This window comes from Talpa occidentalis, unplaced genomic scaffold, assembly GCF_014898055.3.
Source record: "Talpa occidentalis isolate TD23 unplaced genomic scaffold, MPIMG_talOcc4v2.1 talOcc4.4, whole genome shotgun sequence".
Classification (NCBI taxonomy): Eukaryota; Metazoa; Chordata; class Mammalia; order Eulipotyphla; family Talpidae; genus Talpa; species Talpa occidentalis.
The window spans coordinates 2,833,148-2,888,497 of NW_023604295.1; the positions used below are offsets into that span (position 1 = coordinate 2,833,148).

The 55,350-nt window shown below is 49.1% G+C and overlaps 2 protein-coding genes and 1 pseudogene across 2 annotated transcripts; all 3 read right to left on the reverse strand.

Moving 5' to 3' along the window:
* Window positions 1–8,801: 8,801 nt before the first annotated feature.
* Window positions 8,802–9,680, reverse strand: LOC119257076 (beta-1,3-galactosyltransferase 5-like). Its single transcript, XM_037524778.1, has one exon. The coding sequence runs from the start codon at window positions 9,678–9,680 to the stop codon at window positions 8,802–8,804; it is 879 nt and encodes a 292-aa protein (XP_037380675.1).
* Window positions 9,681–18,906: 9,226 nt separating this feature from the next.
* On the reverse strand, window positions 18,907–19,842 carry LOC119257077 (beta-1,3-galactosyltransferase 5-like). Its single transcript, XM_037524780.1, has one exon. It carries the CDS (start codon window positions 19,840–19,842, stop codon window positions 18,907–18,909), a length of 936 nt encoding a protein of 311 aa, XP_037380677.1.
* A 7,551-nt stretch (window positions 19,843–27,393) lies between these two features.
* Window positions 27,394–28,365, reverse strand: LOC119257078 (beta-1,3-galactosyltransferase 5-like; annotated as a pseudogene).
* Between the last annotated feature and the right edge of the window lie 26,985 nt (window positions 28,366–55,350).

Consider the following 55,350-nt stretch of genomic DNA (forward strand, 5'->3'; position numbering starts at 1 on the left):
TCGGATACAAAACTGGAGCTGCTGGGGCTTGGACCCCTGGGTGGAGGAATTTTGAAGAACTTGGGGGTCATGTCATAAAACCACTTTAACTCCCAATCGTGTTGGCTGTGAGGGGGACAGAGGCAGGGGTGCAGAGGGCCCCTCAGTCCCACCCCCGGGACTCAGGTGTCCACTGTCCTCCAGGTGACACGAGACCTTGGGGGACAACACGGTTCTGCCAGGGGACAAGGAAAGCTGATGGCTGAGGGGGTTTCAAAAATGGTCATTAACTTTGGGGACCTTCTGCTGGTACCTTGACCCTAAGCCAAAAGCCCCCCACTAAGTGTCTGTCCTGTGAACCACAGCTCACACAGAGAGCTTGAATAAAGGGCTTTAATAAAAAATTAAAAAGTGGGCCTTGAAAGTGAACTTAGATTTTCAAAGACAAAATATTTTTTAAATGAATTCCAAAGCCTAGAAAAGTATAAATTGCCCCAGAACATCCTCGTCTAATTGATTCTATTCTATTTTTACAGAGGAGCCTCATTTTCCACATGTCAAGCGGCTGACACAGCGCAGGTGGGGCCGGGAGAGGGGGAGCCTTTTTTGGTGATTGGCGCCGCGCGGCTCCAGGCCGCCTGGGACTCGCTGGGTGTCAGTGTTGGCTCGAGCGTGGCCCCTTCTTGCTTCGGAGGATGAGTTAGATTTCCCTTGACCCGAGATACAAACATCCACCGGGCCGGCGTCACCGGCTGAGCTGACTCCCTAAATGGCCGGTGGAGCCCACACCTGCGGGACTTCGGGGCGCAGCCTTATGTGGGGATGGTCCTGGGAGCCGCCAAGCAGGGCCTTTGGGAGGGGCCCTGGCCCAGTGTGACTGGTGTGCTTGTGAGGAGAAACCGGGACGCAGCCACAGACAGGTGTGGAGGACAAGGCGGAGGGGCGGGACGGAGGTGCGGGAGGGCAGGCGCAGAGGTCGCCATGGCTGCGCCATGAGCCCAGGGGCCGCTGCCTGCCTGGAGTTGAGAGAAGACAGAGGGGTCCCCCCTTGCAGGCTAACGGACGATGACCCTGAGGATGCCTACTCCTGGCCCCCAGGCCTGCCAGCCGACCAGCTGCTGTTCTCCTGAGCCAACCGGCTGTGCTCTGTAACCTGGAAACTCTGAGGCCCCCGCGCGGGCCCTGCTGCTGGGCCCCGCGCCTGCGGTTCTGCTTGCCTGCAGGCCTCGCTCTCTGCTTCACTTCCTCCTGTGTTTCCTGTGCAGTCCAAGCCGGGGGCGGTGGCTTGAGCTTCTCTATAACACCCCGAGGCCCCAAAGGAGAGCTCTACCTCGCGCCGTAAATGGGCTCAACACTCCTCCGTGCGCCCCTCCTCCGTCTGCCCATTTTGTGAGGTCTCCCGTACCCAGGAGGGGCCCCCTGCCTCGCCGGGATTGGGTGTCCTGGCTATTCCACACGAGCTAGTTCCACCTGCTGCTGAGTGTCCTCTGCGCTTCTGTCTTCCGAGGCTACAGCGCGCTCATCTCTCTGTGCCCAGCCAGACTGGAGACAGTGCCCGGCACCAAGGGCGCCCGCAGGGGACGGCGGCCGTGCCCGGCACCTATCGCCCTAGTGCCACCGGGGGCCACGTCCCCCTGGCCGCGGCACCTTCTCCTTCCTCTTCCTGGCCGCAGAGCAGAGGGGTGATGCGCCCCACAAGCAGCACTCACGGGTGGCAGAGTGAGTGGGTAGAAGGACTCTGACCCCCCAGGGCTCTGAAGGAAAGGGCTGCCCTTCGTGTTGTCTTTTGTGGAGAAAAATAATCTGCTTCAGTTAAGCTGCTGTTGCTTTCATCTCCAAAGCAGCCAAACATACAGCCGGCTAACACACAGGGTACGGGGGGTGGGGGAAACGGGGTGCTCTTAGGGAAATTCACGGTGTATTGGGCGACGTTTTGGTCCTTGGTAGTTAGAAAGAACACAGGCCTGGAGTCACAAACAGTGCATCTCCCCTCCCAGACTCGATTTCTCTTCTGCCAAACCCCCTCTCCGTGGGGCTGAGCTGGTGAAAGCTGATGTGTTTGTAAAGGGCCAGCCGCGCCCGGGGCAGCAGAGGGGCGTGTAACCCCCAACGTTCCACACGGAGAGAGTCCCCCGAACCTCAGGCAAGTCTTCACTCTACCTGGGCTTTCCGGCGCTCCCTGGTGGCCTTGTTCTCTGCTGCTCTCGTGGTTCTGCTGGCGTCGCCATGACGCCGCTTTTATAAGGCCAATCTCTCAGCCCATGTGTGCCCACTTACACAGGCCCACAGCCCACTCCAGGTGCCCGCCCTCAGGCATGCGTTCAGGACCGCGGGGTTCCATCATCCATCCTAATGGCGGGAGGGCAGAAAAGCCTGATACTTTTTTACCTTACCCTACGCATGGGGTCAGCAGTGGGACTCTGGGCACCTTCAGTGAGAACAAATAAACACAAAAGTAGCAAAGAAGTGCATTTCTGGTGGGTAAAATGAGAGTAATTCACCTACCATTGAAAGGAAGTGTAACAGTCTTACTAGCCTTGGTGAGGACTAAAGAACACCCCTGCTTAATAAATGCTCACTTACATGGGGTGTCTTCAGTGACGTGGACGAGAAACCACGCTGCACTGTGATGGTGACAGGCGCAGTGCAAGGCTTTATCCCAGAACAGGACAATGTATGCTGGGTGGCTGTGAAGACAGGTAAGGCAGAGCACAAAAGACAGGCGGTAACACAGGTGCTATTTTACATAAGAGATATGGCTGGGTGTACCAGTCAGGACAGGAAGGCCCTCTCGTGTAACGGAGAGCCTTGTGGCTCAGCACAAGCCCAAGCGCACGCGTCATTCACACTACCTGGGCTGCAGGTGCTGCTCATCTTGCTTCCTCAAGGTGATGGAGCTGCATTGTGTTAGCCAGAGCTGATAATGAAGAGCCCCCCAACTCTGTGTAGCCCCGATGAAGGGGTGTGAGTTAAGAGTCAGGATGAGCTGCCCTGGTCCCTGAAGAGGCCGTGTGTGCACAAGCAGCATCTGGAAACCGCTGCATCTGAGTCAGGAACTCCAGAGAGCCTCCCCTTGCCACTTCTGATGCTGATCAGAGGCCATCTCCAGAAGACAGGGCTCTGGGTTGAGGTTCACCACCTTCTGCTTTCCTTGAGGCGTGGACAACAGCAGACAGGCACCGCAACAGGACCCCTGCACGGGTTTTCCTTGTCTCTGCAGAAAATTCTCAAAATGAGGTCCAGAAGCTCACCAACTGCCTAGAAATTCTCCCTGAGAAGCTCAGAACTGGGGTGGCTTCCCCAGAGCGATCTGGGGGGGCATTCTGGGGCCCCAGCCCTCACTCTGATTCTTTGTTAATGAACTCACTTACTTTTGCTTGCCTCGGTTTATCCCAGATGACAATTGTAACAGGAAGGGGACAGATCATGTGGCTCTTACAGATCCCCTGAAGTAGCAGGTCATTTCTGTTGTATTCCGGGGTCCAGACCAAACCACATGGCACCTCCACGAGCGGGCAGGGAGGCTCGTTGTAGGGTAAGGAAAAAAAAATGTCAGGCTTTTTCTGCCCTCCCTCCATCAGGATAGATGACGGATCCTTGTGGTCCTGAATGCATGCCTGATGGCGGCACCTGGAGCAGGGTGTGGGCATATGTAAGTGGGTACACCTGGGCTGAGACCGGGCTTTTAAGGGCGGCGTCACGGGGACACCAGCAGAAGCCGAAAGAGAAGCTGAGAGAAGCAGAAGCAGAGAAGCAGAACTACCAGAGAACACCGGAGAGCCCAGACAGAGTGAAGGCTTGCTGGGGGCTGGGAGGCCTGCCAGCCTCCCGGCCTCCCAGCACCCCTGCCTGCCGTGTACCTGGTCAATCCCAATAAAAGCCTGCAAAAGCCACTGAGGGCTCCAGGACTCCTCCTTTACCTGGTCTGCATGGGATCATAGAAAACCTGCCCTGTGGTCTTCCTGACCTTACACTCGTGCGCCCACATGAGGAGGCCACACGCTTGGTAAACAGCACGCTCACATCCTGCGCAGCTCTGCATGTCGGTGGTTGTCACACTGTCACCACCGCGCTCCTGCCCTCTCTCTGAGCCGTAATGAGGTGTCCTTCCTGCCCCTTCCCTCAAGCGCCACCCTGAGTGTCTCTGGTGAGTTTCCTGTTCCCTGACATGTTTTCTAAAAGCATGCCTTCACAATCAGCCTCATCAGGGCAAAGTCCAACCTGTCATCTGTTCTCGTGATAAAGTCTTGCTGGAACACAGCCAGGTTCACTTATTGACATGGTTCCATGGCTGCTTTCTCTCTGCTACCACGTAGCTGAGCAGCTGTGACAGAGATTCATGAGCCTCCGGGCCGAGAGTGCTCGCCATCTGGCCCTCTACGGAGTCTGCTGGCCCTTCATCTGTAGCATTCAGAAAATGTAAAATGAGAGCGTCCTTTCGTTTAATAATTCCCCTCTATAAGAAAATGACCAGGAGTGTGCACATAACTAATATAAAAGAACATACAGCAGAAAAATGTTTGTGACAGGGGGATGGATGGGTGGGTAGGAGGATGGGTAGATGGATTGGTAGATGGACAGGTCAGTGGATGGATTGGTGGATGGGTAGGTAGATGGGTAGGTGGGTGGGTTGGTGGATGGATGGGTGGATGGGTGGGTGTGGGTAGGTAGATGGGTGGCTGGGTGGGAGGGTGGTAGGTGGACAGAGATGGATACATGACATTGTGATGTATAGTAAGAAATATACATATTTGATCCTCATGCTCATTATTTGCATGGAGCTTCTAAAACTCATAGAATTTCCTGATAAGAGAGACAAGGGTGTCTTTTGTTTTTCATGAAATGCCTATTTCAAACACACCTGACTCTATGTTAATGAGGTAACTTTCAGAAAGCCCCTGAGGATGGTAGCCAGTTGCCAAGGAAACCACCCTATGATTACAAAGCTAGAATTTTCAGCAGCCCCACACCCTGTGGCCAGACCCAGAGAGTCCAGAGGGCCAATGGCTCAGCCCACCAGGCCACTCAATGAAGGAAGCACCAGGAGATCCCACAGGACGGGGAGCAGGGCGGCCAGGCGGCGAGCCAGACGGTGTCCCTGTCCTAGGGCAACAGGTGGTCCCCAGAGGGAGGGAGGTTCCGGTTCCCTGCCCCACCCAGAGAAAAGGGGCAGAAAGATCCAGACAAGTCTGGAAGGAAAAGAGCAAAATCAAGATCAAGATAAACACTGCTGTTGTTAACCTCCTGCGGGTCTCTCACCCACGTCTCAACCAGCCCGAGGTGGAGAAGCAAACGCTGTCGCCCTGACGAGGCCTCACCCTCCTCCCAGCAGCCTCCTTCAACGCCCTCCCTTGTGCTACCCAGGCAGCCCCGGCCACCGCCTGGCCCTGCAACCTCCCCTGGCCTCTCCTCCTCACCCCTTCAAGCCCTCCCTGTACCCCACAGCCCCTCCTGCTCTCTCCTCCCCCATCCTCTCCCCATCCCTCCTCTTTGCCCCCCTCACCCTTCCTCCCCATTCCCCCCTCTCTCCTGCACCCCATCCCACCCTCCCCCGCCCAGGGCCCGCCTCCTCTCACTGGGTCTAGGCTTATCACTTCCCAGGTTTCCATGGGCCCTTCAGGTGGCCCCAGGTGTTACCCAGGAGATGGGCGAGGAGCCACCACCACCTGCTGCTGGGGGCAGAGGGAGGATCCCCAAGGGCATAAATGGCCGCCAGCCCCCACCCCGTCCGCGGCCAGGGGGTAAGTCTCATCAGGAGGGTGTGAGAACCTGGAAGCTGGGCTCGGACCAGCCCGAGCTCACGGCCGCAGACCCGCCTCCGCCTCAGCCGACCGCCACGGACAGTGTCAGAGCTTTTTAGTACAAAAGTGTCTCCAATGATGCGTGAGACAACTTCTCCTGACCATTATCCACGGCTTATCTGAGTAGTCGGGAATTAGACTAAGAAATTATTTGTTAGTTGTGTGAAATTAACTGGATAGCCTACATTTTCCCTGGAAATCTTGCAAGATCTATGTCTTCATCAGTACAGCGAGGTAGAGAGAGCCTTCATGGGGCTCTCTGCCACGTGGACAGACATATTTTAGGAAATAACGAGCGTAAAGACTGGAACGCCATAAACTCAATAAATTGTCATCACCTCTTGCTTCCTATGTTTTTGCTTTTGGCCATCTTACTGTACGCCTGCTGCACTTGGGAAATTATTAATAGTTTCCCATTTTACATTCCAAACCATCCCAGGCTGGGTGATAAATTGTATGTTCATCGCTGGTGCAGAGACCAAAGGCCCACGACACAATTTTCCTTGCAGCTTGAGCTGATGTCCTGATCTCAGCCACCACGGGGGCCGCCCCGCTGAGCCAGGAAGAGACACATAAGACCTGAAGAGCATCCTCAGCCCTGACCCATGCTCAGGTGCACACACACACGCACACACACATAGACACACACACTTTATATTTTTCGGAGAGACTGGGTGACTCAGTAATTCTATGGATGCTCACCCTAAAGTTGAAACACACAAAAAAGACTCAAATCACACTGATTATAAAACCCACAAACGATTATCTTCTAGTCCTGTTTTCTTCTGGAATAAGATGAAATTGTATTTCCACTTTCATAATTCAGGCTCAACTTAGCCAGAACAATCATTATATTCTACAAAAGCAGGAGCTATTTGCTTACAATGTATCTTATGGGACCTAAAACAACACCTGCATCAACAGGTACCCCTTGATAGAAGGCGCAAGGACAGGAGTCTGTGAGTGATGGATGGATGCACCCGGGACTGAAAAAATAGAAAAAAATAGAAACATAGCTGAATGAAATTTTCCTGACACTTTTGGAAGTTGCAATGATACAGTGCAGTTGAAAGCAAAAGCCATCTCCTGGTGGTGCAGGTGATTGAGTGCGGCGCTATGAAGCTGTCTGCAGCCTCTGCAGCGCCGGTTCGATTCCGGCCGGCCGGCGAGGGTCCCACATGGCGCGGCAGACCTCTCCTGTCTCGCCCGCTGCTCCCCTCAGCAGTGTATTTCTTCAGTCTGCCTGTTCTGCTCCTGCTCTGTCTCTGGTGAATCCTCTCACCCTCCTGCGCTTCTGGCCGGTACCCTGGTTCTTGTATAAATAAGTAAATAAATAAATCTTTTAAAAAAATGCCTTTAAGGCAGGAAGGGTTAGCAACCGAGTCATGAAAGAGAAAACCAATAGCTTCATTTTTACTTATCCTACCTTCAATATGAAGATAAAGGGTTTTACTTTCCATCCTCATGGAAGGAAAAGCACACTGAAGAGAGGTTTTTTTGTGTGTTTACAGTTAACATTGGCTTGCGTTATTGTTGGTATTTTCAAAGTATAGGTGGTGACCCCCACCCCAGGGATCACCACCAGAGAGCACCCATCACTAAATCACCTGGTCCACCACCACGGTCCATTGTGCTTCCTTCTCTCTTTGTTCTCAGAGCTCCCCCCAGGCCTTCCAGATGTGTCAGGTGTGTAGTCAGTGCTCAAGTGTTGTTTGTCTTTATCTGACCCTTAGTTTGGTTTCTCTATATTCCACATAGAAGCGACGTCTGGTATCTGTCTGCTATCTGACTGACTTCACTGAGCATTATCACGTCCAGCTCCATCCATGTGGCCGCAAATGCCGGGAGTTTCTCCCTTTTGGTTTCTGAGTGGTATTCTATGGTGTGTATCACCCACATCTTGATCAACTCGTTTGTTTGGAGGCACTTCGGTTGTTTCCATAGCTTGGCTGCTGTAAACAGGGCTACAATGAACATGGGAATGCGAGTTTCCTTACGAACTAGTACTTTTTTAAAGTTTTCAGGTGGTTTACTAGCGGTGAAAATTACAAGTCACGTGGCAGACCATTCCAATCTTTTGAGACACCCCACACCGCTTTCCATAGGGGCTGGGTCAGCCCACATTCTGACCAGCAGAGAAAGAGGCTTCCCTTTCCTCGCATCCTCGCAGCACTTGCTGTTTCTGGTCCTTCGGTGCAGGCCATTCTCATGGGGTGACGTGGTATCTTATTGTGGCCCTCACTGGAATGTCCCTGATAATAATTTCCCTGATAATAATTTCCCTGATAAAAAAATGAACATTTTTTCGTGTGTCTTTTTGTCGTATACATGTTTCTTTGAAGAAGTGCCTGTTTAGCTCTTCTGCTCATTTTTTGATTGCGTTCTTTGTTTTCTTTTTTGATGAGTTTATGAGCACTTTGTAGAGCTTCGATATCTGTCCCTTGTCAGATGTATGGTGTGCGAATGTATTCTCCCACTTGGTAGTTAGGGTTTCTTTTGGTGCATGAGAACTTTTTAGCTTGATGTAGTCCCAGGTGTTCATATTGTCTTGTTCTCCTTGCTGTTGCAGACTAATCCCTAAAGACATCGCTGAAGCTTACATCATGAAGCATTTGCCTATGTTTTCTTCTATGTATTTTATGGTTTTAGGTCTTACATGGAAGTCTTTTATCCATCTTGAATTGGGTTTTTGTGTATGGTGCTCTAGTGTCATTTCTTTTCCATGTGACCTTCCAATGGTCATATTCCATATTCCAGTGAATGTTCTTGGCCCCTTTGTAATAGGTTAATGGTCCATATTAGTGGGTTTTGTCCATCCTCAGGGGATGGTGCTGATTATTGATGGGAGCAGTAGTGGGACTCATTGCTGGCTTCACTTCAGCTATCAGTCTAGTTCAGATCTGGAATCTCTCCTGCTCCACCCGCTCCCGACCCCTCCCCCACCATCATCAGTGAGGAAGTTCTTTCAAGAACCATCATCCCGGGATCCTGACCTATATCCACATGTGCTGCTGACACCCCTCAATAACCTGGACACTCCTCTCCCAGGGAACTTTCCAGGCTGTGCCAATAGACCCTCATATCTTGAGAATTGGTGTGATGGCTGGCCACAATCTTCTTGAAGCGACACACGGAAAAGGGCAAGCCCTGTGGAAAGATGGTCTGAACATTGTGAAGTCGTTGAGGTCTGATCCCCAGCTCTTGGAGGCAGAGCCCCACAAAGACATCTTCCAGTTTAATATAACGGACACGTTCAGAAACTTCATACACCAGACTGGCCACGTCGCTGGAGAAGACATAGCCAGTGCCGTCACAGTAGGTCGGGTACGTTCCCCACAAATATTCATATTTGCTAACAAACCATTTATGGGACCTTTTCCTGACAGGCAAGGCATTTTTATAAAGGAAGCCAGTGAAAAACCCCGAGGGCTGGTTCTTCTTCAGAAGCAGCTCCGTCAGGTAGTAGACGTTGATAAACACATCAGAGTCTGTTTTCATGACGAAAGCGGCCTGAGGACAATAGCGGTGGACCCACTCCATTCCCATCATGGTCTTCAGGGTCAGATTCACATAAACGTCCACAAAGTCCTTCTGGATGATGTCGCGATGCTGCTGGCTCTCCCGGGCCACCGCCAGAGACCTGTCCCTGCTGGACGTGGTTCCCAGGAGGAAGAACGTTTTTATTCGTTTTCCTCCAACCGTCCTGTCTCTTCCCCAGGTGCTCCGGATGGCACTGCGCTCAGACGTCTGATGGGGCGACGACGTCACCAGCAGGACCAGGAAGGGGGGCTGCTGCTCGCAGTCCATGTCTGGGAGCTGCAGGAAGTCCCCGTTTTCTCTCTTGAAAAACTCTGGAAGTACTGCAGAAGGGTCCAGATCTTCCTCACTAAGGTACCACATCAGGGGTCCTAGGGCCACCAGGGAAATACAGATCACTCTCATATAAAGGTAAACCATCTGAAAGAAGCAGAAAAAAAATGATCAGAACTCAACAGCACGAGGGCATGTAACCTTGACCTAAGAGGCATGACAGGGGCGGGGACATGCTTCATGCTGCTGTCTCCAAACCCTGCAATCTCACAGCACACGGGATGGAGTCTGGGGTTCAACAGAGAGGCAGAGAGGACACCAGTGTCTTCACTCCGCAGCGGAAGGTCAAGGCCACAGGCTGGGGCACATCCAGGCTCTCAGGGTCAGCACCTGGCCAGAGGGAGTCAGCTGCCCCATCGAGAGGACGTCCGTCCAGGGCTGCCCTCTCTGACCCCTGAGGGTACATCTGGGGAAGCTGCAGCTCTGGACACCACCTATGATGATGGACACGTGTGGTCCTGGCATTAGCGCCCCCAGCAGCACTGAGAACACATCACAAGGAAGGAGCAGAGCAACAGAGTGGAGGTGCAGGGAGTTCTTCAGGCTCAGACTGTTCGTGTCTATGGCCTAGGCCAAGAGAGTAGATTTGGGTTTGTGGAGGTTTCTAACACCTTGTGGGAGAGTCACACAGTGTCAGGAATAAGTTCTGGCCAAGGCAGCAGGTCTGACAGTCATGACGTTGCAGGGCTGAGCTCCTCGTGGTGCGGAGATGAGCGTGTTTGTGTTTCCGCCTCTCGACAGTAAATCCCCAAAACACCCCTGGTCAATAACCATAAGGGCCCAGTCCCCAAGGTGTGGAGCTGTGTCTCACCTGGGGCCTGCTCAGTGTGGTGGAGAGTCAGGATCTAAATGAGGGCTGGTGACCTGTGGGGCTCGGGAGGGCACATGCCCTCGTGGACAGCATGGGGACAAGATGGAAAGTTGATGAGGACGGGTGGAGGCCTGGGGAGACAGGGGACTGACTGAGGAGCTCACTAGTCAGACTGGACGTGGACGGGAGTTGTTTGAGCAGATCGGCCATCACACGTCACCATGACATTGTTACCTGGCACCTGCCAGGAACGTGGTAGTTTCCTGAAAGGCTTTTCCAGAGTTGAGCATCGTGTGTTTTGAGAAGTGAAATGTGTGCCTTGGTGAGATGAAATATGATGGAGGCTCCAAAGCATGAAGGAGTGGCCTGGCCAGGTCTTAGAGTGGGACCTTCACCATGTGGTCATGGCTCATGTGTCATCTCTGCGTGGGCTCTCAGGAAGCCTAGATGGTGCCCGTGTCTTATTTTTATTTGTCACAACTTTTTAATTCTATCTCGTATAATTTCAATTCATCAATTTAAAAAAATCCCTGCAAGGCCTCCCCGGTGGCACAGTGGGTTGAGCGCCGTGCTATGAAGCTGTCTGCAGCCTCTGCAGCACCGGTTCGATTCCCAGTTGGCCAAGGAGAAACCCACATGGCATGGCAGACTTCTCCTGTCTCATCTGCTGCACCCCTCAGCAGTGCATTTCAGTCCTGCTGCCTGTTCTGCTCCCTACTCTGTGCTGGGTGAATTCTCTCATCCTCCGGTGCCTCTGGACTGTACCCCAGTGCTTGTATAGATAATAAAAAATCTTTTAAAAAAAAATAAGTTATAAAAAAAATCTCTGGAAACCATAGATTCCCATGTTTAATTTTATCATCTATCTATCTATCTATCTATCTATCTATCTATCTATCTATCTATCTAATTCTTTCTCTTTTGTTTCTCCTCAATGACTTCGCCCTGAACCCACATATACTGCAGCAGGAAGGAGCTGAGCGGTTGTTCTGCATTTATTTATTTGGAACAGGATCTGAATTGTTTCTTATCCACACTCTCCAAATGCACCCACTACCCAAACTCTCTAAAATCCACATATTTCTGACAGATCCCCCTGCTATATTCCAAACCCCATCCCCTTCCCCTGAATAGGGCAGAATTAAGAGGCTGTGCTCACAAGGCCCTGCATGCCCAGAAGATCCCAGGATCCAAGGTCTCTTGGGAAGAGGGCAGGAAAGGGAAGCCTCAGAAGCGCCTGGACGCACCTACACTCCTTCAGGCCTGCCTCTCCTCCTTAGACAGCCATGCTCTGGCCCTGCCCGTTCCCCCAGCAGTGTCCTCACTGCTGATCTCCCCACGGAGACCTGAGAGGAAGCCTCCCACCCCCGACACAGGATTGGCCGACACGATGCGTTCATCATGTCTGAGCACTAGTGACCCAACTGACCCCCTCTTCATTCCTGACTCTGACAAGATCCATGCTGAGTATGTGGAAAATTCTTCTTTGCTGGGCATGCCCTAAATCACAGGTGCCACTACCACATTTTAATTGGACTTAAAAACCACCCAAAATGCACTAAATCTCCTAGGGAAAACTTACATTTCTTCACCCCTAAAAATACGAACCGTATCATGTCTTTGAAAGGCAAACACCCCAGGGGGAAGCCCAGTTTATTGTCCCTGATTTGGGCCTAGAATGTTGGGATCACCCTTGGTAAATAAAGCTAATTCAACTTTGTGTAACCAAAACAGGTATGTCTGCAGAGATTGCAGCCCTGTACATATATACAAATAACTTTAAGCTTCCTGGGATTCCGAGTTAAATTCCTGTTATCTCTGTAAAGCTCTCCTGAAAAAAAAAGAAGGGAATGGAGGCATCACACTCCCAGACTTCAAACTTTACTACAAAGCCATAATCATCAAAACTGCATGGTATTGGAACAAGAACAGACACACAGATCAATGGAATTGAATAGAAAATCTAGAAATAAACCCACAGATTTATGGTCAACTAATCTTTGACAAAGGAGCAAAGAATATGCATTGGAGCAAAAGAAAGTTTGTTCAATAAATGGTGCTGGGAAAACTGGGTCGCTACATGCAAAAGAATGAAGCTTGACTACTACCTAACACCATACACAAAAACCAGCTCAAAATGGATTAAAGAACTAGACATAAGACCTGAAACCATAAAATACATAGAAGGAAATATAGGCGAAACACTACGGGATATGCACATCAAAGACATCTTTACAGACACGTCACCCAAAGCAGTGATAGTGAAGAGAAAGATAAACAGCTGGGACTACATCAAATTAAAGAGCTTCTGCACAGCAAAAGAGACAATAACAAAAACAAAGAAACCCCACCAACTGGGAGAACATTTTTGCACACAACACTAATGATAAAGGACTGATCACAAAAATCTACAAAGAGCTGATGAGACTCAGCAACAACAAAGAAAATAATCCAGTCAAAAAATGGGCAGAAGAGCTAAAAAGAAACTTCTCTGAAGAGGAAATGCAAATGGCCAACAGACATATGAAAAAATGTTCAACATCACTTGCAATCAGGGAAATGCAAATCAAAACTACCATGAGATACCATCTCACACCAGTGAGAATGGCACATATTAAAAAAACTAGCAACAACAAATGTTGGCGAGGATGTGGAGAGAAAGGAACTCTCCTGCACTGTTGGTGGGAGTGCAAACTGGTCCAACCACTATGGAGAGCTGTGTGGAGATTTCTGGACCCACTAAACATAGAGCTTCCATATGATCCAGCAATTCCACTCCTAGGTATTTACCCAAAGGACACAGAAACATCAATTCCAAAGAGCACCTGCACCCCTATGTTTATCGCAGCACTGTTTACAATAGCTAAGCTTTGGAAACAGCCCAAATGCCCAAAAATAGATGACTGGATGAAGAAGATGGGGTCCATATACACCATGGAATATTACTCAGCATTCAAAAAAGATAAACATGCCATTTGCAGCAACATGGATGGTGCTGGAAGGGATCATGCTCAGCGAGATAAGCCAGAAAGAAAAAGAAAAATACCGGATGGTCTCACTCATAGCAGGAATCTAGAAAACTTAAATAAGGGACCAGGAAAAAGAATAACTATAAGAAAGAAAATATCAAAATCAACAAATAACTATGAACAAGAGACACTCTATGGGGGGTGGGGGGCGGGGAAAGGAGGGCTTGGGGTAAAAATAAGGGGGTTGTAATTGTATGGGGAATATAAAAATAAAATTTAAATAAAAAAAAAGAAAAGGTCACTTTCTCTAATGACATCTCCATGGGGATCGAAACGTGACTACTGAGAGGAGGTGATGAGAGAGGTGTAAGTGGAGCAGCAGCCTCAGAGGGCCCCCGAGAGCCGGTCCATCAGGACATGGCTGTGAACCGGGGCATGTCCCTGGGAATCTCCCCGGGGCCAGCCAGAGCCCAGGCTTTTCTGACTGTAAATAGGTCCAGGCTGGCACAAAAGCAGCCATCCATGCCCACATGACCTGGTCCTAGCAGGACCACAAGCTTACACGTCAGGCAAGCAATCCACGAGCAATTCCTACAGTGGAAATCGAAACTACAGGGGCAGCAGGACCAGCAGGACCATATTTATCAACATGACCTAAATCCTTGCCAAGTTTTCTGATCCTTTTAAAAAGTTTTACAAACAAGTCTAAAAAAGATCTTCAAAACTCGAGCGGTACAAAAGTTACACAGTGAACAGGATGCTCTCTGCACCCCTAGCCCAGTGCCCCTCCACCAGGACAGCCCTGCAGCTTCCGGGGTGTCTTTACAGAGGTGGCCAGGGAAGGAAATTACTTTCCACTCTATTTCTGTTTCCAACTAAACCATCAACAGTGCCAACAATATGAAAAAAAAATCAAAATTAAGAGTCAATTATCAAAGCAAAGACAAGCATAAGCATAAGAGCAAGACTCTTACCTTTCATGCTCCCCCTTGATAACGGCGTGAGCGAGGGCTCCGCTGACACGGAACGAAAAGCCACAGAAGGAAGTTAACTGTTCGAGAAGCCTGATCTTCGCCCCAACCACATCCGCCCTATAGCAGCAGAAGAGACCCAATCACCTCTACCCTACAGAAGGATGGGCTCCAATAAAAGTCTTATGAGGAAAGTAAAAGCACCACCTTTGACCACACAGACAGACTGGACAAGTAGCGCAAAGAGGGCAGAAGAGATTATGCACGTCAGCTACACGCACAGTCCAAGCAAATTTTAAAAGAATGATATTTAACTCCAGTGGAGTAGTTGGAATGACATAGGGGAAAAAGTCACCATTGCACACACTTTTCCAAGCATTACTGAGATTCACATGGTTTTAAATAAGCAAAGGTGATAAGATTTAACCACACACCGTGCTGTAGTTAGAACGGGACAAGCGGTAGAAGCGCAGCAGCGAGACCTCACCTGTGGTAAAGGTTAACAGAAGCGTGTGAGGTGCAGCAGTCACACAAGGACAGGAAGCACATTATCTGGATTGTAGACACTGAAGCCGGAGGAAACAGGAGTGGCATCAGGCCTGGAGAGCAGAGAGTGAGCAACAGGACTGTCCTGCTGCTTGCCGCCTGTAGCATGAGTGACCTTTGACACTAGGTACATGTATACTTTTGGGTAAATAAATTTTATTGTTCGTCCACTGGGAAAATGCATGTGAATTTGAAAGTCAAATTGATCCTAGTCTTGCACAGTATCAACCCTCCAGTTTCAGAGCTGGGAGAACATGAGAGTCAACGATCTGAAGAAATGGGTCAGGTTAGATGAGCAACAGAAGAACCCCCCGAATTTCAGGGGCTGCACACAGCAAAGGCTCACGTCTCGCTCTCAAAGGGATGATGGGCGCGTGGATGACACTGTCCGCTGGCACCTGGGACAAGCTGGCTTTCTAGTCCATGAAGCCTGGTAGCTGTGGTGCTGATCTGGGTGTTGCTGGGACATTGACCCAGCAGTTGCTGGAGAGCTGAGAGTGGGTGGCAGGACTGTCCTGCTGCTTTCCGCCTGTAACATGGGTGACCTTTGACACTAGATACATGTATGCTTTGGGTAAATAATTAAATTTTATTGTTGCTCCACTGGGAAAATGTGACAGGGCAGACGCTGCCAAGATCTGAGAATCTCTGCAGGTTGTAGAAGAGTTAATCTTAGGTTTCAAGTTATGAGGTCAAGACTGAGTGCCAGCAGAGTTCAAACATTACTCAGAAGACAAGTCTGTCCAAGCATGAAGTATTGACACACCCAGATATGACTGAAATGGAGCAACTGAATGATTGAATAGTGTTGAAGAGTCTCTACATTCTAGAGGCCTATTAAAAACACAATAGCATTGCGAGGGATTGTCTCTGCAATGCTACTTTTCAAACCCCAGACTGAGCTCAGTGAAGTCTAACTTGCAATCAACCCAACATCCCACCATAATATACCTGGAACAGACCCTGTGTCTTCTGTCATTACAGTGGCTTATTTGCCTTCCACAAATAAGCAATAAGGGCTTAGTACCTGTCACGTCAAAGTTTAAGAATAATGAACACTTCCTTTATTACCAGTACCTTGCATAATGAAGTTGACAAAATTATAATAACCATTATATGGCTAGTGTGAAAATTAGTAAACAAATTGTTATTTAAATGAGGTCAGGAGGCTAGAAGAAAATTAAGCACACAAAATCAGCAAACAATAAGAGCCAACAAGCTTTGGAAAAAAAAAAAAAAAACTGAGTGCCAGGATGAAGCCTGAAAAGTTACAGTGAGGGCTGTTAGTTTTACCTAATGAGGCAAAGTTCTCTGTGGAATTGGAGCTGGAGGACTACTGTTGCCAATAACAAATCCTGCAGAGATGCTTCCAACTTCAGTAAGATTCATTCAGAGGGGATTTTTTTGTTACTTAAAATGATAGTAGAAAATGTGGCTGACCTCCTTGGTATCCTTCATGGAGTCTAAAGCTTAGTTTCATTGTGTTTTGTCTGGTTTTATGTTGTTGTTTTTTTTTTGCTTTGCTCTTTTTTATATTCTACACATATATGAAAACATCTAATAATTGACCCTATGTCTTCTTTAGAGACGTGCCTGTTCAGGTCTTTCGCCCACTTTTGAATGGGTTGTTTTTTGCTATTGTTAACTTGTTTGCGTTCTCTGTCTACTTTGGAAATTAACCCCTTATCAGACATATGATGTGCAAATATCCCTTCCAAGTCTGTGTGTTGCTTTTTTATTTTTTGTGATGGTTTTCTTTGCTGTACAAAGCTTTATAGTTTGCTACAGTCCCATTTGTCTATTTTTGCTCTTGTTTTACTTGCCACTGGAGTTGAGGTCCCAATTACCTCGCTGAGATTAATGTCCAGGAATATTTCCCCATGTTTTCTTCCATGAATTTATGATCTCAGGTCTTATTTCCAACTCTTGAATCCATTTTGAATTAAATTTTGTTTATGGTGTTAACTAATGATCTGGTTTCTCTTTTTGCCTAGCTGTCCAGGGTTCCCTGCTCCATTTGTTGAAGGGGTTTCCTCTCTCCATGTGTGCTCATGGCCTCTTTGTCAAAGATTGTCAATATCTGTGTGGACTTATTTCTGAGTCTTCAACTCCATTCCATTTATCTGTTAGTCTGTTTTTGTTGCAATAACATACTGTTTTGGTTGCTGTTGCTTTGTAGTATTGTTTGAAGTAGGAGGCATCATCACTCCATCTTTCTTTTTTCCTCTGAAGACTGTTCTGACTATTCATGGGGTTTTGTTTGTTGTAGTGTTGTTTATCCATCCCTCTCTCCCCCACCTCATCCCTCCCAGACTCGCTCCGCTCTGACTCCGTCCTCCCCACATTCTGTCTGGACTCTTCAGTCCAAACAGGTTTCTATCTTCAGTCCCAGGTTTCTATCTCCTCTTCAGGTGGCCCCCGACTCTAACTAGTGTCCTGCATCCCCAGATTGGACCAGGAGCCACCACAACCACTTGCTCTCACAGGTAGAGAGGAGGGTCCCCAAGTTAATAAAAGGTAGCCAACCCCCACCCCAACTGTGATTGGAGGTTACTTCTCCTCAGGAGGGTTTGTGGTGATTTACCTTGGTGATTTTCAGATGCTGAACCGTACTTGTTTCTTGTGAAAATTTTTCTATTTTGTTTACTTTTTTCAAAGACTTTGGTTTCGTTAATCTTTGGACTTTTTATTTTCTATATCATTTATTTCTTCTTTGATTTTTATTATTTCTGTTCTGCTGGTTTTTGGATTTGTTTGTTCTTTTATCAAATTCCATGACCTGAAAGACAAGGTTCTTTTTGAGTGCTCTCTTCTTCCCTGATGATGGCCTATACAGCAATACATGTCCCTCTTGGCACGATTCCACTGAGCCGCCTGATTTCTGGGAGGCTGTGTCCTCCATATCATTTGCCTCAGGTATATTATTTATATCTTCTTTGATTTCCTCATTAACCCATAGGTTCTCATTAGTCTGATATTCAGTCCACACACAAAGTATTTTCCTGCTTTCCTGTGGTTGTTGGTTCCGAGTTTGAGGCCATTACCGTGAGAGAAGATGCTAAGTACGATTTAAATGCTATGAATTTCTTGATATTTGTTTTGTGACCCAGTATATTTTCTATTATGGAGAATATCCAATGAGCACCTGAGGAAAGTGTGTACTCTACATTTGTTGGGGACAATGCCCTGTGAATGACTATTAGGAACACACAGTCTAGTTCCTTATTTAAAGTTGTGTCCTGTTGTTTTCTATCTAGTTGATCTGTCCTAGAAAGTGGGCTCTTGAAGTTCTCCCCAACAAACAAGTTTTTTCCAATGTCTGTTTTCAGAGCTGATAGTACTTGCTAGTGTGTTTTGGTGCTTCTCCATTGGTGAGTATACAATGATGAGCATCAAGTCTTCCAAGGTAATGTTCCCTTAATTAATATATAGTGCCCCTCCCTACCCCTTGTTAGCTTTTTTCACTGGAAATCTGCTTTTTGTGCTGTGTGCTGCCCTAGCCTCCTTTGGGATCTATTTGCTTGTAGGATTATTTCCCAGCCATTTACTTGGACGCGTCTTTGATCTTTGGAATATAGATGTGCCTCCTGGAGATAATGGGAGATAGGATCTGTTTCCTGGTCCAACCACACTCTGTATCTTTTAAATGGTTAGTTTAGTCCATTGACAATTACAGTGATTATTGACATATGAATGCCTGTTGCTGTAGGAAAAATCAAGCACTAATGCAGTAGTGCAGGTCCTCAGGGGATGGTGCTGATTATTGATGGGGCACTAAGTGGGAATAATTCATGGTTTAAACTCAGTCCACAGTCTAGTCTAGCTCAGATCAGGAACCCCACATCACCCTCCTCTGCACCCTCTTCCAAGTCACCCTGCTCCCACCATCATGACTGGTGTCCTTTCAACAACCATCATTCTGGGTGCCTGACATGTGTCAGATGTGCTGCTGGGAACCCTCATTGACCTGGACACTCCTCTCCCAGGGAACTCTCTAGACCATGCCAAAAGAGTCTAATGTCTTGAGGCTGGACACCATGGCTGGAGACAATCTTCCTGTAGAGACACTCAGAGAAGGGCTCTCCACCTCGGATGAAGGACTGCTCCGTGTCTAGTTGCTCGGGGCTGATTTTAAGCTCTTGGAGGCAGAGCCCCACAAAGACATCTTCCAGCTTAATGAACGGGACGCTACCAAAAACACTATACACCTGAGTGGCCACGTCACTGGAGAAGACATAGCCAGTGCCGTCACAGTAGGGCGGGAACGTGTCCTGTGGATACTCCTCTTTGCTGACAAACCATTTATGGGGATTTGTCCTGACAGGTGAGGCATTTCTATAAAGGAGGCCAGCGAAAAAACCAGAAGTTCGGTTCTCCTGCAGAAGCAGCTCCGTCAGGTAGTAGACGTTGATAAACACGTCAGAGTCTGTTTTCATTACGAAAGCGGCCTGAGGACAATAGCGGTGGACCCACTCCATTCCCATCATGGTTTTCAGGGTCAAATTGTCATAAACGTCCACAAAGTCCTTCTGGATGATGTCGCGATGCTGCTGGCTCTCCTGAGCCACCGCCAGAGACACGTTCCAACTAGACGTGGTTCCCAGGAGGAAGAACGATTTTATCCATTTTCCTCCCACTGTCCTGTCTCCTCCCCAGGTGCTGCGGATGGCACTGCGCTCAGACGTCTGATGGGGAGACGACGTCACCAGCAGGACCAGGAAGGGGGGCTGCTGCTTGCAGTCCATGTCTGGGAGCTGCAGGAAACTCCTGTTTTCTCTAGTGGAAACAAATGGACTTATTTCTATAGGAGTCACATGGTGCGTGCTAAGGTACCAGCACAGGGCTCCCAGGACCACCAGGTAAACACACATCAATCTCATCTTCAGGGAAACCATCTGAAAGGGACAAAATAAATGATCATAACTCAGTGGCATGGAGGCATGTAACCTTGGCCTAAGAGGCGTGACGGGGGCAGGGACATGCTTCATGCTGCTGTCTCCAAACCCTGCAATCTCACAGCACACAGGATGGAGTCTGGGGTTCAACAGAGAGGCAGAGAGGACGCCAGTGTCTTCACTCCGCAGTGGAAGGTCAAGGCCACAGGCTGGGGCACATCCAGGCTCTCAGGGTCAGCACCTGGCCAGAGGGAGTCAGCTGCCCCATCGAGAGGACGTCCGTCCAGGGCTGCCCTCTCTGACCCCTGAGGGTACATCTGGGGAAGCTGCAGCTCTGGACACCACCTATGATGATGGACACGTGTGGCCCTGGCATTAGCGCCCCCAGCAGCACTGAGAACACATCACAAGGAAGGAGCAGAGCAACAGAGTGGAGGTGCAGGGAGTTCTTCAGGCTCAGACTGTTCGTGTCTATGGCCTAGGCCAAGAGAGTAGATTTGGGTTTGTGGAGGTTTCTAACACCTTGTGGGAGAGTCACACAGTGTCAGGAATAAGTTCTGGCCAAGGCAGCAGGTCTGACAGTCATGACGTTGCAGGGCTGAGCTCCTCGTGGTGCGGAGATGAGCGTGTTTGTGTTTCTGCCTCTCGACAGTAAATCCCCAAAACACCCCTGGTCAATAACCATAAGGGCCCAGTCCCCAAGGTGTGGAGCTGTGTCTCACCTGGGGCCTGCTCAGTGTGGTGGAGAGTCAGGATCTAAATGAGGGCTGGTGACCTGTGGGGCTCGGGAGGGCACATGCCCTCGTGGACAGCATGGGGACAAGATGGAAAGTTGATGAGGACGGGTGGAGGCCTGGGGAGACAGGGGACTGACTGAGGAGCTCACAAGTCAGACTGGACGTGGACGGGAGTTGTTTGAGCAGATCGGCCATCACACATCACCATGACATTGTTACCTGGCACCTGCAGAGGTGCTGGTCTGTGCCCTCCCTGTGCTTCTGCGGGTCTCTGTCCTATGTGCCACATCAGCCCAACCGGGCACTGCTGCCACACTCCTCCCCTTCTCTGGGCAGCATGGCCGAGGCCTCGTGGCTGAGGGGATCAGGCCACTTATTTTGAGGCCTTGAGTGACTAGCAACGTGCAAAAGTGCCCAGGACAGCTGCAGCCCCAACTCCTGCAAACCAGGAGAGGCTGCCCGGTAGAGGGATGAAGAAAAGGCCTCACGCCCGTGACACTGACTCTTTAGGTATGTCCAGGGCCGTGTGGCTGCCCCAGAGATGGCTCCACCTCCTTGGAGCCTGAGTCCACCAGGGCCAGCGCAACAGACCGTGGGTGTCTCACCCCCACACACGGCCGTCACCCTCCATTCCCTGCCGCGAGGAGACTGAGGGTCCTCCTGGGTCCATCCCTGGCAGAAGTTGCTAAGAAATTAATGGACAAATACGATGAGCTCATCATGTCTGAGCACAAGCAACCCGAGTGACCCGTCTTCATTCCTGACCCTGACGAGACCCACGCTGAGTATGTGGAGAATTCTTCTTCACTGGGCACCCCCTTAATCACAGGTGCCACCACCACATTTTGATTAGACTTAAAAAGCACCCAAAATGCACTAAAACTCCTAGGGAAAAAACTTAAATATCCTCAAGCTTAAAAATATAAATCTTACCCTATTTTTGAAACATAAACACTCCATGAGGAATTTTATTTCTTTTATTTTGAAATATGAACACTCCAGTAGGACGTCTTCCTGGGGTGTTTACATTTTTTTCTACCTGATCATTGGCTGGAATGTTGGAATGATCTTGGTAAATAAAGCTAATTCAACTTTGGTGTAATTAAAATGGTATGTCCACAGAGTTTTCAGCACTTGATAGGTATATGCAAAGAACTGTAAGCTTCCTGTTTCCGAGTTAAATACGTTCCTGTTATCTCTGTTGTGGGATTTGTCAGCAAGAAAAAAAAAGCCTAAGAAAAGGTGACTTTGTCTAATGACATCTCCACGGGGATGGAAACGTGACTTACTGGGAGGAGATGGTGAGACAGGTGTAAGTGGAGCAGGTGGAGGGGAATGTTCAGTGGTGCTGAGGGCCCCGTGCAGCCCCCAGAGGGCCCCCGAGAGCCGGCCCATCAGGACGTGGCTGTGGACCGGGGCATGTCCCTGGGAATCTCCCTGGGGCCAGCCAGAGCCCAGGCTTTTCTGACTGTAAATAGGTCCAGACCGGCACAAAAGCAGCCATCCATGCCCACATGACCTGGTCCTAGCAGGACCACAAACTCACACGTCAGGCAAGCAATTCACGAGCAATTCCTACAGTGGAAATCCAAACGACAGGGGCAGCAGGACCAGCCGATAAATATGACCTAAGTCCTTGGGGAAAAAGACCTCTTCCCTCCCCGCCTGTACAGGGCACCGTGGGACCCAGAGCAGAGAGAGTGAGGCCCCTGCACAGCACAGCCACCTGCACAGCCCTCACAGCCCCAGGCCAGAGCCTAGTGATTCAGAATCTCAGCGCAGACCCAGCCCTGGCCTATCACAGCCCGGGTGACCGTCATGTTCATCCCCAGCCACGTCACGCATGCAGGGCATGCAGATTTGTCTGTTCTCCACATTCTTTAATTTTTGCGTGTCTGTGTGTGCACTAGAGGGTCCTCATCCGCCACTTATTCACAATCCCGGGAAGCAGCACAGATTAACAGAGCAGATCTGTACACTGAAAGTGTCCCAGGCCGAAGGACAAAGCTGAGACCTGGGATACCAGGACGCCTCCCACGAAAGCAGACATGTGACGAGTCCCTCCCTATGTCAGGCCACTCCAGGGCGTCCAATGTCAGGCAGGTGTGGCGGTGACGCCTCCACCCAGCCCCTCCTGTGTGCACTGCCCCGCATGGAGCCGTCTCTGGGGTTGCTACTTCATGTGTGTGCAAATGGCGTCAGGTGGGGTCTCCACATGGCAGTGGGGACAGTAAGACTCTCGGTCAGCGGGAAGACTGTTCAAACCACGGCACTTGGACCTTTCGTGTCAAAATTTGGTTAAATAAACTCTGTGTCCTTAAGGTTTCCAAATCCTCATCACCTTCTAAAAGCGCCCAGAAAACAAGCGTCCATGACATGAAGCAGCCGAGCCCTTGTCCTGGGGCTCCCACAACAGCAGCTTCTCAGAGAGCCCGTGACCACGTGACTGTTTTGCTCTAGGAACATTGCCCATTGGGCTCAATGTTTACATCTGTGCGGTGTGTTGGTCAAATGCATGAGCTACTTTAAATTTCCATGTCTGCCGAGTTTCTGACATCTTTTTTTAAGTTTTATAAACCAATGTCTAAAAAAGATCTTCACATGGGCCTCCCCAGTGGCGCAGCAGTTGAGCGCTGGGTTACGAAGCTGCCTGCAGCCTCTGCAGCACCGGTTCGATCCCCGGCTGCTCCCCGGCCACCAGAGGAGGGTCCCGCATGGCGCGCAGACCTCTCCTGCCGCCCGCTGCTCCCCTCAGCAGTGTGCTTCGGTCCTTCTGCCTGCTCTGCTCCCCGCTCTGGCTCTGGTGAATTCTCTCACCCTCCCGCGCTTCTGACTGTGCCCAGTGCTTGTATAAATAAATAAAAATAAATCTTTAAAAAAAAAATGAAAAAATAAAATAAAAAAAGATCTTCACGGATCAAACAGTACAAGGTCACACAGTGAACAGGATGCTCTTGGCACCCCTAGCGCAGCGCCCCTCCACCAGGCCAGCCCTGCAGTTCCCAGGGTGTCTTTCCAGAGTGGCCCAGGAAGGGAACTATTTTCCCCTCTATTTCTGTTTCCAACCAAACCACCAAGAGTGTCAACAATACAAGCATGCCATCAAAATTAGGGCAAATTATCAAAGCAAAGAAGACAAAGCACAAGCAAGACTTTTACCTTTCACACTCCCCCTCGCTAACCACAGGAGAGAGGGCTCCGCGGACACAGGAGGCTAAATCCGCAGAAGGAAGAAACTGTTTGAGAAGCCTGATCCGGGTCCCAGTGCGCTGCAGACCTGGGAAGGGACCCAACCACTTCTGCCCTGGAGGTAGAGAACTGAGAAAAGGTTCTAACAAAAGTAACGTCAGAAAAATTAACCACTTCCTTTGCTCATACAAGAAATAGAATGACAGGGAGTGCTCCGGGGGAATAGTGGGAAGTTTCCTGGGGGGGAAGGTAACCATAACACACATTTCTCTATCATTAGTGATATTTACATGATCTTAAACAAGCAACAGTGATAAGATTTAACCACAAAATGTGCTGTAGTGAGAACAGGACAATGGTGCTGGTGGCTAAATGTCGCCTGCGGTAAAGGCTAGTAGAAAACAGTAAGTGTGTGAGGTGTCACAATAAGACAGAGCACAAGTAGCACATCATCTAGATCTCAGACACTAAAGCCAGAAGGAATAGTAGAGGGATCAGGTCTGGAGAGGCGAGAGTGAGTGGCAGGGTTGTCCTGCTGCTTGAAGCCTGTAGCACAGGTGAACTCAGACACGTATCCTTTGCCACTGGGAAAATGCAAGTGAATTTAAAAGCCAAAGCGATCCTAGTCTTGCACAGGATCAACCCTCCCATTCCAGAGCTGGGAGAACAATAGAGTCAATGATCTGAAAAAAGGGACAGGGTTAGATGAGCAACCGAAGAACCCCCCGAATTTCAGGGGCTGCACACAGCAAAGTCTCACGTCTCGCTCTCAAAGGGATGAAGGGACAACACTGTCCGCTGGCACCCGGGACAAGCTGGCTTTCTAGTCCGTGAAGCCTGGTAGCTGTGATGCTGATCTCGGTGTGGCTGGGACATGGACCAACGGCTGGAGGCATGTGACGGGGCAGACGTGGCCAAGAGCTGAGAATTTGTGCAGGTTGTAGGAGAGTTAGTTTTAGGTTTCAAGTTGACGTCAACTTTGAGTGCTGGAATGAAGCCTGAAAGAATTACAGTGAGGGCTGTTAGTTTTACATAGTGAGGCGAAGTTCTCTGTGGAATAAGAGCTGGAGGACTATTGTTGAAAATCAGGAATCCTGCAAAGATGCTTCGAACTTCATTGTGATGCATTCAGAGGGGATATTTTTTTTAATTTTTTTTTTTAATAGAGGCATGTTTTTTATTATTTATTTATTTGTTTGTTTGTTTGTTTTGTTTATACATGCACTGGGTACAGTCAGAAGCGCGGGAGGGTGAGAGAATTCACCAGAGCCAGAGCGGGGAGCAGAGCAGGCAGAAGGACCGAAGGACACTGCTGAGGGGAGCAGCGGGCGGCAGGAGAGGTCTGCGCGCCATGTGGGACCCTCCTCCGGTGGCCGGGGAACAGCCGGGACTTGAACCAGCTCTGCAGAGGCTGCGGGCAGCTTCGCAACCCAGCGCTCAACCGCTGCGCCACTGGGGAAGCCCCAAGGGGATATTTTGTCATTTAAAATTATAGTAGAAAAATGGGGCTGCCCTCCTTGGTATCTTTCATGGAATCTAAGACTTACTTTTCCTGTTTTGCCTGTTTTATTTTTTTATTTTCTCTTTTTTATAGTCTACATATGTGTGAAAACATCTGATAATTGACTGTATGTCTATTTGCTAAGAGCCTATTCAGAACTTTCTGCACTTTTGGATGGGTTGTTGTTCTGTTGTTGTTGTTAACTTCTTTGAGTTCCCTGTATACTTTGGTGATTAACCCCTTATCAGACATAAGATGTGCAAACAGCTCTTCTATGCCTGTTGTTGCTTTTTTGTTTTTCTCATGGTTTTCTTTGCTGTGCAAAAGCTTTTTAGTTTGCTATAGTCCCACGTGTCTATTTTTGCTCTTGTTTTCCTTGCCATTGAAGTTGAATTCCCAATTACTTCTCTGAGTTTAATGTCCAGGGGTGTATTACCGATGTTTTCCTCTGTGAATTTTATGACTTCGGGTCTTATGTCCAATTAATCCGTTTTGAATTAAATTTTGTTTATGCTACTAAATAATGATCTAGTTTCACTTTTTTTGCATGGTTGTCCAGCATTTCCAACTCCACTTGTTGAAGGGGCTTTCCTCTCTCCATTATCTGGTCATGGCCTCTTTGTCTAGATTGTCACTATCTGTGTGGACTTACTTCTGCTTGCTCACTCCATCCCATTTATCTGTTAGTCTGTTTTTGTTCCAATACCACACTGTTGTGATTACTATTGCTTTGTAGTAGTGCAGTTTGAAGGCAGGAAGCATAATACCTCCATTTTTCTTTGTTTCTCTCAAGATTGCTTTGGCTATTCTGGTCTTTTGTTTGTTATAGTGTTGTTTATTCAAAACATATTTAGGATTTTGATCTATAAATTTCTCTAAGTAATATGGCTATCTTAACAATATTTAGTGTTCCAATCCATGAACATGGACTACCCTTCCTTTTGTGTGAGTGTGTGATATGTGTCTTCTGTTTCTTTTAACAATGCCTTATTGTTTAGAGTGCATAACTTCATTACCACCTTTGCTAAGTTACTCACACATATTTTATCCTTTTTATACTTATCTAATCATTTCTTAAATTATCTTTCATCTAATTCATTAATAATATGAGACACCACCAACTTGGACAAAGCTGAAAAGTCCTTTATTTATGTTACCAAATTCTGAGTCTCATTTGAGCTCCCCAAACATATCTGTTGCTGCTGTTATTGATGTGCTGTTCTCTGGTATCAAAACTGGCACTGGACAGAGTGGACTTTAGACAGGGTGTTGCAGGCTGTCGTGGAATAACTTCAGCAGCAGCTCTGTTAAAGACATAGAGATGATCATAATCATCTCCAGCTGCCATGAGTTGAACACTGGGCCCCTAGTACCCCTGATCCCAGCCATCTAGGAGGACAGTCAAAGGGACAATGCCATGTAGGAGGACAGTCCTTTGGTTTGGATTACCGAACATGCAGACAATATCAGGGTAGCAATGCTCCCCATTTTGCCAGACATCCCTTTGTTAGTACCCTGTTGTTGCTGCAACCTGAGTCTGGTTGATGTCTTATAATTATGAGCACATAGAGAGAACCCACAATCAGCCTTTGCATTGTTTCAAATACCCTTGGAGTCACACTCAGACCTCCCATTCACACAATTTAGGGGCAACCATAAGAATCTGAAGGAAAGAATAACCTAAAAATAAGTCCAGTTTTTATTGACCTGAGTGGGTAAAATAACAGAGAATCTTTGCCTCATAAGGTATTGCTAAAACAAAATTGTGGTATTTATATAAAATACCCAATTTTATTCTATGGCTATTTACTGTGACCCTTAATGCCTGAAACATTCTCCATGGGGTCTTCTTTACACTGTTAATTCCATGGGGATGACACCATCCCCCACATCACGAGGCTGCTGACCCCTGGAACTAAGAAGCAGCAGGGGAACATGGAGGTCTGCCGCAGTGGGCAGGTCCTCAGTGGGAGTGCTGATCATTGCTGGGGCACTCGTGGGACTCATTCCTGGCTTCACTCAGCTCACTGTTTGGTTCAGGTCAGGATCCCCCCATCACCCACCCTCTCCACCCTACGCCCAACCCCCACAGACACCATCAACAGTGGTGCCAAGGAAGGTCTTTCAAAAAGCATCATCCTGGATGCCTGACGTGTGTCCAGATGTGCTGCTGGGCTCCCCTCCATCACCTGGACACTCCTCTCCCAGGAAACTCTCCAGAGCATGCCAACATATCAGCATATCTTGAGGCTTGACAAAATGGCAGGCCACAACCTTCTTGAAGCGACATGCGGAAAAGGCTAAGCCCTCTGGGAGGAAGGTCTGCTCTGTGTGTAGGGGCTCAGGACTGATTTTCAGTTTTGCAAGGCAGAGCCCCACAAAGACATTTTCCAGTTTATTGAACAGGACACTGTCAGAAATATTATACACCTGATGGACCACGTCGCTGGAAAACACATAGCCGGTGCCAGAGCAGAAGGGTGGGTACTTGTCCCACGATACTCCTCTTTGCTCACAAACCACTTACTGTCCACATCCCTACAAGGTTTGGCTGTCATTAATGAGAAGCCAGTGAAAAACCCCGAGGTCCAGTTCTTCCTGCAGAAGCAGCTCCGTCAGGTAGTAGACGTTGATAAACACATCAGAGTCTGTTTTCATGACGAAAGCGGCCTGAGGACAATAGCGGTGGACCCACTCCATTCCCATCATGGTCTTCAGGGTCAGATTCACATAAACGTCCACAAAGTCCTTCTGGATGATGTCGCGATGCTGCTGGCTCTCCCGGGCCACCGCCAGAGACCTGCCCCTGCTGGGTGGTTCCCAGCACGTTTTCCTCCCACCATCCTGTCTCCTCCCCAGGTGCTGCGGATGGCCCTGCGCACAGACGTCTGATGGGGGACGACGTCACCAGCAGGACCAGGAAGGGGGGCTGCTGCTCGCAGTCCATGTCTGGAAGCTGCAGGAAGTCCCCGTTTTCATTGTTGGAAACAAACAGACTTACATTTAAAGGCATGACACGTCCATGCTCAGGTACAACCTCGGGGCTCCCAGGACCATCAGGGAAACAAATATCAACCTCATCTTCAGGGAAGCCATCTGAAAGAAAGAGAATAAAAGGTCAGAATTCAGTGGCACAAGGACATGTTGACCTTGACCTGGGCGGTGGGCAGGGGAGGGACCGTGCTGCGAGCTGCTGTCTCCAAACCCTGCAACCTCACAGCACACGGGATGGAGTCTGGGGTTCAACAGAGAGGCAGAGAGGACGCCAGTGTCTTCACTCCGCAGTGGAAGGTCAAGACCTCAGGCTGGGGCATAAGTGCAGACTCCCAGGTATGTCAGCCACAGCCCGCGAGGTCAGCTTCCTCATCTGGAGGACATGGGACCGGAGGTCTCTCCAGGTTCTTTCACTTTTATTGACTTTTATTGAAACCATCCAGGGAATCTCCTAACCCAAAATCCAAGTGTAAATAGGACAGACAACCCACAGACATGAAAATACCATTCTTCCTGTCAGGCTGAGCACCTTGGAACCCAGTCAGTGATGCCAAAGCCGACCACAATTGGGTTCCCGCTGATCTTTGTCACAGTCCAGACTGAACCAGCTCCACTCTGGCCTCCGTGCTGTCAAGAAGAAGAGGGTTTCCCAACCACAAGTGCAACAGCTTCACTCCATGCTCAAAACATCCCACTGTCCACCCCTCACCTCCACAGCACACACACTCCTGCCACAGGCGGCTAAACGCCCGTGAATTCACCATTTTGTCTCAACCTCCTTGTTGCTCTGCTGCCTTGAATGTGCCTGGCCCACCCCCGGCCCTTAGCTTCCAGCTCCAACCTCGCCCTTCAGAGATGTTTCCTGATGTCTCCCCCAGCAACCAGGCTTGACCACTCCCCTTCCCGGCACATCACGGCACCTGGCATGTCCCTTTACCGAGCACAGCCATGTTATGTTGCACAGATCCTGCCTGAAGTAACTTATGGAAGGAGACGTGTTGATTCACGGTTATTTAAATCTCAACACGCCACGCAGCGCATTTCACATCGGAGACGCTCGTAAGCGGGAACTGGTGCCTCAATAAACATTGATCGTTGCAGGTGGGATTGCGTCCACATGCTGCAGCCCGAACTCCGGCACCTCAGAGTGGGAGCCTGTTTGGGTATAGGGTCATTGCAGATGGATGGACTTAGATAGGAGGGGGCCAAGCCGAGTGGGGCGCTCGTGCAGTGTGACTGGTGTCCTCAGAAAGAGGAGAAACTGGACACAGACACAGGACAGCAGCTCGGAGAAGGCAGAGATCAGGGCGAGGCTTCCACAGGAAGGACAAAGGTTGACCCCAAGCCCCGGAGCCGGGAGACAGGCTGGAGCAGTGTCCCTCAGTCCTCACGCGGGAGCTGCGCGGCCATGACTCTTGCTCCAACTCTGGCCTCAGCACCTCAGACAACGCACTCCTGTCGGTGACCTGCCCGGCTGGAGCTCCTGACCACAGCGTTCTGAGGGCGCTCATTAACCACATCTGGGCTCGGGGCCTGTGGTCAGAGCCATCAAGGTGTTAAGCACAAATGGAGACTGATCATAGTGCCTCAGGCCAAGGGAGGCTCGAAACAGTATCTTATCCACAGGGAAACCAAAGGGAGTCCGAGACGACTCGGGACTCGGGGGACTCGGTGGACTCGGTCAGCTCCCTGTTCCATGCACTCACTGAGCTCCTGCCATGCCAGAAAGATCTTGGGTGAAGAAGAGAATTGTCAGAAATCCAACAGAGCAGTTGCCCCACACAGAGCTGCTGGGCCAGATGGGGTGTTACCTAGAGTCGATTAGCGCGGACGTCGTAGCCAAATATGGACCTGATGGACGCGTTATTTCATTTTCTGTCTTTAGCAGGAAGGAGGATTAGAAGTTCATGCTCATGTAGGATGGACTAGAGTGTTTATACAGCTCCGAGCCCAGGAAATATTAGTTCTCCTGCCCTCTTTCCAAATATGATTGAAAATGCCCCGTCTGGACATTCCTCAGAGCATCACACGGTCGAGGACATGGACGTGACATGTTGAATAGACTGAAGAACGAATGTGGAGGGACAGTGCAGGTCTGTGTAAGATGTCGGTGCCCCAGCAGGTACCTGGACATTAGGGAGATTCAGGACGAGGGCACCGGTAAGTATAAGGGCCATTGATGCAGGGCTGTGCTCTCCCCTGGAACATAAAGGATAAAGGTGATGACAATTCACCAGCGAGGCCAGCAGGAGACTCACCTGAAGACCCTTAGGAGCCAGTTAGCCTACAGAAAGTTCAGGCGAGCCATCAATAAATAATTCTCGAGATGGAAGTCGAATCTACTGTTGAAGCATTACGGAAACTGCACCTCTTGCCCACCCCGCTTCTAGTGCGCACTGTGGGACCCAGAGCAGGGGGCCCAGCCCCTGCACAGCACAGCCACCTGCACAGCCCTCACAGCCCCAGGCCAGAGCCCAGTGATTCAGAATCTCAGCGCAGACCCAGCCCTGGCCTTTCATAGCCCCGGGTGACTGCCGTGTTCATCCCCAGCCACGTCACGCATGCAGGGCATGCAGATTTGTCTGTTCTCCACATTCTTTAATTTTTGCGTGTCTGTGTGTGCACTAGAGGGTCCTCATCCACCACTTATTCACAATCCCGGGAAGCAGCACAGATTAACAGAGCAGATCTGTACACTGAAAGTGTCCCAGGGCCTCCCCGGTGGCGCAGCGGTTGAGCGCTGGGTTGCGAAGCTGCCCGCGGCCTCTGCGACGCCGGTTCGATCCCCGGCTGTTCCCCGGCCACCGGAGGAGGGTCCCACATGGCGCGCAGACCTCTCCTGCCGCCCACTGCTCCCCTCAGCAGTGTGCTTCAGTCCTTCTGCCTGCTCTGCTCCCCACTCTGGCTCTGGTGAATTCTCTCACCCTCCAGCGCTTCTGACTGTACCCAGTGCTTGTATAAACAAAAACAAAACAAACAAACCAGCAAACAAATAAATAAAGCATGCCTCTAAAAAAAAACAAAAAAAAAAAAGAAAGTGTCCCAGGTCCATGGACAAAGCTGAGACCTGGGATACGAGGACGCCTCCCACGAAAGCAGACATGTGACGAGTCCCTCCCTATGTCAGGCCACTCCAGGGCATCCAATGTCAGGCAGGTGTGGCGGTGACACCTCCACCCAGCCCCTCCTGTGTGCACTGCCCCGCATGGAGCCGTCTCTGGGGTTGCTACTTCATGTGTGTGCAAATGGCGTCAGGTGGGGTCTCCACATGGCAGTGGGGACAGTAAGACTCTCGGTCAGCGGGAAGACTGTTCAAACCACGGCACTTGGACCTTTCGTGTCAAAATTTGGTAAAATAAACTCTGTGTCCTTAAGGTTTCCAAATCCTCATCACCTTCTAAAAGCGCCCAGAAAACAAGCGTCCATGACATGAAGCAGCCGAGCCCTTGTCCTGGGGCTCCCACAACAGCAGCTTCTCAGAGAGCCCGTGACCACGTGACTGTTTTGCTCTCAGCTCATTGCCCGTGGGGCTCAAACAATGTTTACACCCTGTGCAGTGTTGGTCACAACACAAACTACATTAAATTTCCATGTCTGCCAAGTTTTCAATGTCTTTTTTTATGCTTTATGAAAGTGTCTAAAGAAGAGCTTCAAAAATCAAATTGTACAAAATGTGGCACAGGGAACAGGATTCTCCCTGCACCCAAACCCCTCCCCGGCCCCCATCGACCTCCCCCAGGACAGCCCTGCTGTTTCCAGGGTCTTTGCAGTGATGGACTGGGAAGGAAATGAATATTTCTGAATCCAATCAAACTATCAACAGTGTCAATGTTATGAACAAGCAATCAAAATTTGAGTTAGCAATAAAAGCAAAGTATCCAAGGAAAGATAAAGCACAAGCAAGACTTTTTTCCTTCATTCTCCCACTCCAACCAGGGGAGAGAGGGGCTGCACTGACATGGGAGGGTAAACCCACAGAAGGAAGATATTTGTTTGAGAAGCCTGATCCGGGTCCCAGTGAACCACAGACCTGGGAAGAGACCCAACCACAACCACCCTGGGGGTGGGAACTCCAGGAGGGAGGGCGCCAATAAAAGTCTTATCAGGATAATTAAGCACACCTTGACCATACAAGATACAGAATCAACAGGCCAGGCAATAAGGAAGAAAGAATTATTGCTGACTGTGTAAACATTTAAGCAAATGAAAATTGAGTCAATTTAGCTTCAATGGAATAGTACGTAGTTTCATGGAGGAAAAGCACAATCACACCACACACTTGTCTAGCATTATTTAAGCCAAGGTCACTGAAAGCAGAGCCTCCTGCTGTGTTGACTCCTCACTGGGTGTAACCCACCCAGAAGATAACGGGTGTTGAATTCCCTGCTGGAGCATGCAAAATCTCTGGACTCTGAGGTTGACTTCAAGTCTGCCCGTGGGCCTGGGTTTGAACTCTAATCTCTAGAGCCCGGGACGAATCATTTGTGGAACCAGGAGTTGGGTCTATTATTGAGTCTGTACCTTCAGGTCAGCAAATATGGGACTCTGTGCGCTCTTCTAGGTCAACCCCTGTCCTCCTAGTCTATCTGACCGCCATCTTCTGCCTGTCCCCTGGTCCTCTCAACTGCTTCTCACTTAACAGGGCCCTCGGGCTTCATGGGAATGGGCTGCCCCCTGTAGCACCACGGTGTCATAGTGACACGTCTGTGTTTGCTGCTGCATCACCTGGTGCGCCATCACATCGTCGGAAGAGACCGATCTGTCTGGATAGGCTGAAATAAAGTGCCCTCTACCCATCTGTCATGTAAAATGTCTCCTCGCCTCTTCCCACTTTCCTTTCTCTCTCAGCTTTGATGTCTTGCTCCAGACAGCTGCACCCAGGATTAAATGGGACACCAGCCAGCTTTGGGTTGCAAGGAAACTTGCTCGTTGTCAAGGAGTCCACGCCTCCTTGGAAGATTGATAAATGGCCACTAACGGCATTAGTTACAGGAGACTATTTTACAGTTAATTTGTTTTGTTTTGCTTTGCTTTTGATCAAATTTTGCGTTTTCTTACATTGTTGTTTTTGTATATTTGATTTCTCCCCTCAAGTGTAGTCCCCATATATCTCCCACCGCCACAGCACCCGTGAATCGCCACCACAGTCCCTTGTGGACTTCCCTTCCGTATTTTGAGCTCTCTCCCTCCCCCTTCCATGCTGTGTGCCTCAGATCTATAGTTGGCCTGCAAGGTTTTTTTTTTTCTTTTTGACCCTTTGTTCGGTTTCCCTACATTCCTCCCACAAGTGAAACCATCCGATATTTTTCCTTTTTCCTTCTGGCTTATGTCACCGAGCATGATCCCTTCTAGCTCCATCCAGTTGCTACAAATGGCATGAGTTTATCTTTTTGGATTGCTGAAGAGTATTCCACTCTGTGTGCATACTGCCTTTTCTTGATTCCTTCATCTCTTTGGGGGCATTTAGTTTCTTTCCATGTCTTGGCTATTGTGAATTGTGCTGCAGTAAACACAGGAGAGCAGGGTTCCTTTCAAATGAATGTTTTGTGTCCTTTGGGTAGATTCCAAGGCATGGAATTGCTGGGTCAAACGGGAGACCCTTTTTTAGTAGTTTGAGGAACCTCCAGACAGCTTTCCATAGTGGCTGGACCAGTTTGCACTCCCACCAGAAGGATAAAAGTGTTCCTTTTTCTCCACATCCTCACCGGCATCTCTTGTCGCCAGATGTATGGGCCATTCTCATGGTATGAGGTGGGATCTCATTGTGGCTCTGATTTGCAATTCCCTGATTACAAGTAAGAGCAAAAATCTTTTTTTTTTAAAGATTTATTTATTTTTATACAAGAGCTGGGGTACAGGCCAGAGGCGTGGGAGGGTGAGAGGATTCACCAGACAGCAGGGAACAGAACAGGCAGACGACAGAAATACACTGCTGAGGGGAGAAGCGGGCGCAACAGGAGAGGTCTGCCACACCATGTGGGATTCTCGCCAGTGGGCGGGGATCAACCCACGCTGCAGAGCCTGGGCCTTAGTAATATGAGCGTCCCTCGTAATACCACTTTTGCTGCATCCCACAGTACCTGATAGCTTTTCTCTTCAGTTTCATTGTTCTGAAGGAATTTTTACTTTTCCTTTGATTTCTTCTTTCTCCTAGGATGGTAATTTCTGTATGTATCTATTAAGACCATCTAATTAATTTGAAAGGAAATTTTGATTGGCATAGGAAATATACAGTAAGGAACAGACATCCAATACCTACATAAAACTCGTGGAAACCTGTGGTTATCAAGAACGGTGAATCATTAATTCTGAGATGGTAAATGATACTTTGTAATATTCTCAGGTTGATATCATTGAAAAAAATCACTAGAAAAATTCTAATAAATTGTCCATTCTTGTTATCTCTGCTGAGCTGACCCGCAAAGTCACAATTCCTAAGAAATTCCCAGAGGGCCTGGGAAATTGACAAGAGTTCACAGATTATTGGGTGAGTATGAACATGCCCAGCCAAAGCAGAACCACCCACCAACTGTGATGTGTAAATGGCCAAACTGGAAGGGAGAGCAGAGTGGAGAACTAAGAAAAATAAGAAGGGGACAAGAGTCCAAATCTTACCCACTCTCCCAGGAAATGGGGTGCCCACCCTCTACCCGCCTCCCCCAGTCATCCTGAGTTGCAGAAGTAGAATGTGCCTTATAAATCATTAGCAGTACAGAAAGGCAAGGTGCTAAATCATCTCTAGGAGGGATGGGTGTTCCTTGCCAAACTCATATTCTATAAACAAGGTAAACATCAGTGTAATCCATTCTGCTGGGAGGAAACTTCCTTGTTTTTTTTGGAAGGCATGAACATGAGAGTGGTAAATTGAACAGCTCGCTAAGAGAAGATTCCCTGAGGGTCCTGTGTCAACTCCTCTTCTTGTGCCTGTCTCCTACTGGAGCCAGAAGGCCTGCTGCCATCCAAAGTAACGTGGCCGTGCGTGCCCACTCTCATTGCCAGCACAGTGTGCTCCATCGGGTACAGTTGTCCATTATACCAACGACAACAGAAATCTCTGCATCCTATTAGCTGTTTGTTTTGTCCTATCTTTTTAATATAACACTTAAAAACTACAAGTACTGCTCAGCCTTTATTTATTTTGGTCTTCTGCCAAACTATTTTTTCCTGCATGGCACTAAGGGTGTGTAATAACAAAGGAAGGGATGTTGGTGTCAGACTAGAGAGAAAAAATATTCCCTTGGATACACACCCTACTCACGGTGAGAGTCTACTCTCTTGTGGAGGAAACACGCATGCTGCTTCACACCCAGATCACTTAAACACGCCCTCTGACTCGACAATAAAACTGTGCTGAGTTTCGCTGAGAGCTGAGCCACTTCCAACTAGACTGCAAACGTGTCAACAAGAAGTCCCGAAACTCACTCCCCGTGCAAAGAGACAGCCAGGAGAACTCACACCTGTTTTTCTGTGCTTCAACCAGAAGCCATGCCTGACATTGCTCCTCACAGCCTATGGGTTACAACGGGTCACATGACTTCAATCTCATAGCAGGGAATTATCATGCTCAGGTAATGATTTCCAAGCACAGAATCTACTTGAATCAAATGAACTGTCATGATGCAACTTCTGGGTGACTTGCTGAACATAGCCTGACTCACCACGTCCCTGATTTCTAATCAGTTATTATAAAGAACATGGACTCCCTGATTTCTCCTTTTCAGTGACTAGGAAAGAAACAGGAGACACTCTGCTGACTGACAGAGAAGGCCTTATTACACCACAGCCCAATCGATGATCCTTATCAATGAATAATAAAAATGCACATGGACTTAAGAACTAATGACCCGTGCTCAGGTCACATTCCTCCCGATCCTTTAAAATTTCCTTGCTCCTTGACCCTGTGGGACACACCTCGGGACTGCGCCTTAGCTGTGGACCTGGACTGTGATCTCCATTCGAGAAGTAACTCCATCTTCATTTAATCACAGCCCAATTACCTCTCGGCTGACTCCTGTCATCTCACGCTCTTCCCAGAACTTAGAGCAGGTTCGCTGAAGCTACTGGTTCCTACTCAGACCTTTGAGTGAGCCCGTTCCCCGGAGTGTACACTCAACCTGCAGCTTTGCTTCCAGCTCAGAACTACAACAAAAGGGACGAGGTGTCACTTCAGAGATCAGGTTACGAAAAATGCAGCCTCCCTCTTGCTTGGATTCTTTTCTCTGGCTTTTCCCATTTACTTCCGCTGAGGAAGCCAGATTCAGTGTGGTGAGCTGTGCTATGGGGACACCTGCTGACTGCCACAAGTTTCCATACAACAGCCTTCCAACTGATAACTCTTATCAGTGAATAATAAAAAGGCACAAGGACTTAAGAACTAATGACCCAAGGAACTAAGGGAACCATCTCATCCACGACCTTTGAGGAATTCATGATTGTCTGTTTTATACATCAACACGGCAAGGCTGCAGGACCCACTATTCACTTAGCACTAACCTCACTGTGGCTGTAGAGGTATTTTGTAGGTGTGGTTAGTCAGCTGGCTTTATGTAAAAGATTGTCCTGAATTATCTGGGTGGGCCTGAGTGAATCAACAGAAATTCTTAAAATCAGAAGGGAGGTTTCCCTGAGGAAGAGGAAAAGCCTCCCGTGGACTGCAGCACAAATTCCTGCCTGACTTCCTGACAGCCGCCATACTTCACACCCAGTCACCAGCCACAAGAATTGTATGTATGAGCCAATTTCTTGTAACATAGGTGGATAAAATGGAGATAGAAATAGAGATGGATGACAGAGAGTCAGCAGATGGGTGGGTGGACGGAGGGACGGACTGACAGACAGATAGATCCTGCTGGTTCTGTTTCCCTCTGGTGGAACCATAACTAATAGCGAGCTGAATCCTGCCAACAACCAGAGTGAGCTAGGAAGTGGATCCACTCCCGGTCAAGTCTTCACATGAGACACCAGCCAACACTTTGATTGCCACCTTATGAGAGCCCCTGGGTAAGAGACACTCTCTAAGCTCTTTCTTAAATAAAACTGGGAGATGTTAGGTGTTATTAAAGCTGTTGTGGTGGTAATTTGTTCCATGACAATAGCTAACTAATGTGGCCACACATCTGGTAGAGCAGCAGCTACCCGACCCAAGGGCATCCAGTTAAGGGGCCGGGAAGAAGCCACTTTTCTACTTTACACAAAGGTGGATTGGCAGGGCTCTGAGCTGAAGATAAAATATGGTTATCTTTATCTTACTAGTGAAAAATCAGAATTTACAGAGAACATACAATGGAGAAAGGAAAGTCTCATCAGTAAGTTGTTTTGAAAAAACTAAACAACCACATGTAAAAGAATGAAACAAGATCAGAATCAACTCAAAATGAATTAAGGATTTGAATACACAACCTGAAATCATAAAATGCATAGGAGAAAACATAGGTTAAAAATTCTTCAACACTGGTTTTAGTGATGTCTTTGTAAATTCATCTCCAACAGCAAAAAAAAAAAAAAAAGAGAGAGAGAGAGAATGCAAACAAGCAGGACTACATCAAACTTAAAAGCTTCTCTCAATAAAGGAAATTATCATTAAAATGAAATGTAGCCCACTGGATAGGAAGAGATATTTACACACTACATAAGAGACAGGGGGTTAATATTCAAAATATATAAATAACACATACAACTCCACACACACAACCTGATTATAAAATGGGCAGATGATCACAATAAACATTCACCAAAAAAGATATGAGACACAGGGCAAGCGAGGAATGAGGCAGTTTTAGGGACACTGCAGGAGGGGACCTCGGAGCACTGAGGAAGGCTTCAGAAATAAGGGCAGCAGGAGGAGTGTAACTAATTCCACCTGGAAAAAAAACATTCCAGGACCAAGGACAACATTGTTAACGCTGGCCTTGGTTTCCTTCAGGTGATAAAGGGGAGGTAGAGGTGAGTGAAATGGAGAGTGGTTTAATTTATGGACACATTAGAAGAGCAGCTGTTTAACTTCAATGCAGGGAGGCCCATCGGAGGACTGGGCCATAAAGATAAAGATGCAACAAATGGGGAAAGAGAAAGCTGCTAGATAAGGAATGTGAAGATCCCCCGCCCAGCAGCAAATTAAGTGAGACAGCCGAGACCTCACCAATCACAGAGAGACAGGTGGAGCTGCAGAATCATGAGGGAAAGAAGGTCTATATTCCCTGAGACACGACTCCACTTGGGCTTCCTTGCCCCTCCCTGGCCTGGTTTCCTGGCCTGGGAGTCCCACTTTATTTCTGCTCTTTTTCTCCTCAGTAAACTTTTTCTTTCTCTAAACAAACCTGCCTCTTCTCGCTTGCTGGCCTGAGCGTCTGCGAAATTCCTGCTGCGGCTTCGTGAGACACCAACCCGTGGGGGTCTAGTGGCCGGGACTCAGCGCTGCCCCTGCAGCCTGAGATATGTTCCTGGCTGGGAGACTAGGCCTGACAATTCCGGTATCAGATATAAAGATGACCAGTGGGCACTCCAGATATGGCTTAAAACTAGGGAAATGCAATTTAAAACCACAGTTGAGATGTCACTTCCTGCAGGTTTAGAATAGCTGTTATCAAAAAGTCAAGAAATAACAAATGTTGTCTAGGACATAGAAAAAAAATAATCTGTACCCACTGTGTGTGAGATTATAGATTGGTGCATTCACTGTGGGAAACAGTATAGAGGCTTCTCAAAAATTAAAAATAGAACTACCATGTGATCCAGTAATTCCACTTCTGGTATTTACCCAAAGAATAGGTAACCACTAAGTCAAAAAGAAAGAATCTTTCTGTGTTCATTGCAGCATTCCTAAACAATAGCCACAGCATGAAAGTAGCCCAATCGAGCAACAACCATCACCAGATGAGTGGACAAGGAAGGTGTGGTATGTCTACACAACGGCACACACTGAGCCATCAAGTATGTGGTTCTTGTCATTTGCAACAACTCCGACAGATTATGCTAAGGAAGTCAGAAGGAGAAATACAAACATCATCTGCTTCACTCAGTTGTGGAATACAAAGAAAACAGAAACCAACCCTTAGCCTCTGACAATCCAATGGCAGGACCCGAGGGGAGGGAGCCAGGAGGAAATGGGTGGAAGCGGCTGACAGGTTGGTGGAAAACACTGACTGGAATTTGTTGATGAGCGTACTGAGAAAATGCAATCTGGAACCTATAAATAGTGCTGTAAGCTAACTTTACCTTAAAATAAACATAAAATTACATAAAAAGGTTTCTCAGCCTCAGTGCTGTTGGCAATATGGAGGAGGCTTAGCGGCACCCCTGGCCCCGGCTCACTGAAAGCTTGATCCGAAGCTCAGCACTATCGCCTGCAGGTCGTGAGGACAGAATGTATCTCCCAGCATCACCCAAACTCACTGGGGGATCGATATTGCCTCGAGCCCAGAAACAAGCCTCAGACTAGCACTTCTAACATTTCACCACAGAGTTTGATTTTTGCTGTAAGCTTTCTGTGAATCATCAATTAAGGTTTATTATTACAAACAACAGAAACTGACTACAAGCTTATTACAAAAGCAGCAACAACAAAGAGAGATCTGGTTTCTAATAGATGGAAAGGCTGAAAGAGGAGGCTTAGAGACTAGACAGGAACCCAGGGAGGGGGTGGGGAGCCTGCGGCACAAGGGACATTGCAAGGACAGTCTGATGGGAGTCCTGGCTGGTGCTCCTGTCCCAGCCACTGGAGGGAACCCCAAATCTGCCCTGCAGCTTTATGGAACCCAACCCCCTTCAGGGCCGCTGGTGGAGCAGCAGACTGGCTAGGCTGAGGGCCCCCACTGCAGGTGGGGGCTGAATCAGACCTTGGGATCCCAGAGTCTCACACACAGAAAGGGGGAGATTTCCCTCATAGAGGAAGGAGATGCAGATGCCTGGCTGCCTAAAAATGTGCCCAAATATTGAGATGTGAAAGAACCAAAATGCACATTTGCCTCTGTCCTGTTAAGGAATACCTCTCAAACGCTGTTCACTTGCTTGTCACTGTGGTTGCTGCTGCTGTTATTGTCGTGGACATGAGGGGGGTGATGTCAGATATGAAGACGGAGCTGCTCTAGAGGCCCCAGTTACCCAGCCAAATACTCAAGCATCTATCTTATTAAAGTTGCCATTATGTTAGAGATAGATGTGAAGAGACTTTGTAGACGTGATTGCCATCCACAACCAGTTGGCATTAAGTCAAGCACATTGCCTCTTTAAGGTGGGTGGGCCACGTCCAACCAGTTGAAGGCCTTAGAGTCAAACAGGTTTCCCAGGGAAGAAGAAATTTTGCCTCAACACTACAACAGCAGCTACTGCCAGCCTGGCCTACCCATTTCAGCTTGCCAGCCCCCACAACATGCAAGGCCATGATTGACATAAACCTGAGCACATATGTGTGTGTGTGTGTGTGTGTGCGTGTGTTCATACTACATGGATTTCAGGAAAATGTGTACTGGTTTTGTTTCTCTGGAAAACGCTGATGGATACCAAAGGTGTTTAATTTTGTTAAATATCTCACCGGGACTTAATGAGAAAAACTTTTTTTCTCTCCTTTGGGGCAGTGACAGCTCACTTCCCCCTATTATTTCTTCTCTTTTTCTTCCATAATAATTAAATTTAGAGACACACAGAGCCACTCAATACAATCCCAAAATTCCTGGCCATCAGATATGGCCGCATGACCAGTTGCTGGCTCAGGGGCTGGATTCTACAAAGTATGATCAATTTCCAGGTCTTGGCCTTCAAGGTGCTGGGGCTCGGGGGCATGTTGGGCACGAGAGCCTGCTTCCTTCTTGTTCACTGGAACATATCACAGACCCCAAGCAGGAGGAACCTCTGGACCCCGACGGGAAGCCTTGCTCTGAAGGAGCCAGGCAGTGCCTGAGCCGAGGTTGCCAGGATCAAGAGTCACACCAGAGTTTTGTTGAAGACCCAAAATTCTGCCCTATTCAAGTTGCTTTCATTTTAGATCTCTGTGTTCCAGACACTTGCATCCTACACATCCTGTTCGTACATTGTACCCGCAGCTTTTCCAATATTAACCAATTCTATTTTTTAATGTACCGCAATATTCATTTCAGTAGTGGGCTATTCATGATTTTGTGTCCATTTCCAAAGCTGAGCTTGCTCTATCATTTTCCTTTCTTTACTGTGTCTGTCCAGTTTCTGAGTCACACTTGTTTCATCATGGAAAATCATGTCCCTTTTTCTATTTTCTAAGACAAATGGCATGCCATGGGGATTCAGGAATCTTGGAAGATCAAATACTTCCGGTAAATGCTTGAGCCAGCCACCCCACTTGCACCAGAGCCATCTGTTTATATGTGGATGTAATTCTGTTTCTTCTTGAGCCAATTCCACTGCTTTCCTAGCAAATTCTCTCCATTGTTAGATGATTCCAAAAATTGGCCCTCACTTTCTCTGTCAATTTTGCATTTTCTCTTTAAAATTCCCAAGAGTCTCTGTTGCTTCTCTCCCTTGCTTAATCACTCATGCTAAAAGGACAACTTGTTTTAAAAAGTTTCAAACATCCGGTGTTTCGTGGGTTTTGTTTAACTTCAATTCTGTTGCACCCGCGGGTCCTTCTCGGCCTCTGGGACACCGAGTCCTTCTGCATGCGTGTTCCAGCTTCCAAACACGTCATAGTGAAAACGAAGCATGGGTTTGGGGTGAGGAGGGAGGACATTGATTTTGGGGGCATTTTCTTTTATAGCATCCTGTGGTCAAAAAAGGCGGTCGTGTGATGACCTTTCTTTGGGTATTGGTTAAGGTTTATTCCATGGCCTAAGTGAGGTCAATGTGTACGATGCTCGTCCCACACTTGAGAGATTTCATTTTCCGTTTGTGGAGAGATGCATAGATGCCAATTAGCACTTGGCAAGAGTTGTTAATTATATCCCTTTTCTGGGTTTCATTTCCTATTTTCCTGAAATCTGTCTGGGAGTGATTATTTTTCCCTTAGTCAAATCTGTTTTTAAAAGGAAATCCCTCCATTTCACCGTTCCATGTTTTAAAATGCCTGTATTCTACTCTTACACTTGGTAGTTTAGCTGAGTCAAACCAGCCTAGGTTAGGAAAATAATTCCTGAGAGACAAATTTCTTCCTTGCCATTGAGCTACTGCTGAGCTGTCCATGCTGAGCTGATGCCTGCTCTTTCTCTCCAAAGCGTTAGGATCCCCCAGTTGTCCCAAGAGTCCTTAAACACCGTGAAGGCCGGCGGGGCTGGCCTCACCCCGGGAACTTCTGTCCTTGACTTGTGGAAATGTCCTTGAATCAGGGAATCTCCCCTCCCAGCTCCCCATTTCTCAGGTCTTTCTGGACCTTCTGTTTGAGGATGGAAGGATCCTCTAATGTTATGATATTTTCTTTCCTATCACGTTTGTCCTTTTACTGCAGTCACCAGATTTGCTCAAATTTCACTTCAAACTCCCGGTGCGTTTTCCTTTCCTGTTATATTGTCCATTTCAAAGGCCCTTTTTATTCGGATTGTTTACTCTGTAATAATCTTCTTTTCTCTGTTGTTTCTGAGAACATGGATAGGTTGTGGACATCGCCTCCGTCCATTCTCTCCCAGTTCTCCTAGAATGTCTGCTCCATTGATTGAGATGTTTTGGTGTCATTGTTTCACAGGTATTTACTCTCTGGTCAAACAGCAATTTTTTAATTGACGATCTTAAAGCGAATGTACATGGATGTACCTGTTAAACACGCGTCCAGTCTGCAGCTGGGAATCGGGACATGATCTCACGGCCTGTGGGAAAATGGGATCCCTGAGGTGATGGCTGGTTTTTATTAATCCTCCTCCTCACGGTCCAGACTCTTCCCTTGGGGCCTCCCCGGTGGCGCAGCAGTTGAGCGCTGAGCTGCGAAGCTGCCTGCAACCTGTGCAGCACCGGATCGATCCCCGGCCACAGGGGGAGGGTCCCACATGGTGCGCAGACCTCTCCTGCCGCCCGCCGCTCCCCTCAGCAGTGTACTTCGTCAGTCTACGTGTTCTGTTCCCCGCTCTGGCTCTGGTGAATTCTCTCACCCTCCCGCGCTTCTGACTGTACCCCGTGCTTGTATAAATAAATTAAAAAATAAATAAACCTTTAAAAAAAAAAAAAAAAAAGACTCTTCCCTTGGGTGTCCGGGTGTCCTGGGAGTGAGTTGGGGCTAGGAAGTTCCGTTTTCAACCAAATTTCTGTATCGGCTACATGAGCAAAGAGGTTCTACCTTTTATGAAAAGTAGAAAAATACCCATACTGGACTGAATTGTTTTCTCCAAGATACAACATATAGGAAAAATGTACCCTGGACACCAGGAAGTCTCTCTGCAATGACCCTCAGCTCCCCCCAAGAACCCTGTGCTTTTCATTAATCAGTTCTTGACACAGAGCTGACCAGCTGCTGTTTTGCATATATTTAAAATATGCATTTCTAGATAATTGGGTTCATATTTAAAAGTAAGTTGCTTAAAATTACATTCAACTTCTTTCTACAAACCAACCTATTCTTCCCCATCACAGAGCATTGGTTAAGGCTTTCAAAGATATCATCTTCACCTTTCTCGAAAGTTGCACAGAGGGGCTTTTGCTTACATACCGCAGGATCAACAGATACTACAGGGTTGTTTGTAACCTGCTATCCTCAGTGCATGGCTAGATATAGCCTAAAACAGCTGCATGACAGAGAAGTGGAGAGCAGGCCTGTGCCTGGGGCTCTTTCCTGTGAAAACAACTGCTCAGTTTCATCATCTTGACAATAACGAAGATGGAGCTGGTTTTGTCCTGGTCCCTCTCTTGTCTGATATTCTCTGCTTCTTCCGTGACAAGAGCAAACACTGCTAAGGGCAGGTCACTAAAAGTGCTGATCACAACAGTGTCTTGATCTTCGGGCAGCCAGGTTCTCGTCCCTGAAAAGGAACCTGGATGTGGAGCATCCATCTCCACCGCTGCTGAGCAAAGACAGTGTCCACAAAAAGTGTCAGGGCCACAGCGCTGTTCACACAATGAGAATCACCAGCAGCCTCTGTCATCCGAGATGTGGAAGCGGCAAGGTCCCTGCCCAGGTGGCTGACCAGAACATGGGTCATAGACACTGGCCATCAATCAGACGAGAATCAGCTGGAACTCTAAAGACGGCCACAGGCGTGTCTCCATCAAGGGTTCGCACCCTACTGATCCCTTCCTGACAGTTACTAATGGTCCCACTTCACCAGATTGTACCTAAAAGGGATTTCATCGCCATGATAGGACATTCCGCTGGGAAGAGTCGGTGACCCAGCTCATTTCTCTGCTTACCTTATTCTCGAATGCACTTTATAGAGCGGGGAGACGATGGCCAGTTACTCAAATGGAATTAATGTCCATAAACCAATCAGTAACGCATAGCAAATTCCTATTCGCGGACCACTGAAATGATTCAGGATTCGTGGACTTGTGGGCAAGAAAAGCAGGCAGCTGCTTCAGAGTTCTGTGCAAGAGAGACTATTAACCCAAAGACACACACACACATACACACACACACACACTGCCACTGAACCACTGCAAATCTCATTTCTTTTGTGTTCAGAGCACCACTGAGCCACCTCTGCATGGCCTTCACCACCTGGTCTGTCACAGTCTTTCCTGAGGACAGCCAGGCCCATCTCTAGCCCGTGGATGCTGATGAGCTGCATCCATCACCATCTATAACCCCCAAGGCCGCAGGGCCATGAGAAAGGGTCAGGACTCAGGCCTGAGCGACCACAGCACCCCCACCCAAACAACAGGACCTACCTGAGACCTGGGCAGTCCCTCCTCTGCTACCTCCAGGCATCTGAGGCTCCCCACACAGCCCTGCACCCCTTCCCGGTGCCTCCTGCTTCTGTTTTGTTTCTGAGACAGCTGAGGACGCAGCCAGCAAGGAACACGGTGGACAGAGATTCCTCGAGAACTGTGAGAAACGCATGTGCAAGTCAAAGGGAAACACACCTGTTCTGAGCAGTTTATTTCCATTTACATGACATTTGGAAAGATCAAGGAACCAACCTATGCCTCAGAGATAAGTTATCCTGAAGACTGTAAAGATATCAACTCCCTAGGCTTGATTTAACTTATCGATAGCTTTTTTTTTTAATAAATTTTATTTTTATATTCCCCCATACAATTGTAAATGCCCCATTCTGACCCCAATCCCTCCCCTCCCGCCTCCCACCCCCTAAAAAGTGTCTCTGGTTCATAGTTTTTTGATTTTGATTTTCACTTTCTTATATTCATTTTCCTGATCCCTTATTTAAGTTTCCTAGATTCCTGCTATGAGTGAGACCATCCGGTATTTTTCTTTTTCTTTTTGGCTTATTTCGCTGAGCATGATCCCTTCCAGCACCATCCATGTTGCTGCAAATGGCATGTGTTTATCTTTTTTGAATGCTGAGTAATATTCCATGGTGTCTATGTCCCACATCTTCTTGATCCAGTCATCTATTTTTGGGCATTTGGGTTGTTTCCAAAGCTTAGCTATTGTAAACAGTGCTGCTATAAACATAGGGGTGCAGGTGCTCTTTGGAATGGATGTTTCTGTGTCCTTTGGGTAAATACCTAGGAGTGGAATTGCTGGATCCTATGGAAGCTCTATGTTTAGTAGGTCCAGAAATCTCCACACAGCTCTCCATAGTGGTTGGACCAGTTTGCACTCCCACCAACAGTGCAGAAGAGTTCCTTTTTCTCCACATCCTCGCCAACATTTGCTGTTGCTAGTTTTTTTAATATGCGCCATTCTCACTGGTGTGAGATGGTATCTCATGGTAGTTTTGATTTGCATTTCCCTGATGACAAGTGATGTTGAACGTTTTTTCATATGTCTGTTGGCCATTTGCATTTCCTCTTCAGAGAAGTTTCTTTTTAGCTCTTCTGCCCATTTTTTGACTGGATTATTTTAGAAAAAATCCCTAGGGAAAGAAGAAAACCCCATTACTTATAAACACAGGCACGTCGGGGCTGCTCAGCATATTTCTCTCTAAACATATAAAGCCAAAGTCAACTTTCTGAAATCAAACACAAATTTAGAAAGCATCAAGGTGAAGACAAAACAGTGTGAGCTTTAGGCTTTCTGAGGTCAGCTTCTCAGGATTAACCAACCTCTCACACCCATCTACAACTGGAACTAACCAAGTGTGTGATGTCATTTTCATAATTTCATTGTTATGAACCATCAATGCCACTATTAACAAATCAAAATACGCTCACGTAATAGCGCTCCCTAAAGTATAGGGGGATGTTGTCGACTGTCATTCAGCAACATATCAATTTACTATCATTACTTACCTTTCAGGCAAAGCAAAACCTGAGCCCACAGCCTGCCCGGTTGGCATCCAGGACCTGCCAGCCATTTCATTTTGATGTCCTCGTTGACCAGGTATGAGGTCAGTCCACTCCCCGCCCATCTGCGAGGTTCCAAAGCAGAATTTAATGAAGAGCATCCCTACTTGCGAGGTCCGCCTTGTGCTGGGGACTCACAGGCTGGACCCTCGGCCGAGGGGCCGGCACCGCTGCCCAGGAGCGCGTGGGACAGGAGACAGGGGCCTGGCCGTCTTCACTCTGCACATGACAGGTGCGCGTGCCTGAGCCAGAGGAGAAAGGCGGCAGGACACACAACGCAAAGGAACAGATGCCGAGAGTTATGCTCAACTATGGATCCGCGTGTCTGCTTGCACACGTGCTTGTGTCTGACAAAGAAGGAATTGTTTCTAATCAATTAAAAACTGACCTTTTGTGGCCAGTGTCCCAACGGCAGGAGGTAGGACACGTTCTCCTCTCTCAGCCTGGGTGATCACCCACCCCTGGGCCTGCTGGGATGGCCTCACCCAAGTTTCAGGGCTCGCCTAGAGGGAGGGCGCAGAGCCTGGAAGTCACACATGAAAAGCAGGAAAACAGAGGCGAGGCTGTGCCTCTAAGTCCCCGGTGGCCACAAGCCACCACCCCCTCGGTGTTCTGGCACCAGAGGAGCACATTTTACACCCAAAGACGTCCCTGGGTTTCCTTCCAACACGCCTCAGCCCGTGGCGCATCTCCCTCACGTCCACATACAGATCTTTAATCATGTAGAGCCAAAGAGAAATAAAAACAAGTGACAACCATCATCTAATTCCAGAGTCAGTGTTTGGAGGGAGCTTACACCTCACTGAATGATCGATTCTGTCCACCATTCTGCCTGAACCCCACCTATGTGAGGTCTCCTTAAGCCCAGTAGAGGGAAGGAAATTCTATGGGGCCTACACCTGAGGGGGGTGGGGGAAGCCAATATTCTTTAAAAATGAACAATGATGTAAAAAAAACTTTTAATTAATCATTAATTTTTTAAATAAAAATAAACTTAAAAAAAATCAGTAGATAATTATCAAGTATCTCTACCCCCCAGGCACGTGCCAGGGGTGTGGGCAGAGAGGAGGAAGCCAGAGAGTTTTCACAATCTGCTAACATGCCAGTCCTGACATGACAAATGTTAAAAATTCTTATAAAAAAATTAACGAGGGCCTCCCCGGGGGCACGGTGGGTTGAGTGCAGCGCTGCAAAGCTGTTCCTGGCCGCCCAGGGAGCTACCCAGATGGCACGGCAGACCTCTCCTGTCTCGCCCACTGCACCCCTCAGCAGTGTCTTCGGTCAGTCTGCCTGTTCTGCTCCCCACTCTGTCTCGGGTGAGTCCTCTCACCCTCCTGCGCCTCTGGTCTGTAACACAGCTATTGTGAAAAAAAAATTATCATGAGAAAACAAACACTCCCACGCGGGGAGACATGGAGGAAATGCAGGCAGCTTATCTCTTAAAATGAGGAGGCAGGGCAGCAGCTCTGACCCTGATTCCTTTGTGATTTGACCAGGCAGACCACACTCTTGGCAGGAGCCCAGGAGAACCTGGGCTGGTTCTCGCCTCACTCTGCCCCCCTGTGGCCCCAGCTGGACCAACTACAACAAACTCACAGGGGCGCCCTTCACACCTAGAAAGGCCCCAGGCCTGTGGTCAGTTTCACCTTATGTCACTGTAGGGGCAGGAAGGGACCGTGCAGGTTCTCTACGACCAAGCAGATGGGGTGAAGGAGGAGTCCTGGAGCCCTCGGTGGCTTTTGCAGGTTTTTACTGGGATTGACCAGGTACACGGAAGACAGGGGTGCTGGGGGCTGGGAGGCGGGCAGGCTCCCAGCCCCCAGCAAGTCTTCACTCTTTCTGGGCTCTCTGGCCTTCTCACACATTCTCTCTGCTTCTCGTAGTTCTGCTGGCGTCCCCGTGACGCCGCCTGTATAAGCACAGTCTCAGCGCAGGTGCACCCACATACACAGGCCCACACCCTACTCCGGGTGCCGCCATCAGGCGTGCATTCAGGACCACAGGGACCCATCATCAGTCCTAATGGTGGGAGGGCAGAAAAGCCTGGTACTTTACTTACCCTACAACCCACGCCCTTAGGGTTTTCTGCCACACAGTCTGTATCAGTCTATGCTCAAGTTATATACATGTTTTTCTTGGCAATATGAACACCGCAGCCATGGCCCACAAAGGCAAATGAAATACATAACAAAATACAACAGAACACAAAAGAGTCCAGGCAGGGCACCAACCTAGTGGCAAAAGACAAGATCATTGGCACCAGCAGATGATCCAGCAAATCTGCTGCCGAAGGCACCGCTCATGCGAGGGAGGGGAACACTCAGGCATCGGCCGTCACACACCAGTTGCCGTCAGGCTTCCTGGCCTTCTCTGGCTGCGGTCTCAACCACAAGCCACACTCCACATCCACCCCCCGGATGCGCGCACTCTTGGCTTGGCAATTACGTACTGCTGGGGGTAATCACCCAATCCTCAGGGTTCCTGACTGCAGTCACTCCAACACTCGGCTTTCACAGCCACCAGAGCCCTGCACTCAGGCCAACCCACCGCACGAGCACATGGGTCGGGGATCCGCGGATACAAGCTCCACATGCGGCCTCTCTTGGGTCCCCTCTTTGGCTGTGGGTGCCACCCAAGCCACGTTCCCCACCCGTCCCCCAAGGACGGGTTCCTCAGCTCCTCACCCTCCCTCGACAATGAGCAGGGCATCCCCCACAGGTGATTGTACGAGACTCACTGGCCTTCACAATACTTGGGCGCCTAACAGCCACTCAAGGCTTCCCAATCTCAGCACCAGCTTTTGCCTTTCTAAGTTGGTTTTTTCTCTGCCTGGCTGCAGAGAACGTGGCGAGGGCTTCCTCCCTCAGCCAGTCGTGGGCTCTTCTACCAAGGCCCACCGGCCAGGCCTTCATTGTTCTCTCCTGGGGTTTACAAACGATACCATCCACGCCCAGGGTCCCCAAAACATAACAACCTGCCAAGGTTCCTCCACCTTCTGGAGGGATTGTCAGTCCGAGTGCATTAGTCCCAAGTCCATAGGCCTCTTCCTTGTGTCGGCACTGGCGAGCTCCGAATCGTGTCCTCTTCTGTGATTCTGCTGCCTCGGGTCGTGGGCTGGTCCTCTCGGGTGTCTCCTCCTCCAGGCGAGGTCTACTTCCCGCAGCTCCCGGACCTTGTCCCCCTCCTGTCCTGCCATGATTCCTCCAGCGTCGTCACAGGCTCTCGGTCTGCTACTCCTCAGCCCCTCCAGAGGTCTTCGGAGGGCTCCATACCCGTCTGCTTCAGATTATCTTGCCAACTTACACCGATTGTAATGGCAGGAACGGCCACAGGGCAGGATCTCTATGACCCGAGCAGGCGGTTGAAGGAGGAGTCCTGGAGCCCGCGGTGGCTTTTCAGGCTTTCATTGGGATTTACCAGGCACACGGCAGGCAGGGGTGCCGGGGGCCAGGGAGGCTGGCAGGCCTTCCAGCTCGCTGGACTTCCAGTGCAAGTCTTCCCTCTTTCTGGGCTCTCTGGCCTTCTCTCGCGTTCTCTCTCCTTCTCTTTGATTTTCTTCTGCTCTCTGCTCTTCTTCTCGTGCTTCTGCTGGCGTCCCCGTGACGCTGCCCTGATAAGCCCAGTCTCTCAGCCCAGGTGCACCCACTTACACGTGCCCACACCCTCCTCCAGGTGCCGCCATCAGGCATGCATTCAGGACCGCTGATCCATCATCCATCCTGATGGCGGGGGGGGGGCAGAAAAGCCTGATGCTTCACTTACCCTACAGTCACTCTTTCTAAATAATCTGCCAGAAAATTGGAGATCAGGAAAACCTCAGAATAAAATTCTCACCACACCACACACATGAGAGGCACACACCTGTTGTGACAGCTGTGTGTGAGGGGTCATAGCCTGTTCTGCAGAGGTTGTGCAGACATGAGTCAAATGGGGCCTCTTCAACTCCTCACTGCTGCCTTGGATCTGAGGACACGGGCCCTGCCCCTTAGGTCCAGGTAAGGGAGCATCCCCTTGCTCCCCTGACTCCCTCACCCGCACGAGGAGGCAGGTAACATCAGAGACCAGCTGCCACCCAAGTACCTTTAGAGTCAGGTGCACGTGTACACATACATGCACACACACACACACACACACAGAGAGAGAGAGAGAGAGAGAGAGCGAGAGAGAGACAGGCGCTCTGCTGCACTCGTGAGAGATGGCTTGTTCTGCAAGGGCTCTAGAAAGAGGTGGCCAGCAGCCAGCCAGGCTGGAGAGGTTCATATGTTGAAGCCAAACACTTGCTGGGGTCGTCAGATGGCAACTGGAGGGAGCCCAAGACCAGGCTGCCTGGAACAGGACAACTCAGAGGACCCAGCTACACAGGAGATTCTTGGAAGGGCCACAGGTGACCAGAGGGTCAAGACTCAGAGGTCAAATACCACCGGAAGGAGCCCTTGGAGATGGCCCCCAATTACTGGAAATTAGGACACAACATGGCGGACAGGTTGGGCGAAGCAGCCAGTCCCAGCGGACCAGGAGGCCACCTCTGGGAGGCACTTCGGGGGTCATGCCACAGTGGCCTAGTGAAGGCCCTGAAGCCTGAGGGGCTGGGTCTCTGCCAGCTCTGAGCCCCGCCCACCCCCCTCAGGTAGTCACTGAGTCACCCTGAACCTCCCTTTCTTCAGCTCCAACCCAGGGCTTCATCCTCTAAGCACAGCCAGCCGCCCCATGGGCTGCTACGTGGATCCATAAGATACCAGGCGGGATGGTTCAGCATGTGGGTCCAGAGAGGGTTCTGCACAAACACTGCTTCCACTTGTCAAGACTACAGTCGCTTCATCTTCTCACCTTTACTAATTAACCCAGCAAAGGGCCTATTTGCAAAACCCTCAGTGACCAACCTCAGCTTAACGTTCCTTCCTGACTCCGAAAAGTCAATGAGTACATTTGCCCAACAAACGAACCAATCTAAGGGCTAGAGGCTCACAAGAGCTTTCCGCTGCTGGTTTCTAACCCTGGAGACATGCTGGTTGAGGACTCGCAAACGCCTCTGCTGTCTCCTCAAGGAAAGGGGTGTTGTTCAAACCACTGGTAGTTTCTCAGGCGCCGCCCAGTTCTGATTTTGTGTTGGATTTTGTATTTTATTCTCTTGCTCAGATCTTCATACACCTGAATGCACCAAGTCTAGACCATGGCATGCTGGGACTGTGAGGAGTGCCACAGACACGAGAATTTCTCCAAGAGTTTCAGGAAGAGTCCAAAGGGGAGAAAGGAGCAAGAGCCGAAGGATGTCTGGAGGCCTCACCCCGCAGGCGTCGCCAGTGCACACGGAACACTGTAAATACGCACCACACAGGCCCCGAACCCGCAGCCCAGACAGCGACCATCACTCCAGCACCTCCATCTACACCCGTCACCTCACTGCAGGCCCGTGACCCAGGCAGGCAGGGCCCAGCACGGGCCCACAGGTTTTTCTTTTCTAAAGCAAGCTCTTTCCTACAGCTGCACGACAAGCAAAAAGAAAGTAAAACCTTGCTTCTCATAGGAGGGGAGGGAGGTGGGTGGGAGGCAAAGTTCAAACCCAACAGCCCCACCCCTAGGTGTAGCCTGTTCCCCAGAGAACATGGGCCCGGGGGTGGAGGGTCCACCCCGAAACACGCTGGGACCCCAAAACTACATTTAATACACAATAGCTGGGAGTCAGGGGCAGCTTTCTTCCCACACTTGTACCTCATTTGCCCTGTTTAGGGTGGAAGGGCATGAAAACACCTGGAGCTGCCCACAGGCACGTCCCACAGACCAGGGACGCGGCTCCCACGCCGCTGCAGGATGCTGGCGACACCAAGATGGCAGCTCCGTGCTCAGCCTGGCCCGGGCGCCAGGTCGACACAGAACCTGACTCCCTCGGTGCAGGGGCGACCACCATTCCCTTAACACAGGCCTGAAGACCCCGAGGATCGAGGAGTGAGAATATCTTGCTGACACAGCCAGCCAGCAGGTTGCAGATTCGAGCAAGGGCTCAAGGCCAGAGGTGGACCCTTTAGCTGTGACACCAAGGACAAGCCGTCGTGCTAATGGGGGCGTGGGAGCATCTACACACACCCGAATTCATCAGCCCCCCCACCCCCGGCCCTGGAGGGGATGTCTCCCCTCCCCTCGTTTCATGCCTGGACCCACCACCCCAGCGTCACACAGTTACCTCCTCATTGAGTGGGCGCTGGTTTCTGTGGCTCCTGTCACTGCAAACCGGGAACCTGTGCTGAGGGACGTGACGGTTGGTTTCTGCAGTGCAGCAGCCCAGCCGCCCCCACACGAGAGCAGGCCGAGCCCAGGGGCTGAGCCAGGGGATTCCAGCTGAAGCTTCCAGGAGTGGGCACACGGGGCCGAGGTGCCACGCGCTTCAGCTCACCGTCCTCAGCAACTCTTCCTGGGAACTTGTTTCACGGAGCATTCTTCTACTTTGTGGGTCCAGGAAGAGCCAGCCTTGCTGGGGCGGGCGCAGTGGCAGTGGCTGGCCACATGTCCTGACTCAGGCAAATCCTCCCCACATCTAGTTATCTGTGTTGTGAAGGAAACTCAAGGCACTGCGTTCGTCACCAGCCTGACCTCACAGGTTGGACGAGCAGAGTCAAACCGCCAGAGACATCCAGAATTCAGCTGCCATCTCGGTCCATTCCACCTCCAACGTGAGAACTTCAGGTCAAGAAGATATTGAAATAAGAGCAGAAAGAAGCTTTAAATCCAATCAGAGGATGTTACTGATTCCTGTGAGCAGGTAAAGGAACAAAAAGTGTCCCCTGGTGCCACCAGCCTGACCAGGGTCAGTCACCCCCGGGACATCATTGGGCGGCCCTGCCATGAGGGCATCTGAGGAAGCAGATGCAGCTACTGGAAGACAGCAGAGTTCTCCCCCATTTTGGCACCCCTGAGATTTAACCGCCCCCTAGACATGTTTAGGTGGCTCGGACTCATAGTGTTATAATTAAAGATTTAAAGATGTGCATCCTTGACACTTAGTACATTACATTTTTAACCTAGCCCAATAAAATAACAGATCCAGCCTCAGATTCCATTTTTCAACATGTAAATTGAGCCGCTGATTCAGGCTCATGATTTAAGATGACATTTTGCTGCTACATGCTTCGAGAATATCTAGTTGAATGAATCTTTGCAAAACTTCTATCTTTATGTCCTTAGATGCTAAGAATTATTTACATCTTCATGGAAGGTGTGTGTCAGACGGACCTCAGGGGGAGGGGGTGACAGGGTAGCGGAGCTGGCCCTGGAGCTCTGGAGAGTGAGTGAGGCGTGTGCACATTCAAGTGTGAGGCTGTTCTCCCCACAATCACAGCTTTGTAAATGAATGTCAAACCAATAAAAAATTTTTAAAGATTTATTTATTTATACAGGATCCGGGGTACAGGCTAGATGCGCGGGAGGATGAGAGGATTCACCAGAGACAGAGCGGGGAACAGAACAGGCAGACTGAGGAAATATACACTGCTGAGGGGAGCAGCGGGCGAGACAGGAGAGGTCTGCCAGGCCATGTGGGATTCTCGCCGGCCGGCGGTGGGGATTGAACCCGAGCTGCAGAGTCTGTGGACAGCTTCACAGTGCAGCGCTCAATCGCCTGCGCCACCAGGGAGACACTATTTTAAAAAATAATTAAAAAGTGAAAATCGAATTTATACATGAACATTAAAGCAGCTTAGTTAACAAAGTAAATGGAATGGTGCATCAGGAAATTTCCTTTTAGAACAAACTTTAAATTTTGCTGGAGGAGTAGAAGATAAAAAAAAAATAAAATTTGCTAGATCCAAACCCATTCCATTGTACCCAAATGACACAAAAACACTAATTTGAAAGAAAACCTGCACCCCTATGTTCATTGTAGCACTACTCACAATAGCCAGGCTATGGAAACAACCTAAATGCCCCAAAACAGCCGGGTGGATCAAGAAGACGTGGTATATACACAGTGGAATACTACTCAGCCATCAAAAAAGATAAACTCATGCCATTTGCAGCAACATGGAGGAGCTGAAAGGGATGATGCTCAGTGTAATGAGTCAGAAAGAAAAAGATGATCGAATGATCTCATAACTCCACACAATTCCATATGTGGAATGTAGAGAAACCAAACAAAGGGCCAGGAAAAAGACAAACTTGCAGCTGCCCATTGATCTGGGGCATCCAGCAGGGGAGGGGTTCAAAACAGGCGCAGAATGGTTTTGCCTCAAGGCAAAAGCCAAGGAAGAGCAAAGGGCCAGAGGCGCTGGATCACAGAGCGGCAGTGATGGCAGAACTACGGGGATGCACCTGCCGGAGGAAGCACATACTGTCCAAACATTAACAACGATGGTATGAAAATTTAAAACAAAGTTCAATTCCAAATACCTTATGGAAACACCGCACCCTCAGGGAAGTGCAGCGTGACTGACACGGTGCAGTGACTTCCTTCCAAGGGCAGAGTCAGGGCACAGGCGGAGCAGCCTCATGGAGGAATCCCACACACACTGCCTCCGCCAGGTGGCCAAGGCCGGCACCCACAGTGGCCAGTCATGCTGATGGGGCGTCCTGGACACCACGTGCAAAGGATGCCCTGAACCCCTGGGGTTTCCCTCCCCAAAACCCCTACAGTAGACAAACCCCAGCAGAGGAACAATCGACAGAGCCCCTGACCAGCTCTTAACACAGTCCAGCTGGTCAAAACCAGGGGGGCTGGAGAGCAGTCTCAGCCAGGAGCGCCCAGGGAAG

Bases quoted from the DNA above. Each gene is read 5' to 3' on its own strand.
- LOC119257076 (XM_037524778.1), bottom strand. From the start codon at position 9,680: ATGTGGTACCTTAGTGAGGAAGATCTGGACCCTTCTGCAGTACTTCCA.
- LOC119257077 (XM_037524780.1), bottom strand. From the start codon at position 19,842: ATGGTTTCCCTGAAGATGAGATTGATGTGTGTTTACCTGGTGGTCCTG.